Consider the following 72,089-nt stretch of genomic DNA (forward strand, 5'->3'; position numbering starts at 1 on the left):
TTGATCCGGAATAAGATAATTGACGGTAAGTACTTTTTCTATGTGAAACTCACTTCCAGTAAACCAAGTCTTACTGGTTACACTGTAGTTCTAATACCCAGTGTAGTTTATTTTATTCTTAGTGTTTCTCAAGAGTTGAGAACAGCCCCAACATGTTGGCCAAACTAACCCACCAAAGTGCGCCCCAGGCTGGGAAGTTCACTTAATTAACAGTTTAGTGATTTAGTACTAGAATCAAGGTGGATTGGCATCAAACTAGCCAATTCAAGAACCCAGTCTCACTGGTTAAGTATTGGTAAAAGTTGAGCATATGCTTGAAAGACCAAAAAGTGCTAGTCCTCATTAATGTTAGGACTACTTTAATATCCGTGGTATTGTTGAAATAGTAACCAATATACCTAATGCTATGACTATGATCTAGCACTACCTTATTAGCCAAGCCTCAACCTGGTCAAAGAATATGCAAGTGGCAGTCCTGTCTTTTGGTTTCCATATTGCTGTTTTGGGCTTCAGTGCTGGATTTTAGTGTTGTTTGAAGCTATGTGATACTGAAAGCAACTGTTGTTATTTATTTATTTATTTTTTAACATGCCTATTAAATGATGGATCATTGGTTCACATACCTTGATATTTAATTTGTTTTGCAGTTCAAGATTTGTTTATTGAAGTCCAAGCATTTTGCATTGAGTTCTCAAGGATTAGGGAAGCAGCTGGGCTATTCAGGCTGCTTAAAACCTTAGAAAACAACAATAATGCCTCTCCATAGATTTTCAGTTTTGTAGCATACGTTTTTTGTAATGCCTTTTACCCGATTCTGGGGTGAAATACTGAAATATTTATGTTGTATTGGGATGATATTGCTACGGAGTATTTTTTTTTAGTATAAAATTTAGGTAGGAAACTAGAAGTTACATTTCATTGTCTTCCCTTTGAGCTCGACAAAGCATTTAGAAGGTTTTCAAGTGGGGTTGTGTCAATAATACAATAATAGTCCATGAGCACAATAGCGTTTTTTTAGTCTGACTATTTTGTTGTTGTTGTTATATTTAGTGCACATGCACAATTTTAAAATTTCTGTCACTTCTAGTCATTCTAGGAAATGTTCCCATATTATTATATTAAGCAGCCAACAATTTTTTTTTGGAGGGGTGCAAATTATATCATGGATTCATGGACTATGTTTCAAGGTTCATTATAAAATATTATTGATTATGATTTTCTTTTTTAATACTACTAACTCTACTACAATGCAGTATTTGTTATAACAACTTTCTCAACCTATTGAAGACAAGAGTTAGTACTGCCTTCACTGAGGCTCGAACCCACCACCTCCCATATAAAGGGAAGGGTTTGATACCACTGGACTACAAGGTCCTTGGCATTATTGATTATGATTGATTATTATAATACAATATATTTATTATAACAATGCTGTAGGTTCATTAAAATGATGTTAATTTGCCTACTATAATTTATACATAATAATAATAATAATAATAATAATATTATTATTATTATTATTATTATTATTTATTCTTTATATAAATAAATTAATGTTATAAAATATGTTATTAAAAATATTCGATTAATATCTTTTGAAAGATAAACATATTAATTCTTAGTTGTTTATTGATGGACTTGCAATATTGAGAAAATGAACAATTTGTATTGTGAAAATGAACATTTAGTATTTTCTTAATGAAACTATTCTAAGTTCATTTGTATTATATTGTAGTTGGAGTTAATTTTTCTTTTGGTCCTAGATGAGTAGATATATGCGTGTCATTCTACTTTTAGTCTTTTTTTTTTTTTTCCTAGAGTATCCTCGTTGGTCATAACATTATTGTGGCATGACCATTTTTGTCATCCTTCAATAATTATGTTTAAATGGCATCGAACATGAAACCATTTTGGTCTATTCAGCATATCATCTTCTAAGTTCTTCTTTATTCTAATGAGTTAATTCTTTTTTTTTTTTTTGGTCCCGGATTTATAGGTATCATTCCATTTTTAGTTATTCTTTCATAAAACACTCAAAATCCTTAGATTTATAGGTGCTCATTAGTTCCTCTATGTCTTTTTCAGCCTTTTGCAATAGCAAACTTCAATATTCACACTTAATCCAATAGTAATAGCCTGCAGTACTCCATGTGTGCCATAGTTGCACCTTTGCAGGACAGTACCGAGCCAACAACTCACCAGACCGCCGCCTATGCCTCAAGCTTTCGGTCAGCAACTCCGTCGATTGTCTTGAGTCATCACTCGTGAAATAGCAACCCCTCAGGTTCAAATGATCACATCCTTAATCCTAAATTTCTAATTCCATAAATCCCTAATATATATTGTATGAAATTTTCTTCTTCCATTTTTCAAAATTAATTTGTGACTCTATGCAATTCGAATTTCTCTTCTTCATTTGTGTTTTGGTATTTGAATTCTTGGTTATAAATTAATTCTTGAAGCATTTTTTCCACTCCGTGCAACATTATTTTTCACTTCTAGCCTTATATTTCAAAGTTCTTCAACTCCAAAAGTATTTCTCCCACTCCCAAGTACATAATGTAAGTTTTTGTATTTTATATGTCCAAATACATAATTAATTTTCTTCATATTTATGAACTAATTTAGCTATTATTTATTGAATATCATCTCTTAGTTTTGGTACTTCATCTTCAACCGAATTAGGGGATAATTTTTTATGTAAATATGGTGATCTATTACCCATGAATAACTATCCGATACTCCTCTCCAATCGCCAAAATTTTGAGAACGGTCAAGTTTTTGAATTAACCATCCCGTATTCCGTCCGGTCCTCCCTCCCCCCCGATCGCCAAAATTTTGAGAACGTGAAAATTCTCAATTTAACCATTTAATACTCCCCCCTTTGAACATTCGAGTTCTCAAATTAACTATCCGATACTCCTCTCCGATTGCAAAAATTTGGAGAACGTTTGAGGTCTCAAATTAACCCTCCAATATTCTTCCCATCAATTCCTTCCAATACTCCACTCCATTCGCCAAAATTTTGAGAACGTTTAAGTTCTCAAATTAGCCATCCAACACTTCTCTCTGATCACCAAAATTTTGAGAACGTTTAACTTCTCAAATTAATCATCTGATATTCCTCTCCAATCGACAGAATTTTGAGAACGTTTGAATTCTCAAATTAACCATCCGATACTCCTCTCTGATTGCAAGAATTTTGTTAAAGTTTGAGTTCTCAAATTAACCATCCGGTACTCCTCTCCGATCGCCAGAATTTTCAGAACGTTTCAGCTCTCAAATTAACTATCTGATACTCCTCTCCAGTAGCACTTGGCTTACTAGACTCTTTATGCCGACCAGACTCTTTTCCAATAACTCCTAGACTCTACACTAAACCCCTCACGGACCAGACTCCTCACCAATAACTCCTAGACTCTGCACTAGACCTCTCACTGACCAGACTTTTCACTAATGACTCTTTACCATAACGCATGTTCAAAAGATTGGATTTTAATGTGCCAGTGTGTTTTTGTGTTACATGTGTAGATGCATGACAGAGTATGACCTTGCATTCGACCATTGTTCTCCATTTCCGTCGACCATCTCCTCATTGTTCATTCACTTCACTTCACTTCACTGCACGTCATTATCAAGCACTTTCTACTATGATTATGACCATCTCAAGACCAAGTTGGCAACTAGCTATCAGTGGCAATGGCCTTTTATCAGGGGCCATGAGGCCACCTACCTTGGGCTGAGTGGCCGGTTACCGGGGGCCGTGCGACCAACAATCTTTACCTTCTTGATGTTTGACTGTGCAATTTCGAATGTGTTCACTATATTTAAAGGGTAGGTGAGATAACCTTTTAAATTGAACTAATGGTTTTATTACGATACTAAAATAGTCAATCGTACATAGTAACTAACTATATGGGTTTATTCTCCTTGCTATTGACAGAACTTCTTATACCACCTTGAGTTTCAGATGTGCTCATTTGGTTTTCCTTCCATGGGTTTGGATTTTCAGAATTCGTATTCTGATTTGTCGACATGCCTGTAGGTATCAAGATTTGGCCATATGGTGATCGCATTTGGTGACCCCCACTACTTTTAGTGTCCGGAATTTTAGGTAGAGATGTTCGAGTGACACTATTGATGAGTAAAATGGTGATAGTAAAAAGAGGGTGAAATGTCGTTTCGCTGAGGATTGAGACTATGGCACGTACTTGTATGATATGTAAAATTCTAGGCACTAAAGTATTGGAATTCGCTAGAATCAAAGCAACTAGATTAAGGAATGGAAATAAAAGATACAAATAAAATAAGGGATAAACTATATGATAAAAGAATGGGTCCAGATTAGGGGTATTGCAATTTTGATGCACAAACAATCTCAGAATTAGGGGAAAACAATTAACCAAGGGATTAATTGCAATGCACAAAAGAATTCAAGTTCAAGCTACTTTCGCAATCAATAAACAAGAATTAGAGTAGGATTGCCCCACTTTCGTGATGCATCAATCCTAACCCTTGAAACACACAAGCATTATAAGCCCCCAAATTATCCCTATTCTCATAGTAGGAAAATTGGGTTTGATATTGGTTAGGCTTGAGTCTTTCATCCAACTTTCGTTGCGATAAAAACCTCTCCAAAGAAAATCAATAAAAGCTGCACAACAATAACCAACAAGATGAATTCATAACCTAATTCAAACATAAACCCTAGGAGAACAATTCATCACCTTTATACAATAATCACAAACCTAGCATCAAGAATAGCAATAGAACCCTAATCCAAACCCAAAAGCTAACTACTCACGCATTATAAAAGTAAACAAAGCAAAGCAATAATAAATCATCATATATAAATATTGCAAGAAATCTGAAAAGAAAGTAAATAAAGGGAAGAAGATAACTTTACTAATAATGAAGAACAAATCCAACTCAGCCCCAACATGTTGGCCAAGTCCTTACTCGTTACACTGTAGTTTTAATACACCAACCATCTTTACCTTCTTGCCGTTTGACTGTGCAATTTCGAATGTATTCACTTTATTTAAAGGGTAGGTGAGATAACCTTTTAAATTGAACTAATGGTTTTATTACGATACTAAAATAGTCAATCGTACATAGTAGCTAACTATATGGGTTTATTCTCCTTGCTATTGACAGAATTTCTTGTGCCACCTTGAGTTTCAGATGTTCTCATTTGGTTTTCCTTCCATGGGTTTGGATTTGTAGAATTCGTATTCTAATTTTTCGATAGGCCTGTAGGTATCAAGATTTGGCCATATGGTGATTGCATTTGGTGACCCCCACTCTTTCTAGTGTCAGGAATTTTAGGTAGAGATGTCCGAGTGACACTATCGCTCCAAAGTCCTTTAGGCCAGGTCATCCGAGGATTACATTGTGTGAGGAGTTTATCTTGATGACCACGAATTTCATGTCTGGTACCCGAACCCTGGGGTATTGTCCTACCTCAACAGGTAAGGTAATACATCCCTCAGCTTCTATACTATCCTCGGTGAATCCTGCGAGTGGGGTTCTAATCGGTTATAATTGTTCCTTGGCTAGTCCTAATTTGTTGTACGTCTCAAGGTACATGACATTTACGCTACTACTAGTGTCCACAAATACTCATCAGACAACGATCCTATTGATATACATTGCTATTAAAATGACATCCTAGTGTGGTACCGGGCCGCTGGGGAGGTCCTCGTCAGTAAAGGTGATTATTTCCCTCCGGCCCCCTTTTTGCGCGACTTTGTGCTATACTGCCCTTGCATATAACTGTCTAGCCCATCAGCATTTCCTTTCACGGGAGCTATCTCCTCATGCCAGGCTGCCATAAATTAAGTTGATCATAGGCTTGTGTTTCCAATTCTATTCTTCATGTTCCTCACAATCACCGTCTCACCAAGTGGGGCCTTTCGAATGGGGTTTTGTTCTTCAGTCGGTAGAGGTGGGATCCTTGGTTGGGTGCTAGTGTTGTTATTGCCATTGGTTGCTCGCCCCCTCTGGATGATGCCCTAAATTTCCTTTTGCAAAGTAGTACATTCTTTAGAGGCGTGACTTACACTTCTGCGGTAGCAACACTATTTTGGCCACCTGGTGGCTGGTTGGATACGTTGTGGCCGGTCACCTAACCATACGGGAGGTGGCAGCGGAAAGTCCGCTATTGCTGAGAGACGGGGTGGTCGTACCTCATGCACTGGTCGAAACCCAAGTACGGGGACCATTTCGTAATAGAGGTGGGGTCGGTCTTCTATTGGTACCTGGTCCGCTTTCCCTTTTGGACAGCTGATCCCCTAGACGCGTTCTTGTCTCCTCGCTAGATCGTTTTGATTCCCGCTTATTCTTCTGTCGTAAGGCTTCCTCTATTTTGGCATATTTGTTAGCCCGCTGAATGGCTTGGGCGTATGTCTCGGGGGTTTCCCTCTAGAGGCTAGTGAACAGGTGCCCTGATCTCAAAGCTTCTATGAACAATGTTAGGGTCGTCCAATAATCTACTGTCTACACCTCTTTCTGCCATCGTTTTAGGAATTCCTTCAACGTTTTTGACTCCCCTTGGTGTACGAAAGCTAAGGCCATAAAGTTCTTCTTAGCCTTCATGCTTCTCTTGAAGTGTGTTAGGAACTACTTAGCCAAGATCTCAAAGTGGCTGATAGATCGAGGTGGCAAGGACAAGAACCATTGCTGCGCTACCCCCCAAGTGTTGGAAAGAAAGTGCAACAATACATAGGGTGTTCAACTCCTATCACCATCATCTTGGCTTGGAAACCGACCAAGTGATCACTTGGGTAATCGGTTGCATCATACGTAGACATGGTCAAGCACTTAAAGCCCCTCGGTGCGCGGTACTGTTAGATTTCCTCGGAGAATAGGGACCGAGCAGTTGGCAAGGCCTTTCCACCCTCAATCTTTCGTTGAATGTCATTTACTTCTTTAGCTAGCTCAACAACCTTTCGGTCTTGGTTTTCTCGACTGGGTTTGGGGGTCTCACCCCTACTTTAAACTATTCACTCCGGAAAATCATTCTTACTATAATCTTCTTTTGCCTGCGGTTCTCGTGTTCAGATGCTAGTTGCCCGAGTGTCTTCCTCTTATCGCTGTTCATGTCTGTTGGGTTGTCTTGCCCTAACCGCTTGGTGACCGGTGGTTGGCTTCGGGGTCCTAAGCGGCCATTGATCGAAACTATAGGGTGTTGCCTCCTGGGTGGACTAGATCCCCGTGTTTTCTCGCGGGTGGTCCTGTCTGGAGGGATTCAGTGGGGACTCACCTCTTGGTATGTTGTTAGGCTGCAAGGCCTCGGGGAGGCCCAACATGATAGGACGGGTTCCCACCAGTCGGGTCCGAAGGACGTTAGCAACTGGCCATATGGTTGAATGGGCTTCTTCTTCTTCCCAGGGATTTTCTAGATCATCTTCTCAAGGGGGTACCCACCGACTAGTCAGTGCGCGAGAGGCTAGCTAATAGAGGGTTTCCTACCGATCCTAGAGCAACTGATCAATTTTGGTTTGTCGTCGAGTGGTCACATGTTGAGATGCCAGATATTCAGGTTGTGGAAATTGGACATAAACTTTTCTTTGTGATCCACGTAGACGATGCCAATGTTAGTTTTATGACTTTTGGCCAGTCACCAACTAACCAACACAACCATTAAAATAATGAGTATATGAGAATATAGAAAATATGAAGAGAATAGGAGTGTTGTATTGCTAAATATTACTTGTCCCTTCCCTATGTATAGTGGGTATATTTATACATATTATGGGCTAGGAGCCCTACACGGAATAAAAATCCTAGTCTGCCGCATATTGGGAGTCAAAATTATATTAAAAGTGATGGGCCCAATATGAGATAGGCCCAATCCTTAATACATTAGGAATAATAAGCCTAATACTATCGAAACTCCTTCACTACCTCGTACTAGCCTCTCTCTTGGGCTTCTTTGATCTAGTTATTTTCTTAGGTAGGTTCATTTACTCGGCCTTGTACACTATCCATTAGTACGCATTATGGATAATATGGTTGTGCATTCTGTGGTGATAGTTGTGCAACTCAGTGGTGTAAGTTGTGCAATCTATTGTTGTGGATTGTACAACCCATGTGTTTGGTTTGTGCAACGTATCAATGGATTTAATAGTATGATTTTATTTGTTCTCCGTCTAGCTAGTGGCAAGATCACATGACATATCAATGGGTTTAATAGACCTGTGGGTCCAACGTGACTACTCAATGGGTCTGTTGAACTTGGTAGGAGCTTTTGCTCGCCTATGTAGGTTGTGCAACTCGTTATGGTGTGTTCCAATATTTTGGATTGTGCAACTTGTGGTGTGGATTGTGCAATGTATTTTGATTTTATTTATTCCTTGTCCCGCTAGTTGAAGGATCACGAGACATATTAACAGGTTCAATAGATAGTTGGTTGTGCAACGAGTCTATTGAACCCGCTAGGGAACATGTGCTCATCTGTGTTGGTTGTGCAACCCATTGTCATGTGTTTAGCAACTATTGTTTTCGGTTGTGCAACGTATTTTGATTTTATTTTTTCCTCGTCCTGCAAGTTGAAGGATCACGACACACACACACACACACACATATATATATAGTTAATTTCATTTTTGGTCCTAGATTTATAGGTGACAACCCACTTTAGTCCTTTTTTTATTAGAACATCCTTATTTGATCCTAGTATTATTGTGGCATGACCACTTTTAGTCATCCATCAACAAAATCGTTGAAATATCGTTAAATACAAAGACATTTTAATCTTTTTAATACAAAGTATGTTGAATCGCTATATTTTTTATGTTTATTTTTTGAAAACATCAATAATTGAAGACCGAAATGTTCTTGTACTTAATGATATTTAAATTATTTTGTTGATAAATGACCAAAAATGGTCATGCCACAATAATATTAGGAGAGTTTATTACCGAAATGGTCCCTCGACTATTCTGAAATTACCAATTTGGTCCTTGACAATTTTTTGTGCCCAATTAAGTCCCTCGACTTTGAAATTTTTTTTAACCAATTTGGTCATCCGTTTATTTTGCCGTTAAATTGGGACCAAATTGGTAATTTTGCTATAGTCAAGAGAACAAATTGGTAATTAATTTGTCACTGAAATGGTCCATTGACTAGAGCAAAATTACCAATTTGGTTCCTTGACTATAGCAAAATTACCAATTTAGTCCCGATTTTAACAGATGTTTAATGGCAAAATAAACGGAGGACCAAGTTGGTTAAAAAAAATTTCAAAGTCGAGGGACTTAATTGTGCACGAAAAATTGTCAAGGACCAAATTGGTAATTTCACAATAGTTGAGGGACCATTTTCGGTAATAAACTCATATTAGTACTAAAAGTGGACTACCACCTATAAATTTAGGACCAAAAATGAAATTAACTCTCTCTCTCTCTCTTTCTCTCTCTATATATATATACTAGTTTTTCTTATGCGCGATGTGCAAAAAATAGGTGCCCAATATTAGTATTTTATATTAAAATTTTAAATTTATTTAAATTTTAATATAGTAAATAATAATAATATAATAATAATAATAATGTAAAATATTTTTATAAATTAGATATTTATATTTTAAAAAATAACTAACATATAGCTCTAATATTTAATGTGTATATTTTATTGTTATTATTGAATAAGATAAGAAAATATATGGTGGATGCATGTGCATAGTAACAATAGTGGAAAAGATAACGGAAGTTATAACGGTAGGGGTATATTTGTCCAAAATATTATGTAGTACAACTTTATAGCATAATGTACAAAAAAACTTAACGGAAAAAATAAACATAAATGAGGGGTATAACCTTCATTCACATTTATTATGTTTTTAGATTTTATATATATATATATATATATATATATTATATGGTTTGGTTCCGATTAAAGCCACTGCTTGGGTGTGAACTTGTAAACTCCTGTGCACCGTTGAGATTTGATATTAAACGGCCGAGATATGAGGGGTGGTGCAGTGGTGCATCCGGTGCAATAGTGCAGTGATGTGGTGCAGTGATATATATTTACCAGGTCAAAATCATTATAATCCACAAGATCAACAGTGTACAATGGTACACATGTTAACAAAGGTTCTCATTTGAACCTAATTACACACACACACACATAAATATATTTTGCGTTCAAATGAGGACACTTATTATAATTAAGACGTGATAACTAATCTGGACCATTTATTTCCCATGATCCAATGACTGTGTTTTATTTTTATTTTTTTTCTTTTCCTATTCTCTCTTTTATTTAGTAAGGGTATTTCTTACAATCTATATGGATTGTTAATTGTAAATATTATATTTTCGATAAGTTATGCATATTTTTAAGAACGAATTTAAGGTATCTTTGAATTCTTTTCTTATTTGTCTTGAATATGTATCGAGCTGTGCATCAATGTCAATCAAGATTGTTGGTTTTCGGGTTTTTAGGGTAACCACACAGTGGTCCAACATTACTGAAAAATAAATAATAAATGAATAGTGAAGAGGAAAAAATAAAGGAAACACAATATATTTAACGTGGAAACCAAATTGGTGAAAACCACGAGCCTTTTTGGGCAGTGCCAAGCCAAATTCCACTATATTTTGTATGTAGTTTGTATATGTATAATTTATGTATCTTCTCTAGAGAGATGTAGGTGTAGAGGGATGATTGATTGAACCCCCTTCTTGAATCTAAGTAAGGCCTTTTATATTAGAAGAAATATAAGGCATATGGTAAGTAGATTGTTTTATGGTAATTGAGCTTTTATGGTGAAGTGGAATATTCTATGGAATGTGGAGGGATTTAAGGAATATAAATATATTTAGGCAGTGAGAGGTAATATAATGAGAGAAATAATATTTAGGAAAGTAATTGGTAGGGATTGACTTGCCAAATCTCGTAATTGCCACTTTAATTAATTCTTTTGCCGCCAATAGTTTACTAGTCGTCAGATGACTGGCTGCCAAAGATGACTGCCTAGTGAATATGACTGCCTACCCGAGGATGACTAGCTGGCGAATATGACTGCCTGCCTTAGGATGACTAGCTGGCGAATATGACTGCCTGCCCTAGGATGACTAGCTGGCGAATATGACTCCCTGCCCAAGGATGTCAAATATGACTGCCTGTCTGAGGAGCTGACTGGGTGCCTGTGCCGGTTGTGCCACGTCATCGGTCCTTTTGAGCCTTCTCAAAAGTCGTCTTTGGTCTCTTCTATGGACTCGGGTCCACCTTGCTAAGTGGGCTTGATAAATGATATCTATCAAAGATCATTCCACCACGTACTTACCAATGCAAGAAAGGAATTGCTTCTCCTAGATTTTAATTAAACACATTTAGAAAAATGAAATGAATCAAAATTCTAAACCCATCCCATACGTGTTATCTTGCGGTAGATGAGATGAATTTTTCTTGAATCTTTCCTTCCCGGTACATATACGACTCTGGGATTCATATTCCGCGATCGAGCTGAGTGCGTTGTCGTGTACACAAGAAACCATAATACTATGCTGATTGTCGTCTTTGCTTCTCGGAGCCATTATTTCTCGTTTCGTTTCTCATCATGATCTCTATGCTGTTGTTCTCTTCTTGCTGTTTTGCCTCCACTTTTATCATTACCAACAATTGCCCGTTTACGATTTGGCGGGGGCGGGGCTATGTGTATATCTTTGTTGAGTTGTGTGCACTTGTCTAGTTGTCGTGTGGTTTTGAGTGTCAGGTGTGTGCACTGACTTGGTGGTATGTGTGCACTTGTCTGGTTATCGTTTGGTCTTGAGTGCTAGGTGTATGCACTGATTTGGTGGTGTGTGTGCACTCGTTTGGTTGTAGGGTGGTCTTAAGTGCTATGTGTACGTGTGCATTGATTTGGGGGTGTGTGCACTCGTCTGGCTGCCGTGTGGTCTTGAGTGCCACGTGTGTGCACTGATTTGGTAGTGTGTGAGCACTCGTCTAGTTGTAGTGTAGTCTTGAGTGCCAGGTGTATGCACTGATTTTGTGGTATGTGTGCACTCGTTTGGTTGCCATGTGGTCTTGAGTGCCCGTGCACATGGAGAACAATGTGCATTAGTCCGGTAGAGCATAAAAGGTCACACACCATATTATCATCAAAGAATACCAAAATGCACACGATATTGCATAAAAGTGCACAAACTGAACTACGTACTGTTAACGCGATGACATACGAAACAAATTAAAGTCAACTGTTAAAATAAGTACGGATGAAAATGCTCTAAAAATAAATAAATAATACAAGCATAATAAATGAAATATTTTACATGAAGAATCATATTCTACCATAAATACATTTCTAAAATCAAGTATAACATCCTAATCAAATTCAACCCCTAATTAAATCTTATGTATATTCTCGATTATGCCCTTATTAATTATGATCTCATTAATCCAACCATATATTTTCGAATCAATCACATCCACTCAAATCTTTGCATCCAATGGATAGGATTTGTCCGAAATATCCTCATTTTATGTGTCCTCATTTTATCTAACACCACTCAATGTTAGAAAATGGACCAGAATGAAAATAAACAAAAACACTAAAAAATACACCAAACACCCAAAATAATACACCATAACTCCCCTGCCCCTAATGGTGCATTTCCTAACACTGTGTGGTGTATATTTGTATACTTAGTGGTGTATTTTTTGGTGATGCGTACCTAACAGTGCATATTTGTGTGGTGCATTTTCTAACATTGAGTGGTGTATATCTATATACAGAATGGTGCGACCGCACTAACCGCACGTTAAGGCGCGGTCACACCTGATTATGACTATATATATATATATATATATATAAAGGTGCATTCAGGTGCGAACCACTCGTTTAGGAAAGAAATGAGAACGCATGTCATCCGTTTACGTATCTAGAACGTGTGTGTCCAAAATGTGGCAAATTTTTTTATGGAGGACTAAAATTGTCCAAGCCCCTATAAGTCTAGGACCAAAAAATGAATTAACTCTTAAAAAAATGTGACAATTTTGTAAATAATTGAACATCGAAGTGCAAATAAAATGTATTACAAGTGCAAGTAGCAATTTCATATAGTGAACCTAAGTGCAAGTAATTGTATTACAAGACCAAGTAAAATTTATTATAGGTGCAAGTACACTGAGCATCAATACTAAGTGCACCTAATGTTATAACTAGTTGCACCTAACGTTATAATTAGGTGCACCTAGGTGCACGAATGTCAAGAAGGTAAATTACTTTCACTTGTAAGTGATTTTACTTGCACTTTTACTTGCAAATGTGCACCAGCTACTTGCACTTTTACTTGTAAATGTGCACCAACTACTTGCACTTATAACACAATGGTTTACACCAAAGTTTGAGTTATTTACGAAAATGACACCGCGTCGATATTTTAAAATTACATCTGATTCGTTGATATGGACACGTGAACGACTGCGAGGCGTTCTCATTTCTTTCCTAGGCGAGAGTTTGCACCTGAGCGCTCCCTATATATATATATATATATATATATATATATATATGAAATTCTACTTATCCTAATATTCTATGTAATCTGATAGGATTTCTGCTTTACCTATACTAAATTTATCAGTTGTGAATCTTGATTATTATTTTTCTCAGATCATGCATCAGAAGTATAGAATCAAGTGCGGATAGTAAACGCAGAAACTAAGAGAAACACACAATATTGTTAACCCAGTTTGATACCTCAGTATCTACGTCTAGGGGACGGCCACAGTTCGTCCAACCCACTACAACTCAACAACCAACGTATAGAAGGTCTGAGAAAATGTTCTCACCCATGTGATCCCTCACAAGGTATCTACCCGACTGATGCAGTCCGTCTTGATAACTCATCCTTTACTGATCCTCACACTACAAAAAAAGGCGAAAATAGCGACGGACTTATTCCGTTGCTACATTAGCGACTGAATAACGACAATTTAGTGACAGATTTTAATTTTTTTTTATTAAATGGACATTTAGCGACGAAAAATTTCCGTTGCTAAATATGTAGCTACTTTAAGCATTAAATTTTGGTGCAAAAAATAGCGATGAATTTGCGACATATTAGTGATGGATTTTTCGTGGGTTGATTCCATAATTCTAAGCGGGATTTTTTTACAATTTAACGACGGATTTCAAAATTCGTCGCTATATAGTGATGGATTTTCGAATCCGTAGCTAAATATACTAAGCGAGATTTTGTTTTTTTTTTTTTACAAGTTAGCGACGGATTTTCAAATCCGTAGCTAAATATACTAAGCGGGATTTTGTTTTTTACAAGTTAGCGATGAATTTTTTTATTTTTATTTAGTTTCAGTTCCATGGCCTCTACGTCTACAGTTTAAGCATCAAATGCTTTTGCCTTCTCAAGATCTTCAACTTTCAAAACTCCAGATCTTTAATTGCTTGAGAAGATGATGATGGTCAGAGTTGAACACTTTAGAGGTATGAGAAGATTGTTACTTTCTTTCAATCGATAGTATGTCATCTATATCTTCTTGAACCATCTCCCACCTTTATATAGAACTCTGACTTTGATAACATGGTAATCCCTCAAATTTGAATCTTCATTCCTTAATTACCATGATACCCTTTGAGGTGTCTAATTGATCAGGACTTTATTGTAATATCACCTCTTTACCGGTAATCGCTCTGTTTAGCTCAACAAGAAAAGGTCGGTGAAGCTTCAACGGATATAACTCGGAAGCTTTGATGAAGAGTCTGCTTGATCAGATCTTCACTTTTAACACTAACAGACTCTAAACATAACCCTATCTAATTTCCCATAATAGATAAGTCAATTACATCAGTTGGGGTTAAGACTTAAAAACCTAACAAACTCCTCCTTTGGTGTTTATTTGGCAAGACAACTCAATAAAGACGAAAATACATCAGAGTTTAAAACCGCAAAGAGTAGCATAACATAAGCAAATTAAAGAAAGTCCTTCCAAGGAGCAATTGTTTTAACAAACTATTACAGACCCACAAAATAGACCATTTAACTAGAGCACACATATTGTGCTAGGTCTATAATCTAGAACTGAGAACTAAAAACACAAATAACAACTTAAAAAACTTCCTTCCAGCTCCCTAATACTCCACTCCCCCTGAGTCCTTTGTACTCCCTCTAGATTGCTGAATAATAGCCAAAGTATCTTCTTAAGCCGCAAGAGTCATTCCTCCACTCTTAGCCGGGCTCTCAAACTCGCTTTCTGTCAAACTCAGTCACAGTAAGACTATCGCAAGCTCTGTCCTGGCAATTTCCAACTGTCTTAGAAATTTCCAACTGTCCTTTGGCCAACCGATTGATGGTCTCCAACTCTGCAATCCTCACCTTCAAGACCTTTGATTGCCTTAGATCGCGAACATAGGGGGTGAGCAATGATTCATCTTGATCAGTCATAGGAATTTTTTCAATTTTTGTCACTGGTTTAACATCCTTTACATGTTTTCCGCCCAGTAGCCTTTCATCAACTTTATACATCAACAATGATCGAACAATCTCATTTCCTTCAGGCTTCAATCCCTGTGCAGTAAGAATTTCATAGATCATATTTGGAAAAGACAATTTTGCCTTTTGTTCTTTGGGATTGACAAAGGATATGGCATGCTCAAATATATTGTGGTCTAGATTAAACTTCTTCTTAGTTCTAATCATGTATAGAAATCCAGCCAACTCCTTTGAAATTGTATAGTGGTGAGCAGATGGAAGCCAGTTGTAGGTTGATATCCTATGCAAGATCACAAATTTTGAAGATAAGTTAGCACTGTAGAGAACATCAGATTCAAAAGATGACCATTGTGTTGTAACTCCCCCAGTGAGTTTCTTTGCTACCAGATCCCAATAAGTGATTTTGTCATCTTCAGAACAGTCTCGACCATAATAGCTGTTTATCACTTTAGGACTGAAGTTGTACCATTTTCCTCTAATAAAGATCTTGTGAAACTTTTTGGAATGGATATCCTTGATAGTTTCAGTGATGTTGCAGTAGAATTCATTGACCAACGGTTTAGAATATAGACCAACATCTTCGACAGTTGTCATTAGACCCACTTCTTGTAGTAGAGGGACAATATCACACACAGAGTTTAACTGATTAATGTCTAACTCCTTCTGGTTTAGGAACTAAGTCCCAGACTTGGTTCCTATCAAACTGACTCAGTTCTTCCTGCATTGCCTTGATCCAGAAATCATCTTGAAGAGCCTCTTTTACATTTTTAGGCTCTATCTTTGAAGTGTTGCAAGAGAAACTTGCAAGTTCAATCAGGTTATTTCTGACTTTGCAAGTTCAATAAGAAGATGATTTTTCTTTATTCTGGTTGGAATATCTCTTCCATTCTTGTCAGGGATGGATTGAGATTCTTATTCCTCTTCAATACTGATTTCTGGTAGTTCATCCTCTGGCTTAGGTTCCTGTTCAGTGCCCTCTGCGGTATCCGTTGACTTTGGTAGTATGTCTGACTTAGAGGTAGGAATAACTTTTGAAGTAGTTTGACTATTTGACTCTTCAGGTTCATCATCAATTATGACATGTATTGTTTCCATAATCACCTGAGATTTCCTATTATACACTTTAAAAGCCCGATTATTTGGCGAGTGTCCTAAGAGCACTCCCTAGTCGCTTTTAGACTCAAATTTTCCCCATTCTTCTAGGTCAGCAAGAATAAAGCACTTAGTACCAAACACATGAAAATATTTAAGGTTAGGCTTCTTACCCTTCCATAGCTCGTATGGTGTTTTGCTTGTGCCAGGTCTTAGGTAGATTAGGTTTACTGTGTGACATGCAGTATGAACTGCTTCAGCCCAAAATCGTTGTGGTAAGCGACTGGCATTTAGCATGACACGGGCCATTTCTTGAAGGGTCATGTTCTTTCTTTCAACTATCTCATTCTGTTGGGCAGTGCGTGGAACAGAAAATCCATGAGCAATCCCATTTGCTGAACAAAAATATGAATAAAGAGAGTTTTCGAATTCTCTCTCATGATCACTCCTCAGTCGTATAATTTTGACAATAGGTTCATCTTTTTCTTTTTTTTTTTTTGTAACCGAAGGCATAGACTTTTAAATGCATCAAAGGCCTCTGACTTTTCCCTTAAGAAAGCAACCAAGAAAAATAATGAGTAATCATCAACGCATACACATATATACTTTTTACCTCCTATGCTTTCCGTCTGGGTTGGCCCCATTAAGTCTATGCGCACCAACTCCAGACAACGCTCAGTGAGTATAACTTTGACAGCCTTATGAGATGCCCTGGTCTGTTTGGCCATAGCACATGCTCCACAAACTCTATCATGATCAACCTTCATCTTGGGTATTCCTCAAACTGCTTCAAGCTTGATAAGTCTATCCATGTCTCGATAATTCATATGCCCTAGTCGTTTGTGCCACAACTTTGATTCTTCTGACTTAGTCTTGTTACATGTAAAATCAGTTGATAAAATATAGCAATTATCAAAAGATCGTGTACCTTCTTCCATCACAGTGTGGTTCGACTTTTCAAGTAGTTGGCATTGATCTTTATTGAAGCACATGTTCCAGTTTTGGTCACATAGTTGGCTGATACTTATAAGATTTGCTTTGAGACCTTGAACTAACAAGACATCATCCAGATGAGGTAGACTAGGCACATTCAGTGTACCTATTCCATTGATTTTTCCTTTATGTCCATCTCCAAATCTGCCTGATCCACTGTGAGAGATAACATTGCTTAGATAACTAACATTTCCTGTCATATGTCTGGAACAACTACTGTCAAAGTACCATCAAGACTTAGTTAAGGCAACTGACAAGACAATTGTGGGATAACATATCATGTTAGTCTTTCTAACCCATATCTGTCTATTGCAGAGAGTTATGTTCTTTATACGATACTTTTCATCTCTTTGATCCCTGTAGAAGATGTAGCATTCTGGTCGTGTATGTCTTCTAATGTGGCAGTAATGACAAATTGGATTATATTTCTTCAATCTGACATATCTTCCCTTGTATTTTGAGTACAAGGATTGCGTTAGTGGAGCTTCTGTCAGAGTTGAGGTTGAGTCAGAAGTTGATCCCTTAACAGACACTGTATATTTCTTTGTAGGTAAAGTTCTTTCGAACCCTAATCAAGTCCTGTTGTTGGATGCCTTTATGCCAGAATCTAGTATCTTATTAGAGTTTTTGTATTAGTTATCATTTTAATGTTGCGCTTTAATTCCTCCATTTCCTTCATTAGCTTACCTTCTCAAACCTTGAACTGATTTACCAAGTTATCTTTCATAAGAATGTCAACACTCAGCTGTTTAACTTTACTTTCAGATTGCTTCAGATCCTCATTTAGTTTCCTGTTAGTCTTGACAAGATGTTCTCAGCTAGACACAAGTTTGGCGTATTCCAATTCCAACTTACAGTGCCTTTCCTCAAAGTCATCTGAAAACATAATCTTCTTCATCTGAGTCAGTTAAATCATTAGCTGACGCAAGAAATGCCACAAAGTTACCAGTACTTTCATCAGTCAGCTGGTCTGCTTCTCCTTCATCTTCATCACTCAAGGTAGTGGCTGACATAAATTTCTTTCTTTTCAGATAGATAGGACATTCAACTTGAATGTGTCCATACCCTTCACATTCTCTACACTGAATCCAGAATTGATCTATTAAAACATTTAGATGAGGTTTATGGAGAGTTCTTATGTTGTCTAGACCTAGAGGATTGTCCAGTTTTTGAACCAGTGAAGTTAGGAGCATTTTTCTGATTCATCTGATTTCGTTGTCTATACTGATTTCTTCCTGTCTGATCCTGATTTCTTTGATTGAATCCCTTGAGTATCTTTTTGAAATTTATCGTTAGAAGGACCAAAGATTCATCATCAAGATCGTCATTATCAGAATCGTTTTCATGATCAGCAGAGAATGCGACTAATTTACCCTTTTCGATAGAACTAGGGTTTTCATCAACGAGGACTTGAAGCTCATAAGTGTTTAGGCTACCCATCAGTTCACCAACCGGTTTCTTTTCCCATCATTGATTCTTCTGAATTGCTGTCAGCTTCATTCGAAATCGCTTAGGGAGAGATTGTAGGATCTTCTTTACCACTCGTGACTTAGAGAATGGTTTACCCAAGATTGAGGCTCGGTTCATTAGATCTTGCACCCTATACTACTGTGGAAATCAATGATTGTCTCTTCCTTATTCATTCTTAATGCTTCAAACTCACTTAACACCATCTGAAGTTTCGACTGTTTAACATCATTTGTTCTTTCAAATCTAGTTTCTAGGATTTTCCCGCTTTCTTGGCTTCTCGCACACCAGTGACAAGAGGGAAGACGGATTCGTGAAGCGAACCAATGATGGAGTTTAGTACCTTATTGTTGTAGTCTGACCTATTAATTTCTTCGTCGGTCTAGTCTATCTCTAGTTTGATGGCTGTTGTACCGTTATCGTTGTTGACCTTTGGAGGTTCCCAACCTGTGATCACCATTTGCCATACCCTTGTACCTTGAGCTTATAGATAAATTTTCATTTTGGCTTTCTAGAATGCATAATTCGTGCCATCCAACTCAGGAGGTTTCATATTACTATCCATTTGTTAGTCAGAGAACTAAGAAAGCAGACTACACATACCTATACTATAATATCGCGATAATTAGACAAAAATATCAAGAAATCTTGCGAAATAGTAAATTCCTAAATGATCAAATCAATATATAGACTTAAAAGCTCTGGTACCAATTGAATTTCGCTTATCCTAATATTCTATGTAATATGATAGATTTGCTTTATCTATACTAAATTTATCAGTTATGAATCTTGATTATTATTTTACTCAGATCATGCAATGTATAGAAGGTATCAAGTTCGGTACCTCAGTATTTACGTCTGGGGAACGGTCACAGTAAACACAGAAACTAAGACAGAAGGTATTGTTAACCTAGTTTGATACCTCAGTATCTACGTCTAGGGGACGGTTACAGTTCGTCCAATCCACTATACTCAACAGCTAACGTACAGAAGGTAAGAGAAAACGTTCTCACCCATGTGATCCCTCACAAGGTATCTACCCGACTGACCTAGGCTTACAATGGATTGCCAAGACCGGAGATCTACGCTTCAGAAATCCAACCAAGTCCCCTTGTTGGAGAGCTACTCTGATGCAGTCCGTCTTGATGACTCACCCTTCACTGATCCTCAGTTGCATGGCCTCTATGTCAGCAATTTAAGCATCAAACGCTTTTGCCTTCTCAAGATATTCAATTTCCGAAACTCCAGATCTTTAATTGCTTGAGAAGACGATGATGGTCAGAGTCGAACACTTTAGAGCTATGAGAATATGGTTACTTTCTTTCAATCGATAATATGTCATCTATATCTCTTGCACCATCTCCCACCTTTATATAGAACTCTGACTTTGATAACAATATGGTAATCCCTCATATTTGAATCTTCCTTCCTTAATTTCCATGATACCCTTTGAGGTGTCTAATTGACGAGGACTTTCTTGTAATATCACCTCTTTGCCGATAACCGCTCTGGTTAGCTCAGCAAGAATAGGTCGGCGAAGCTTCAACGGATATAACTCAGACTCTCTGATGTAGAGTCTACTGGATCACTATTAACACTAATAGACACATAACCTTATCTAATTTGCCATAATAAATCAGTCAATTACATCAGGTTGGAGTTAAGACTTAAGAACCTAACAATATATATATATATATATATATATATATATATATATATATATATATATATGTTAGCAGTAGCAGAAACAACGAATCTAGTGTAAGATTGATATTATGAGTGACTCATAATTGAATGAAATTCGAGAAGCTAAGGTAGAAACGTGGCAAACCACGAGGCGAAATAAGCAGATTTAGTGTACATCTGCTAGCCAGGTGTAAGGCTGCGGGTTTGCCACACCGTACCATATATCTTGCACCACCCTGCACACAATCAATATTTAAATTACCGAAAACCTTTATATAGTTTTGATACTCTCAGTTCAAAAACAAGAAATCCCAATTATTATATCATTCATCTCCTCCTCACACTATTTTGCCTTTCGTTAATTCCAAATGGCATCTGCGAATTTCATTTAATTATTAGTTCATCTATCCAAACGTTCCATTTGGATGGGTTGCATGGAGGGTCGCTTAATTTTGCTAACAGTCACCACCACGTATACGATTTTATTTCAATTAAAAAATTAAAAGTCACATGAAGACAGCAGCAGAGGGACAATTACCGGTTTTTACTATACAATTATAATTTTTATGAAACCCATAAAGAAAAGGTTAAGTAGGAATACGTGTGAGTCTATCAACAAACCACGCCAACCGTTACAGCTCAAACTGTTTACTCATAATTAGGCCAACCCAAAAAAAAAATCTAATATACCTACCCACATTTTGATTAGTCCACATGAGATACATTGATGGAATTGAACATCCTTACATATTGGGCACCATATAAATTTAAGAGTCACACGTACAATTGTGTGACCGTGTCATGAATCAAATTTATGATAATTGTTTGTTATTTAGGATAGAAATTATAATATTTATTACAAAAATTTAATATTAATTTGAAAAGGATAAATGGTTACTTATAATAGATATTGTAATATTTATATGTGAAATTGTAATACTATTTAGAATAAAATAATTGTTAATAATGATAACTATTACGGAGTATAATATTTATAATATAATTGAAATTGTGATATTTACAAAGTGTAATTATAATATAAATATTATAATACTTATACTTGAAATGTTACTCATAAAAGAAATTGTAATAATACTCGTTCAATTTGAATTAAAAATAAATCGTTACTCATGATAAATATTGTAATACGAAATTGTGATACTATTTACTATAAAAATTAATGGTTACTAATGATAACTTCTTGTTTTTTTTTTTTTTGTTTATTATTATTATTTAAATTGTCGTATTTATGCACCCAGTTATCTACCATCTGACACGTGTCATGGCAACAGACAAATTTTTGCCTAAATTAATGGAGGATTTATTTTCAATTCCCAAGTAGTTTTGCCAATAATTGGGTACAGTTGGGATATATATAAACGAGGTTTGATGCGACAGGGAGCTTAAAGAAAGAAGCTAAGCAGGCGATCGAGGGCAGAAGGTAACCATGAAGATGTTGGCAAACCTCTCGTTGAGGCTATCGAGCTCCTCTTCCTTGGTGCTTCCATTTCCAATCCAAACCTTATTCAATCAGCACCTCACTTCAAACCTTAAAACCTTATTATTATCATCATCTTCTCCTAATGATTGCGTGATCACCGTGTCCTTTCTAGCTCATGCACTCGATGCTTTAGTGGCCACCCAAAAGCTCGCCCACCAATCTCTGCCCACATCCTCCACCTTTGCCCAGCCGTCGGATCGCGAAGCCATCGAACGGTATCTGGAGGAGAACAGCATTGATCTGTTGGATGCCTGCAATGAGTTGGGGGACAAGCTGGACAACGTTTGCGAGTACGTGAAATCTTTGAGGTTGGCTCTTCACTGCCTCGAAGCTCCTACTTCAATCGCGGTTGCGCGTGCCAACAAACTGTTACTGGGAAGAGAAAGCGGCTGCAAAATGACAAACTCTACAATTTCCTCGCTTATTCCAAGTTTCAAGAGAATTGTTCAACATCAGCGTATGAACTCGAGAGCAACGAAAAACAAATACGTCGTAAGATCCGAGTTAGAGGAGATTTTGGATGGATCGTCATTGGTTACTTCAACAATATTTGAAATTCTCGACAGTGCACTGTCATTCAAGTTAAAACATCGGAATGGGCATAACACGACAGTACAGATCAGTCGAGCGGCAACCCCGTATTCCTCGTACCACTCGTGGCTGTCTTTGTTGCAAGAGTTAAGAAACAACCTCAAGAAAGAGACTAAGAAGAGTTTGCAGGTCCGGGAGCTACAAAACACAGTGTGGTTAGCTCAGGAATTACGCCAAGAATTGATGAGATCTCAAGACTGTAGTAAGCTTAGGGTGAGAGTAGAAGAATTGAAGAGGAGTTGCGATGAATTGGAAAATGGGCTTAAACCCTTACAGGGAAAAGTAAAGGAGGTGTATAGATATTTGATTTGTGTTAGAATGGCGTTGCTGGAAAAGCTCTCTTCCATGGCCTAATTATTGCCAAAAGGTTGAATTTCCAATCCTAAGAGTCCCACACCCCGACCCTACCATGAACAAAGAGCCCCTCACTTTGAGAACTTACTTCTACACTGTCACGGATAAGACTAGCTCTATTCTGCGTCATTGTTCTTAAATTTTTACCCTTGACCAATTGAGCTCTTCCATGGCCTAATTGATGCTATGGCTAGCTAGCTAACTGCAGTACATACGGTTCGTGTTGAGCAGATTAGGGAACCATATTTTAATTTGTACATATGTAGCTTTGTGAAAAAACTGACCACAATTATATTACCATTCTATATGAATTCGATCATTATTTGAGCAAATTAATTAAAGACCACATATGTATCCATCTATGACTATTACTATTCTATATATCTTGGTTGATTAATAAGAGGTAAGATATATTTCAAAATTAATTTGTGTTCTGCCAAAGGAGAATCTTGCCTGGCGGGGCCATAAATAAAATTAGAAGAATAGGGGCATTCCCCACCACCTATATATATATATTAATGGTTATATCAACATGCAGTATGTGAAGCAGGATTCTGTTGCTTGGTGGCAGTCAGGCTCACCAATTACTATGCAATCCGGATCTTTTAAGAGGTGTATGGCTTAAGAATCATAATTGGAATCAAATGCATAGCGATTGTAATAAATTTTAGTAAATGTAGACACTTTGTTTAAAAGTAAAAAAAGAATTAGAATCAAATTTATGGAATAATTAGGATCGGGTACGGAGCATGGACGGAGCATTTTTGCTCCGGGGAGGGCACGTGGACCCGGGGTCAGTCGCGTGGCGACTAGGGGTGAAAATAGACTAGGCTGAGCCGAGCTTTAGAAATTTGGGCCTGGGCCTGCTATAAAAATCTAGAGCCTGAGCCTAGGCCTAGACCTGCATGTAGACTTTTTTTAAGGCTCAAGCCTGAGCCTACAGTTGGCTTGGCCTGGCCTGAAACTTTTTTAAAAGCCTATTTAACATATAAGCTTTTAAAAAGGCTTCAAAATAGATGATAAATAGGCTTTGAACCTATTTAAGGTCTCCATTTTTAAGTCCTTTAAAGTATACCTGTAAAAATATTACAAAAAATACCTAAGTTCAATTGTATTATTATTTGTTATCCTATATAATATCATAAATAATAAACAATCAACTCACATAATTAAGTTGCAATATTTCATTAATTATTATGACAGTAAGAACAATTAATAAAAAAATTAAACAATACGAATACATACAGCAGGATTAGTAGCAATGTTTATAGTTGAATCATAATATAGAATGAGATTTTGGAGGTGAAGGGTTAGAGTTTGGTAATTATATATACTTGCGATTGTATTGTAAATATAAAAATATATATTAGGTATAAAATAGAATATATATATATATATATATATATATATACACAAACACGCGCGCCTGCACTCACACACAAATATATATTGATGCTATGGCTAGCTAGCTAACTGCAGTACATACGGTTCCTGTTGAGCAGATTAGGGAACCGTATTTTAATTTGTACATATGTTGCTTTGTGAAAAAACTGACCACAATTATATTGCCATTCTATATGAATTCGATCATTTGAGCAAATTAATTAAAGACCACATTACTATCCATCTATGAATATTACCATTCTATATGAATTCGATCATTTCAAAATTAATTTGTGTTCTGCCAAAGGAGAATCTTGCCATTTCAAAATTAATTTGTGTTCTGCCAAAGGAGAATCTTGCCTGGCGAAAATTAATTTGTGTTCTGCCAAAGGAGAATCTTGCCTGGCGGGGCCATAAATAAAATTAGAAGAATAGGGGCATTCCCCACCACCTATATATATATTAATGGTTATATCAACATGCAGTATGTGAAGCAGGATTCTGTTGCTTGGTGGCAGTCAGGCTCACCAATTACTATGCAATCCGGATCTTTTAAGACGTGTATGGCTTAAGAATGATAATTGGAATCAAATACATAGCGATTGTAATAAATTTTAGTAAATGTAGACACTTTGTATAAAAGTAAAAAAGAATTAGAATCAAATAAACTGAAGAAATCAGATCAGACATTTTGCAAATTTCAAATAAAGTGGAGGAGAGTTGTGGAGGACCAACCCCCTATCATGGTGTGGATAGACGAGGCGATGCATGACTGGTTTGTGCTTGGCCAGGGCTCAGTAGCCACGGACAAGGTTGCCAACCCCTGCAGGCCATAATAGTGGGCGACGCGAGTGGATGTGTGGCGAGTCTTCCTCCGTGCACGGTGCACGTGTGATGAAGGAACGCGATCTATTCATTCAACCTAGATCTCGAGTTCTCAGATGTGGTAGCAGAATGTTCTAGTCTCTTATTTGTCAAATGTGTTGATTTGAAAATATTAATGTTTATTAAATAGAAAATACAATTCATAAAAAATAATAATAAGTTATATAAATAATATTATATAAAATTTATATTACATTAAAGGAATATTCTTTATTTCCAATAATTATTTCCCTTGAATTACCCAACCTCATAAGAAATTAACCTTCCACATATATATGTAGATAATAACATTAACCTCATAAGAAATATGCTAAGAGAAAAAAAAAAGATTTTTTTATTGCTTCCAAATTTATATTCTAATGTTTAACTCCAAATATTGTATTAAAATATTTATATTTATTATTTTTAAGAATTGACCTAGCTACCACTTGTGATTAGTAATTTGTTTACTTGGATGAATTAGCTATGTAATTTGACAAATTAGGTATTTGATTTGTTAGGTATATTATATAATATGAATTATTTAGTTTGATGATTTAGATTGAATTTGATGATGAGTAGGTATAAAATTTGATGAGTTAGGTATACTTTGATTATATAGGTATTTTAATTTGATTACGAATTAGGTAATTTGATTTCAATGCAAATAACCTAATGTCGTTTATAAATACATCCATCATTGCGTATCCATATCTTCATATATAGTACTTAGAGTACCATTTTATGAATTGATAGATATGGATCGGCGTTGGATGTATGAAAACCGCACTACATTCAAATATGTGCAAGGGGTTGGGTTCAAGAGTTTATACAATATGCTGAAGAAAATAGGAGTAAAAAGGCGAAAGATTATATTGTGTGTCCTTGTTGCAATTGTAAGAATTTGAGAAGATAGGGGTCCCGGTTGGAACTCCTCAAAGTGTCTACACCCCTTATGATCCACCGCTTTGTGATCTACCGCCTACTCGTAGCAGTTGTCATTCAGTTGACACATATCCAATTACAACAATTAAGGTAATATCAAAAGTTATTTCATATATCAAAATATCATTTCTTGTTAGATTAAGATTAACACACGTTTTTTTAATAATAGAGTCCTAAAAGGTGTTCACTAGCAGTATGTCCCGATGTTGGTGTCACACCAACTGTTGTTGCAAAGGGTATGGTTCACCCAAGTACAGACGGGGTTATAGTGCATAATAAACCATTGTTCCTTAATTGTGTTAAAGTTTGGGTCGATGAAGTGGTTGATGGGGTAGAACAATTTAATCTCCCCATGCCAACTCTGGAGTATGCCACTATAGCACATATCGTTGGTAATTTTGTACAATGGCCTGTGCATTTAGTCTTTTTGGATGAGGTATACATTCTTATATTTAGTTATTAAGTTAGTTTTCATCGTTTATATTTAAAATGGTAGTAAAATTACACTTTTATATTTGTAGAATTTACCAACAGAGATAATAAGAAAACAAAAGATCAAAGTGGTGATTTATCTGCTACTGGTACACGACCTCCTATTGTGAATGATGATGCCTTACAGTAGTTGGGGGACAATTGCAAGTATTTAGTAAGTTTGTTGACAGGTATTCCACTTGACAAATGTCTTTGCTTCTGTTTAACCGGTCTCGATCCCGACCGTACTGCCAAATGGTGACAGATGATTTGACGGTCAATCCTCGGCATGTCTTCGGGCCCCCAAGAAAATATATCCGCATATTCTAGGAGAACGACCAAGATAGCCTACCTAAGGTCCTGACTCAACGTTGTGCCGATCTTTACCGTCTGGTCAGGCCGGGAATTAGATAAAGCAATTTCCTCGACTTCTTCGGACGGCTCGGCTGCTCACCCCGGTCGTCATCTCTTCTCTTGGTGATGGTGTTTACCTTGGACGTGCTAGCGTCCTGCTTTTGAACTGCCCGGACATAAAAGCGCCTGGCCGACTAGGGATCGCCTCTCACCACACCTACGCCTCCCGGGTCTGAAACTTTATGCAGAGGTGCGGCATGGAAATGATGACCCCTAACTGCGAGATTCCCGGTCTTCCCAATATCACGTTGTGAACACAGGCGAGGTCAACTACAACGAATTCCATCATTACTCTGAGTGACTTGGGGGCAGCCCTGACCTCTATCGGCAGGCGGACAACTCCCTCCGAGTGTACCATGGCCCCGTGAAACCAGATAATGGGGTTCTGACCGGGGCCAACTTAGATCGGTCCAGCTGAAGTTTCTTAAAGACCTCCAGATACATGACATTTACTATGCTTGACCCGGTGTCCACCATTACCCTTTGGACATCAGCGCCGTTGATGTCTATGGTCACGACCAAGGCCTCGGTTGCACAATCTGCACTAGTCGGTAGATCCTGGTCTGTGAAAGTAATCGGCTCCAACTTCGGCCTTTTCTCGGGGTTGGCCTCTTCAACAAGGCTGACGTGCAAATCCCGGGCCCAATTACGACGCCCCTCAACACTATCACCGCCCTCCGGTCCTCCGAAAATAACATGAATGACCTACTTCGACCCGGACGGCGGAGGCTCTCGATCTTGCTCGGGGTCTTTCTCCTTTTTATCTTTGTCTGACTTCTTGAAGAACTTTTTCCATCCCCGACGACCTTTCTTCTTCTTCTCGATGAACTGAGCCAACTCGCCGGTCTGTAACAAATCATTGATCAGGCCCTTCAAAACATGGCATTCCTCAGTGTCGTGTCCCCGGTTGCGGTGGTACGCGCAATACATGTCCTTGTTAGGTCCGTCTTCCGATGGCGCGAGCAACTGTATCATATGACAAGCCTGGGCATATTGCAATACCTTCGCCACTAGTTTGCTCAAAGGGGTGCAGACCGGGTTTCCGTCTCGGTCTTTCTGGCTTGGGTCATTCGGGCGTCTCTGATCTTTCCTCAGTCCCCCCGTCTCCATCAACCTTTTAGCCGAGTTTGCCTCCGTAGCGGTGGCGTGGTCAGCTACTCTGCGCACGTCGTCTTCATAACAGAGCGGTGGTCGGTGGATCAAGTCCTAGTATAGGTTTCCAGCCCGCAAGGAGGATAACAGTAGATTCGTCGCTGTCCCATCATCAATTGGCTTGATTTCGGTCATCGCGATTTTCCATCGCTTGATAAAGACGGGGAGCGGCTCACCCTCCAACTGTTTGGCATTCTCGAGGTGGGAGAAATGTTTCTTTACCATTTTGGATATTGCGAAACGCTGAACGAATCTCCGGGCTAGTTCTCGAAAATTGGAAATGGATTCCGATTCCAAGGTTCTAAACCATTCGGTCGCCCTACCAGTCACTGTGGAGTAGAAAGCCCGACACATGACGGCCTCCGAGACTCCCATCATAAGCATGTTGCCGTAATACAAGTTAACATGCTGTTCAGGATCTGATGGCCCACTGTAATCCTTATCACCCGGTACTCGTAGGTCGATGGGGTAGGGCTGGCTCATGATCTCCTGAGTGAAAGGCGTTCTTAGCAGATTGCTGGCTCTGTCGGATGATCTGTTGTCGCCCTGTTCCGGCTTCCACCTGTTAAATTCCGCCTGCACTTGATCGAGTATTCCTCGAGAGAGACCGGACTATCGGGCGTTGCTTCGGTGCTTGTGATGCCGGGAGTTAGAGGAGTTAGCCTTGCTAGAGTCTCCGTCACTAGGCACTAGCAGATCCAGCGACATGCGTCCCCCTTCTACCGCTCCCGACCTTCGCCGAACTAGAGGATTTATCCGATCAAAAGCGCTCGCCCTCGGCTGTTCTTCGCGGTCAGCAAGGCGCGGTGCTCCCGTACCGCTTAACCGGGAGAGTGCCGGGCGTCACGCGGGGATCGATTTGTGCAATCGGAAGGACATTGAACGTCTCCCGGACTGAGCTCTTCGTAGCCCGGGTGTAGCGGTCGTAGCGGCCTCAATCGTAGTAGTCTTGGGTTGAGGAACCTAGGGTTGAATGGGCGGTATTGGTTGGAACAGGAATGGTTGAGCGAATGGTTGCGCGTAAAAACGAGGGGAATTAGGCCACCATTGCATGTTCGGGTCAACCGAGTACGCTGGGTATTGATAGGGGCCTGGCTCTACAGGGATAGGGAAAGCTTGCGGTTGCCGGATAACGTTGACTAGGTCGGGTGGCGGCACCCCAACCATGTTGTTCGGCTCTTCTCGAGAGCTCAGTCGTGACCGAAGGTCGGAGGGTGCTTCCTGCTCCTGGTTGGCAGCGACGAAGTAATCCATATAAGGATACATGGTAGGAGACCGAAGTGCGACAGTAAAGGTCGGCTTTACTAGTCGGTCCCCACGGACGACACCAAAATGATAGACTAATATACCGGAATACGTAATATACCGAAACACGGGTAGAAATACTCTTTATTAATATTAAAACGGGTACAATACAGAATACCCTAGGAGAATCTGGTCTACGTGACAGTGGGTCAGAGGTTCCCGGTCTCTTTGACTATTGTATAGTAGAAACAGCCAAAAGTCCTTCCGCTAGCATTAAATGCGCTTTTTATCGGGAACCTTGGGGACAGGTTCATGGCCGGCGGCATGCGCTACGCGTGTCAAGCATGCACCGGTCCTAAATACGACCTTACGGGTGAAGGCCAGATGGAAGCCCCCGAACGGGTCAAGACTTTATAGTGAGTATCCCCCAGCAGAGATCGGGACACCCGATTACCAAAGTCAACCACGGTCTCGAGGGGTTTAGCGCTCGGACTCAAGTAGGTCGGGTGACATACCTGACCGACCTGCCTAGACCGGGCAGGTGGTCAGGGGTAACACATAACAATAGACCGGTAGGTCTAAATAGACCGGTATTTATACTTAGACCGGTAATGTCATACCGGGCTACGTAGATCGAGAATTTATCCCTATCAGCAATGAATGGTTAAATGGCAATGTATTAGTGTGACTGTAATGACTGCAGAATGTAAAGGTTAATTCAATGAATGGTTAAATGGCAATGGTTAATTCACTAGTAGAATGTAAAAGTTAAATGGAAAACTATAAGTTATCAACTGCAAAATTTACTAGCACAATGTCAATTATCATCCATACATCAAAAAGGGCAATTGTTTGGATACAATGCTAAGTTTACATTCACAAGCAGTAGTTCATTCTAAGTTAACATTCACAATTCTAAATTGTCATCCATACATCAAAAACCATCACTCCTTCACAAAAAAGTGGTCATTTAAATCTAGTCTATATCAATTGGACAATCTGCACTGGTTTTTGAAAGTTTGGTCTTATGCATCATAGTTGACCTTGTGTTGTACTTCCTTGCTTTGGTCCGTCCCAATAATTTCTTCCCCTTAGATTTGGTTGGAGGTGCACACTTGTTTGGATTTGACTTTAGTAGAGAATGAACTACTTTTTTTTTTTTGCTAACATGGCTTGACATTTTTCTTCTTTTCCGAGCTATCCCATGTGAAGTCATCCATTCCCTGTTGTTGAATGCTATCAACTGCTATGCCATCAAGTCCTGCATAGAAATCAATCCTTATACACATCAATCCTTTATGAATACAAAAACCACAAGATCAACTATACATAAGAAATGAATCAATCATCTATTAATACCTTGGATGAAAGTGACATCATCAATTGTATGCTCTATATTGTCTCCAACAGTAATCAAAGTACAACTATAAAAAAAAATCAATATAATCAGATGTTAGCGTTTAAATCAATCCTCATCACCAAGTCTAGTATTTTAAGTTTCAACCTCGAATTCGCCATTCAAATGGCAGTTGGGAGCCATCACCAACAACTTGCAATTCTATAGAAATTGATCCTAATTCACCAATTGGGATTTCTTTAGCTTCTGCAGGAACTTCAAGTTGTGGTTCTTCTCTTGGCACTTCAGGTTGTGGATTTTCTCTTGGCACTTCAGCTTGTGCCTCTTTTCTTGGCACTTTAGCTCTCTTATATTATACAGGCAAATAAAGATTATACAGACACATTGCATACATAATAAAGACTAAGCAAACTGGTTAGTGACAAAAATTACCCGAGGGCACCTTCTTGAGTTATGGCCTTTCTATTTGCATATTGAACAATGAAAGCTGACATGCTTTATAGACATATGAATTCCATCCTTTGTCAGTTCACCTGTAGATTTTTTCCTCAACTTTCTAGGTCTTCTAACCTTTGCACTGAAGATAGGCGGTAATGGAGGCTCTCTTGATGTTTCTGGCCACTCATGAGGCCCTGCCATTAGGTGGTCGGATAACACCAGAGTATGCCTTTAAATAAGTGTCAACTGTATAGCATTGATCTACAAAGTCATATAGTGGAACCTTTCCATATTTAAGCCATAGAGCACATATAACATGCCTGCATGGTATACCATTCAGATCCCACTTCCTACATGAGCATGTCTATGCAGATAGATTAACTTGGTGTTGGTCATAAGCCCTCTTGACTTCAAATAACACTGCAGTACTCTGGTATCCCTAATACCCTCCAGCTTGTTTCTCAAAAACCTCAACTTTCTTAGCAATATTAGGACATAATTTTCTTGTCCATTTAATTGTTTGATGTCTATTAGCAAATAACCTCATCATAATATGTTTCCTCACAATCTCGAGGCAATGTATAAGTGGATTGAAACATTCACATAAGTTATTAACAAGGACATCACACTTAAACATCGGTAGAGAAATGAGACCTAGACCACTCAGAAGGATGCTTGTCTCCCAACCATTCAAAAGCCTGAACATCTAATGCTTTTAACTCCCTAATGACTTGTGAAAATGTTGTTACAGTTGTGGCCCTAGCAGCTTTCCATAATGCATCTTTAACTACCATTCCTCCAAACCCAGCTACCTTCATGTTAGCATGAAAATGCTTAACACAAAACCTATGAGAAACCATTGGTAACACTTGTTCAAAAGTTGGAATAAGCCCCTTTTGCTTATCAGACATGAATGTATAATTTTGTTGAGACACATAATATATTTTAAGGTCCCTACTCAAAAGCTCTAAAAACCAACACCAAGACTCTTTATTCTCACCTTCAACTATTGGATATGCAATTGGAAATATACATTCATTACCATCTAGACCAATGGCAGTAAGCATCATTCCACCAGCTTTGTCTTTAATACGGCAACCATAAATTCCATTGAGTGGCCTACAGTGCTTGAACCCCTCTCTACAAGCTTCCCAACATATATACATTTTAAGGAATCTCCTTTTACCTCCTTCATATTGAAGATAAGATAACTTCACCATACAAGTGCTCTTTGGATTAGTTTTTTGCATTTCTAAACAGTAACTCCAAATTTTATTGAAATTGTCTTCAATTTCACCCTTAATTTCAGCCTTAGCAATTTTCAAAGCCTTGTATGCTTGCCTCATTGAATGGTGATCTTTAGTGCAGACTGTCTCTCTAAATTCATTTATCTTTCAAGTACTATTTCCAGCAATATGTTTTTTCCACCTATTTGCAACTAATCTTGAAGTTATCAACTTGTTATCATTCACCCATGGACAATTTTCATGAACACCATTCAAGGCAATCACCTTCCAATTGCCTTCATCAGAATCTTTCCTACATGTTGCCTGCCACCTACACCCATCTTGGGAACATGTAGCTACACACCTAATCTTGTCATTTTTCTTAAATTTTAGTTCTTTACCAAAATAGACAGCATATGTGCGAACATCATATGATCTTTTGCCAGCTATGGTCGCAGTGTAGGATTTACTCCGTGCCCACCCTTAGATAGTGACTGTGGGTGATGGGTGTCGAAACCAACAAATAATAAATACTTACTCTTATGAACTGTAATAGCGATGAGTAAGGTCGTATCCACAGAGATTGGTTAGACTTATTTTTAGCAATAGATTTAATAAATAATGAAATGAGGATCGAAACTTAAATAGCAATAATAAAATGAAAAATGGAAAATAATTTCAAATAGCAAATAATTATCAAGAAAATGTCAATGGAAAATGGTATCCAACCCAAGGAATAATATCAATTTAATTCTAACAAGATAGATATTGATATGCAAGCCAAACTAACTTTACTCTTTACTAGATTGGTTATGGTTATTAACAAGCTCTAACAATCTGTCTTTCCTTACTTCGTCGGTAATCAAAACAAGCTCTTTGATTACTTCCCTAGCTAATAAACAACCCTAAACAAGCTCTTAGGATTTAATTTACTAACAGCATTAATCGAATTAGAAAGAATACCAATCATAGCCAACAAACTCATAAGCTCGGTTCATTTAAGCTAGACTATATATCTTCATAACACAAACTGAAAATCAGTTATAATCAAATTGTGCTATTTGCTACCAACATCAGAACACTTAAACAATTACGGATTCAAGGTTCTAACTAGCAATTTAATAACTTGATAATTGAACAATGGGTCCTTTTGCAACAATTAACAAGCAATAATTCATATATATGAATATAACAGAAGATATATATATAGATAATAAAGCGCAAAGAATAATTTAGGCTAAATAAAGCTTACTGGTCTTGTAGAATCAAACTTCCATAATCCTCGAATTGGAACAATAAGAACTCAGCAGGACATCGCAGAGATGCTTACAATATAAATGAAATTCTTTCTGTACAAACTTGACGATTTTACTACTGAACTCCTTGCCTCTTTATACTAATTTAGGTTTAGATTCAACCGTTCATTCGAAGGAGTGACTTGCGGTCGAAATCTACCCGAAAATGCTTGCCGCACGCAGTTCGTATCTGTCGCACGTCCATACGCAGCATCGCAACAGAAGTCCACGTCTTTGTAAAGTAGCAATTCACGGAATTCGTTCGTTGAAGAAATCTTGCAGTCGCCGTCTACGCACAATGCTCCAAATTAAAATGGCTATTTAATGTTAAATGGAATTGGACTTCTGAAATTATAAAACAATTAAAATGAAAAGTAGTACGTGTCAGCCCAATTTAACAACTAAGCTTAATTATTCAATATTTATATAAAATATAAATTAAAGTTTAAGATAAATATAATATTAAATAAATAAAACTAAAATTTTAATCTAAATTAAATATAAAAATAGTGTTTATCAGTGGGTTTCCCTCATCACCAAAGAAAAATTGGCACTGAACTGTGTTTTGTGAGAAAAGCTAATCAATTTTCATATTTATCCTTCAATTACTATTAATTTTAATAGATATCTGAGGTGAGAGACTAAAATAGTCTCAAACGAACAGTTCATGGACTAAATGAGGTCCGGGATAAAATTAAAGGATTAATTTATCATCATAGCACAATTGAAGGGGTAAAATAACCATTTTTTCTTAAAAGTACTATTAAACATAAAAATCAAATTTAAAAAATTAAAAATAATAAAGAAAATAAGGAAAAAAAAAAGTTATTTTTGACCAATGAATAATAAATAGAACAAAAAGAGTACATGATTAGAATTATATTAACATGTAAAATTTTAATTTTGAAAATTATAAAAATACATACCTAACCAAATACATGAGAAAATCTACTATATTAGTCGGTATTATATTATATATTTTAACTATCTTTTTCATTTTTTTATTTGTTTTTTTCTAAATTCATGATAAAATAATTATTTAGGTGGGCAAAACACTAGTTTAGTACTTTAGTTAAAAGATACACTAAACGGGAGGGCACAGGTACTGTAAAACTCAACCAATTTTGTTTCTCTTCGAGTACAGAACCGACGGAGCGCGGCTCCGGATTCCGGCCTCCTCTCGTTAAACCTCTCCTCTCACACTAAACCGCTTTCTCTCTCACCTCTCCGCCCGACCATCAATTCCAGGTATAAAATCCTCGCTTTCTCTCTATGTTTTCCCTTGTCTATGTGTAAATTGTTTCTTGAAATCGACCATTTTGCGTTCCTATTCTTCTTGCACTTTTGCTGTAATTAATGGTGTATTTCTATAGTTAATGACATTCGATAGTCATATGCTACTTTCACACTGCTGTTGTTAGAAGAAGTATAGCCTAATTCAGGGCAACCCCAACCAAGTTGTTGAGGTTGTTGCCTTGGTAACCAAGTTCTCTATGCTACTGCTTGAAGTTGAAGGAGCTTTTAATTTTTTTTTTTCCTTTATTTTGTGCAGTGCTATCTCTTTCTGGATTATTATTTCGAGGGTGTTTTGTAAATAGCTGTTAGCTTTGGTCGGGTTAGTGGGTTTGACTAGTTGAAACCATTAGCTGATTGTAGAAAAATATTTGGTAAATTAGTTGTTAGCTAATAGCTGATTACATGCAAATTGACTTTATCAAAAAGTTGAACGGAAAAGTTGTTTTGAGAAGCTTTTTGAATTTTAGCATTTTGGAATATAAGCTGTTACAAAAAAACTAATTATTAAACACTTATATTGACTGTTTAACCAAGTCAAACAACTAATAGTGGTCAAATAAACCAAAATTAGCTTATAAGCTAATTATGTTACCAAACAAGGCCTTCGTGTTATTGTTAGAAGGTACTTGGTTTTGTATCCTGAAGTTGTCTGCTTACGTTATAAAACTTGTGAGGCTAATCGCTAGCTAGTGAGGTGTAGAGTGCTTTGTGATTCTGTCCCACACAATTAGTACAAAATGCTTCTGATATTTTTTTTAAATGGTGATATTTACTCCTGGATTGTATGTACTTTCAATTTGTTTTCATCAAATACTCCTAATGGAGGTTTAGCTAAGTTTTGACGAAATCAATTACTGATTGTAACCTTGATCAAGTGGTTCCTGAAATGTTTATGCTTGGATCCTGTGGAATTCTGAAGGATTATTTTATGATTCTATTGATAATATATATTGATATTACATTCGGTTTTCTGAAGTCAACTTGCTATATTTTTCTGCTAGGCATGGATGATGTTGACATAGAATTGGACGAAATGGAATTAGTTGCAGCAGCTGCTGGTTACTACTACTACAATTGTATAAGTAAACAGCCTTCTCGGGGCGTGCAATCTAAAGGGTCTGGGTTTATGTCTGAATTACTCAATGGCCCTGAGGATGTATGTCGAGATATGCTTAGAATGGATAAGCATGTCTTTCAGAAGCTATGTGATGTTCTTCGACAACGTGGCTTGCTGCGTGATACATCTGGTGTTAGTATAGAGGAACAGTTGGCAATTTTCTTGAGTATTGTTGGGCATAGTGAACGAAATAGAGTAATTCAAGAGCGTTTCCAGCATTCAGGTGAAACAATAAGCAGGCATTTCAATAACGTACTAAAGGCAATTAAGTCATTGGCACGGGAGTTCCTTCAGCCTCCACCACTCACTACTCCTCCTGAGATCCTGAAAAGCAACAGACTCTACCCATATTTCAAGGTAAATTGATCAGACTTGCCTTCTTTTTTCTTTTGCCAGCTACCTGTTTTCTCTTCCATTTTCTATGGATATAAATCAAATTTTGAGCTAAATAGATTCTTTCTTCAGGATTGCATTGGTGTAATAGATGGTTTGCATATTCCTGCTCATGTACCAGCCAAGGACCAAGCCCGTTTTCGTAACAAAAAAGGTTACTTATCACAAAATGTGTTGGCTGCTTGCACATTTGACCTCCAATTCATATTTGTCTATCCTGGTTGGGAAGGCTCAGCTGTGGATTCACGCGTATTAAGAGCAGTTCTTGATGATCCAGACCAGAACTTTCCTCCAATTCCTGAAGGTGATTTTCATTTAAATGGCCTCATGTATTCCCTTATTTTCTGTTTGCATATTATTTTTTCTTGTTTGTTCCTAGAAATGTTTGTCCATTATGTACTTAAAAATGTATTTATCATGTAGGAAAATATTATCTTGTTGATATGGGTTATTTCAATTCTGAGGGCTTCGTTGCACCATTTGAAGGAGCTCGGTATCGCCTCCAAGAATATAGGGGTGCTAATCAATTACCAAGAAATGCAAAAGAATTATTTAATAACCGTCATGCATCATTAGGAAATGCCATTCAAAAGTCATTTCATGTGTTGAAAACAAGATTCCCCATCCTCACAATTGCTACTCAATATGCTTTTCAGACACAAAGGGATATTGTCATAGCAGCATGTGTGATTCACAATTTCATTCGCCGTGAGGAAAGAAACGATTGGTTGTTTAATGGTGTTGAAGGAAAAATTGTCGAAGAATTGCCCGATGAAGATGACCAACTTGATCCCTTATTATCTCTGCCCAATCAAGAACCGATGGGATACGACTCCCGTGACATAATTGCTGCTGAGATGTGGAATGACTTCATCAATGTCTGGGATCAGTGGTGATATTTTGGTTGACATTGAAGGCAAATGTTCGACTGAGAAATCATTCTCTTGCAAGGTATTGTTCGGAAGATTCAAGTGAGGTTCTTTTCACTTGATTTCCATAAGTCCGAGTATGATATCTACGGCAATGCAATGCCAGGATTCTAACATTATTGCAAGTTACCAGGTCAGTGCCTTTACAGTAGTTTTATTAAAACTACCAAATAGAGGTTGTTGGCAACATTCCTGGGTATTCTTCTGTTATGAACTTATATTAACAATCACTGCTATATTGCAGTAGGCAGGTACCATGGCTATATCTGTAGTTGATAAGTAAATTATGTAGTTGAACATGGTGAAATCCGTCTGTTGAGTTTCATACAGTTGCATGTATTTGGAGAGTTACGTGTCCCAATTTCTTTTCCCCTTCTATACCTTTTACTATGATTTATTTGTTAGAAACAATATTTGGGGGCTTCCCAACTTATACCTTGAAACAGAAAACTATAGCAAATAATTTTCCAGTGCTTTAGATTTCTAATTTTGTACTTCCTAATGTTTGTCTGCTAACTATGGGTGCTAATTAGGTGTCAATGTAGGCCATGCTTATTGACCATGGTCCACAACTGTGTGGACCAGACCATGTCTATCCATAGGGTATATTATTTTCTATGCATAGGGTATATTACTTTTAATGTATAGAGTACATTAATATTCATTATTTGAATGTGTACAAAATAGTATGAAAATATTTTAAAAGTTTATTATCTATATGCATAAGGTTCACTATTCGGATGCATAGTATTCATTATTTGAACATGTACAAACTGATTGAGAGTTGATTACATAGGCATATATGTTCTAAGCTCATTTTTGTTATGCATGAGGTTTATTATTTGTCGAGCATTATGGACTATACTACCCCTTTTACTTAGAATTTGATACTCAGTAAATTTAACTATTTGCATCAATAAGGTTCACTATTTGAGTTTTCAAAAAAAGGTTCACTATTTGTAATGCATAAAGTTTACTATTTGTTTTATTATATTTTGATGCATGGTCCATAGAAAAATTTGCCCAATGTAGGTTTATGGGCTGACTTGTGGGTCAGATTTGTTTGTCCTTAACAGGTTGTTATGGCATGGACTCGGGTCCACCTTGCAAGGTGAACTCGGGTCCATTTTTACAATTTTAGAACTCTATGTTAACAATTTTAGAATTTTATATTTACAATTACAAAATTTTGTATTCAACAGTATAACACAATTTTGAATCAATATAGCAAAATTGTGAATATTGAGTAATGTGATTTTGTATATTGAGATTTAAAATTGTGAATATAGTATTTTAAAATTGTGAACATAGAGTTTTAAAATTGTGAACATGGACTCGGGTCCACCTTGTAAGGTGGACTCGGGTCCATAGCATAATTTGCCGTCCCTAACTCGCCAACAAATTTTATTGTGGATCGTAATTTACATAGTTGTGTGAATCATGCATCAAAATACATTACACAAATAATGAACCTTATGTATACAAATTAGTAGTAAATACGCACCATGTTCTATTGTATAATGCCCAATAAACAACAAAAAGTTAGTGATGAAAACTTTTAGTAGTTTTTGCAACTACATGAATTATGTTGATGGATTTTAATAATCCGGGTAGTCCGAATTATAAAACCCGATTAAATAATGGGGGTATGACAAACTAATGGACCATAAGTATACCGCGGGGTAAAATGTATATTGAATTACGTAATGCTATAACAGAGGTAAACAATGTAATGACAAGACAAATGTGATGAAAGTAAGTGAAGACGTCCTAACAAGACAACCAGCGAGCTTTTATATCAGCCCAAGGCGTAACTGATCTGGAGAACGCAGGGAAACACGCCTAATGTCCGGGTCGTAACCGTCGCCACGAGACTCGGTCCACGCGCAGAGCAAAAACCCCCACCACTAGGCCGAGGGCTAACCTCGGCCCAGTGGCGGGTTCGGCCGAGGCCGAGCGCTGCGGCCTCGGTCGAGCCCGGACGCTCAGCCGGGCTGAGCGTGCCGTGGGCCACGCTCGGCCTCAGCCGAGCCCAGACGCTTAGCCGGGCTGAGCGTCGCGGTCCCAGCCGCGATCCACGCTCAGCCACGCCCGAGCGTGCCTAGCTCGTGGCCGAGGGCTGACCTCGGCCACGTGGCTGCCCCCGAGTCGCTCGTTCCGATCCCCTTTTGCCTCGTTCGTGTTCCGCACCCGGTCCTAATTATTCCATCATCAGTCCCCTACTCTCTGAGTTGCGAGACTTCGGCAACGAAAGAGAGTAAACACGAACTATTTATAAGCTTTCGCATCAGGTTGGGTCAGAGTCCGCCCCAACTGGAGTCCTTACTGTACTGGAGTGTTATTCGCGAGTGAAATTCTATCTCCACAATTGTTCTTATCTGTCTAGGAGTTCAATTTCCTTCAAAACTCTTATACCTCCCAGGCTATAAATACTCCCACACCATCCCAACACTTTTCACCATCTCATCATCTTTTTTACCCCAAATTTAAATATTGAATTTCCCCCTTCTTTCCCCCTATATAAACCCCTCTTACCCCCTTCATTTTTTTTCTCCCCACACCACAACATTACTTCTTCCCCCCTCTCTCTACATTCCATCCCGCCAAAACACCACCGAACCACCGCCCAAGCCGCCGTCGGATTGCCACCGAACCACCGCCGGCCGTCGTCGAACCGCCGCCGCTGCCGAGCCACCGCCGAGCGCCGCCGCAGCTGAGTGCCGAGCGCCGAAGCCGAGCGTCTGCAGCCGAGGCCGAGCGTCCCTAGCCCGTGTCACCCGCTCGAGTGCGTCCACCCTTCGCGTCTCCCTTAGAGTTGGTTAGTAGTCCTTCCCCCTCTCTTCACGTTCCAAGCTTGATTCCCTTCTAGCGTCTAAGTTTCGTTTAGCTTGCATGCACTCTTCTTCGTACGACCCGTACGAGAGTTTGCTAGATTCCATAGACCGCTCCGAACTCCTCTCCTCGAGCGAGGAAGCTCTCACTTACGAAAATTTCCCCCACCCCTTCGACGAGTTCAACGAGCCTTCCGTGAACCTCATGGACGTCGCTCCTCGTTACGTTATAGAGCCGGCGCCGTTGCTCGAACCTTTTGACGACTCTCTTCACACGCTGCTTGACCCCCGCGTCCCTGGCGGCACCTTGGCCCAAGCCATGGATGACTACGATATCACCCTTGCGCGGTCTCTTGTCAACACCAGGTAGAGCTTGTCATTCCCGTCCCCTCGTCACTTCGGGGTGCATCTCACCTCGCTCCAAATGGGGCTCGCCTTCTCGCTACATCCCTTCATCATCGAGTTCCTTAACCACCATCGCATAGCTTTGGAGCTGTTAGTGCCCAACTCCCATAGGATCCTGTCAGCCTTCCTAGTTAGATGTCATCAGACGTCCGTCCCCCCTTCCCTCAGCCTGTTTCAGCAATTGTTTCAAGTAGGTGGTAGCTCGGGCGGGGTCAAGGGTAAAGGCTATGCGGCAGTCTCGGCCCGCTCCAAGCTTAGATTTTTCCAGGACATCAAGGGGTTTAACAAGTACTGGAAACCCAAATTTGTTTTCATATCAACCGGTCCCAGTCTCCCCTTCGAGGTCCCCTAGGGGGGGAGGTACATCTCTAAAGCCAAGGTCGACAACATACCTCACCTCCCCACCTATCTGAGTGCTTTCTTTGACGGTCAACGAGGGGTTTGCACGGAGCCTCTGGTCACTCCTGAGGCCCTGCGCAGTATAGGCTGCGTGCGTGGTCCGCCGCTCCCGAGCCTCTGGTCAGCCTCTCGTCCCCTGGTTGTTAGTGTTGTCCTCCGGGGAGTCCGGAGGTTCCGAGGGCGACATAGTTGAGGACGAGGAGTCATCGTCCGGTGCGTCCGACCCCGACTACCGTGGTTCGTTCCTTTCTCATAATTTTATTTTCTTGTTTCGCTTGGTACATAAGGCTTGCTTACCCTTGCGTGTTTCAGTGATGGACGAAGCCGAAGACACCCGCGCGCTCCTCAGGGCCTATAGGAGCCAAAACAGCAAAAGGCCTCGTCGTGGGGAACCCAGCTGGTCACGCGCGCCACGTCCTTCGCCCCGGGCTTCCCCTCCGGAACAGGTGCCGGTTCCACGAAGCCGTCACAGCTCGGTGTCCACTACGGCGGATATCCCAGCGCCTGGCTTTGCTGCCCCGGCGGGCTCCACCTTTGCTATGCCCGCCGCTCCTCGAGGTTGGCCCGTTTCCGTCCCTTCTTCAGTCTCCTTACTCCAGGGGGACGTGCTAGCTGAGGATGTGATGCGGAGTCTTGTCTCGGCCCGCGATGAGGAGTTGTGTTGGGGCCGCCCGGACTACCGCTCGTTCATAGAGGTATGACCCTATTCTTGTGAATTTCCACGATCCTTTCCCTTCCCTATTGGGCCCTATTTTTATCTTATTTTCTTGTGTTTCTGCTTACAGACCGCGGTTCGCTACTGAGCCATGGGAAGGGCTCTGGAAGCTGAGACCAAGGCGCGCCTGGAGTTAGAGGCCCAGATAGAGCCGTCAAAACGGGCCGGCGGGGCGGGGCCCGCCAAAGCCCACCTAAAAGCGGGCCTAACAATTGCCCCCCCGCCCCACCCCTCTTAAGCCCGCGGGCCCCCGCGAGGGTCCGCCAAATCCCCACACCCTTTTTTTTTGTAAAAAAAAAAAAAATAATATTATGCTAACCAATAAGTAATAACTATATTGATTGTTATTTGTTAATTTAATTTTTATCCTCTTTACACTTATTTGTCACTTAACTAATAAAGATATATAAAGTAATAAATCTACAAAAAGTTCCAATAGTTCATACAATCATAGTATAATACAGTTAATACTACATAAGTTCAATTGTTCAATAGTTCATAAAACATTAAAACATTAAAATATTAAACCAAAGTACCAAACATTCAAAGTTCAAACATAAGTCCATAAGTGATAAGTCCATTACATTCCAACATTTGCATCTTATGCTTCTTCATTTCCATCATTGTCATCATACTCATCAATAAGATTGACAATATTTGAATCTTCACAAGACAAATTTGATGTTGAACTTGAAATTTCTTCAGTATCTACAAAAAAAATGAACACAAAATATAGTTAACAATTAAATTACAATAGACTAAAATAACTAACTAAAATATATTCCAATATTTCATTATTTTGTAAACAAACTTAATAACTTACCCATAGCATAACCATGCAACCAATTTCTAGTGCAAATAAGAGCTTGCACTTTTTCAGGCAAAGTACAACTCCGATACTTGGTGAGCACACGAGCACCAATAGAGAATGCCGACTCCGATGCAATAGTGGTAATTGGGATAGCCAAAACATCTCGTGCCATCAATGCAAGTGCAGGATATCTATGCATACGTTCTTTCCAATAATCCAAGATATTCAAATCTTCATAATATGCATATTCAAGTTTTGGTTCCTCCAAATAAATATCCAATTCAGACTTTCCAATAGTCTTAACACTTTGGCTATCATACTTTTTAATTGCCTACATTAATTAGAAAGTCAAATTTAAAACATTAAACATGCTATCATAATAACAAATCCACATATAGAAAATATATATAAATTAAAGTGTTAGAATTTATAATACTTACTTCAAATGCTCTTTTTCCTTTACTTTTACCTACACCTTCCCTTTGCATACTTGAAGATGAGACTTGAGAAAATCGTGGTTGAGAAGGACAGTGGAGTAACAACATCCGCATAAGCACTAAAAAGCTTGTTCAACTTTGTCTTCACCCTTGAAATCATGTCTTGAACTTTAATTGTATCATTCTCAAGCTCCTCATATAAATGCTCCAATGTTACAAGCTTTATCCTTGGTCAAAAATAGCTCCAAATGCAAGGACTATGCTATATTCGCTCCAATATTTATCAAACTTCTCAAACATATCAACACATCTTCATTATGCAAATTGTCTTTCAACATACTTTCAATCTTCCACACTTGCATAAAATATAGATTTGAGGTAGGATATGAAGAACCGGAAATCAAAATTGTCACCTCATAAAATGGCTCAAGAAACTCACATATTTTCTCACCTCTTTTCCATTCTTCATTTGAAGGGCAAAATTTATAATGTCTATCATTCAATTGGAGAGAAGCAAATGCCCTTTTGTACTTAATAGCACTATCCAACATTAAATATATGGAGTTCCACCTAGTAACCACATCTAATCTCAAACCTATACTAGTATCAATGTTACCAACTGCACCTATACATTCTTCAAACTTCTTCATCCTACCCTCAGAACCTTTCACATATTTGACGGACTCTCTAATTTTATGCAAAGCTGAAGTAACAACTTTCAACCCTTCTTGAACAATAAGATTTAATATATGGGCTGAACAACGAATGTGGAAAAATTCTCCATCACACAACAAACTCTCATTCAAAGTCAATTGCTCCTTTACAATTTCTTGCATAGTATCATTACAAGATGCATTATCTAATGTCAAAGAGAACACCTTTCTTTCAATTCCCCATTCTTTTAAAAATTGATATATTTTTGCAGCTAATTCAACTCCTGTGTGTGGTGGGGGCATCTTAGCAAAGCAAAGTATCTTACTATTCAATTTCCAATTCTCATCAACAAAGTGCCCAGTCCATACATCAGAAGTTAAACAAATTCTATTTTTGATATTTGCTAACACTTGTTTAAGCTTCTCTTTTTCTTGAAAGTAGATTTTGGTAATGTCAGACACAAGTGTGTTTCTAGAGATAGAAGGCACATCGGGATTCAAATACTTTTGCCACTTTCTAATGCCATCATATTCAACAAATGAAAATGGTAAATCATGTTTGATTACTGTAGAAGCTAACAACTCTCTTGCAATATTAGGATCTACTTTCCTAGATGCAAGTTTGCCTTCATTGGTAACAAACATTTGCCTAAGGTCATGAGACTTTAACATTCTACATATTTCTCTATGTCTCCTCAATGAAGAAGTTCCATTTTGTTTCCCCCCCGATCTAAATTCTTTCAAACAACCATTACATTTAGCTTTGTGAGTACCGTCAGCATCAACTCCAATCTTTGTAAAAAAATTCCACACATCAGAGGTAAGTTCTTTAGACTTACATTTCTTTGAAGTACTTTCCAATCCTGGCATTCCATCAACGGCATCATCAACAATAGTATCAGTAGTTTGCTTCCCAGTAGTTTGATTCAAAGATATAGAATCCATCACAAACAGTTTGAGTGTCTGACAGTAAAAAATACACAAATTGTCAAACATATATAAAAGATATTTACATATTAATATATTATATACTGTAATATACTAATATATAATTAATAACAATAATATATAATTACTAATTTACTAACTATAAACTATTAACTACTACATACTGACATACTGTAAAGTGTAAACTAACTTTAAACTATATACTAACTTACTAAGTACTAACTTTACAGTTTACGAATTGGAATAGAAAAACAAAAAAAAAAACTAGCTTTTTAAAAAAAAATCAATTACCTGTGAGTCCAGATGCCGTCTGTGGTGTGCTGGTGTTAGAGACTCGGAGTGATTGTGTGCGTCGCCGGTCGCTACAAGGGCCTGAGTCGGAGCAGTTGGCGGGCAAGATGCGAAGAGCAGGGTGGGAGACAGCCGACAGGGAGGCCGAGATTTTTAGGGTTGGAGTTGTAGAGTTGCGGCTGAGTGGTTGACTACTTGACTCTTTAGTCTTTAATATTTATTCTTTTATTAAACTCAAACTTTTTTTTTTTTAAAAAGTAAAGTAGGCGGGCTGGCGGCCGGCCCGCCTCGCCAAGCCCACGGGTTTAGGCGGGGCGGGCTTTTAGCCCGCCATAAAACTGGCTTTGAAAATCAGGGACCGTCCCGCCCTTTTGGCGGGGCGGGACAGGCTAGCCCGGCGGGCTAAGCCCATTTTGACGGCTCTAGGCCTAGATGGGGGCGCTGAATCTGCAATGTGAGCAACTGAGTTTTCAACGCGAGCAAATGGCTTTGCGCGAGAGGAGGGCCCTCGAGGAAAAGAGAGCCCTTGAGGAGGCGTCGGCCACGGCTGTGGCACGCTACCGCGGGTCCGAGGCTTTCCCTGTAGATGTGCGGGCTTACATCGCGGAGCATGTAGAGGAGAGCTATGGGGTGCTGAAGGCCACTAGGGCGGGGAAGTGGTGCGTGACCAGGGAATGCGCGCACATGGCCGAAATCGGTGAGTACGACATGCAGCAGGCGATCTACACTGGCCTACGGCGCAGGGACGCGACTTTCGACCCCGAGGCGTGGGGGCTCCCTTTGGAGCTCATGGATCCGGAGCCCCGAGCCGAGCCCGCTGCCTCCCATGGTGCATCTGGGACCGGAGCTGCTGTCGATGATGATCCGTTCCCTGGACTCGCGCTCGGCCTAGGCGGTGCGGCCGACACCCCTCTGGACCAGATTCATCTTTCTCCGGGTATGGCCAACTTCGACCAGGCAGGGACCTCCGGGGCGCGCGACCCTTTGTGCTTTCCGGCATCTTCACATTGTTATTTTCTCTAGCTCGTTATTGTTGGATGTTTCTGTTATTGATGTAGCGTGGACTACCCGTTCTTTGCTTTGACATTGTGGCTGGAACTTGGTTGTTTTCAACCCCAGCTTTGCATGCTTGTTCTACTTTGCTCGTTTTGCTTCGCTTCCAATAAACAGCTTTCAATAAATTGCGTCTCTTTGCTTTCTATTGCGTGTTCTGTTGGTGCGGCGTCAGCCAGTCTATGCTCGGCTGAGGCCTCTACCGAGCACGAGCCCGGGCGTGGACGCTCGACCTTGGTTAACTGGCGCTCGGTTTTGGTTGGGCCTGAGCCCTGTCCCCGAGCGACTGCGCATTGTGCGATAGTTGTATTTACATGTTTTTTTTTTTTTTTTTTTTTTTTTTTGGCGTCAGTGGTGACTATTCGACATGGCTTCATGTTTGTTGATTGTTTTTCTTTGTGATTCATTGGAGTATACTTTTGATTAGGTTTGTTGATAAATATGTGAGTTTAAGAGGGGTGTATTGTAGGTCGTTGAACTGTGCATTGGGGCGCTATGTGTGGTGCATCGTGGGACACCTTTGTGCACTCCCAGAGTAAAAGTTGTACGTGCATGCATTACTAATAGTAAATGTGTGCATTCTATTGGACAGCGTGGTGCATTGTGTGTTAGTATGACTGTGGTCAATTTTGTGGGGTTTAGGGGTAAGCGTTTAGAGGCTGTGAAGTGTGAACAGACGAAATAGATAATATGCATAAAATTAAATTACATATATGTATACACACAAAGAATCATGCATATTGATTTTTTAAAACATTGTCATTCACGAATTGTAGTGGTAATGTGCTGATAACATGTTGTGATCTCCTTTGACCTTTTAGAGTTTTCCCTGTGCAACGGATTGAATAGCAATAATATAAAGATAAAGAAAGAGAATTAAGAATAGTATATGTAATTATAATTTCATTAAGCCAGATTCCAATACAATACATGTCCTTATATACAATTCTAATGTAACAGATACAATAATGGTAGGCATACTTAACGGACCGTTATATCTGTTACAATATCAATTATAATGTCNTTTTTCTTTTTTTTTTTTTTTTTTTTTTTTTGTCTTGGCGTCGGATCGCGAGACTCAGTCCCCCGACCCTTAGCGCACCCGTCCGATGGTACGCGAGGCTTGTGCCTTGTACCCTCCCTATGGTGCAAGCCGGCCTAGGCTGGAGCCTTTCGGTCCTATGCCTAGCGATTCTTCCGTTCGGTGACAGGCGAGGTCGGGCCTCGTGTCACCCCTAGGGTTGTTAGTCGTCCTAGGTCGAGGCCACCCGGCCTTGCGTCTAGGGACTTTTCCATTCGGCAATAAGCAAGGTCGGACCTTGTATTGCCCCTAGGGTGTTCTGGTTGTGTTGAGTTGGAGCTTCCTGGCTCGCTGGACTCAAAAGACTTGGTTGATCGGAAAAGCGTGTGATGAAAATACGCCGGTTTATTACGACACAAAAAATGGATTGAAAGGGGGGCGGACCGCCTTACATTTCTTAGCATTACTGGAAATACTTTACTAAATGCTCTGAACTCCAGACCCTCTCTACCTCTTTACCCTTCGGCATCTTCAACTTGTAACTGCCGGGACGGACCACGGTTGAAATTATGTATGGTCCCTCCCAGAGCTTGGCTAATTTGCCACCGTCCAGAGGCTTGCTGGCCTCGCGGCGTCTCAGCACGTAGTCGCCGACCTGGAAGTACCGGGGTCGTGCTCTTTTGTCATGGTATGCTTTGGCCTGTCTTTGGTAGTTCTCTGCGCGTACCATGGCTGCTTCTCGTTTTTCGTCTATCAAATGGAGGTCAACCCGGTGGTGCTTCTCGTTGCGTTCGGGATCGTATTCCTCACTTCGTCGCGTGGGAATAATAGCCTCTGCGGAGTTCTGGCTTCGAATCCGTAGCACAGCGCGAACGGGATCTCGCCCTTTGCTTTTCGTGGCGTGGTGCGATATGCCCAGAGGACCGCCTCTAAGTTCTCGACCCACACTCCTCCTGCCGCCTCAAGGGTTTTTTTCAACGCGTCCACTATTGTGCGGTTGGCATTCTCTACCTGGTCGTTCGCCTGGGGGTAGGCCATGAAGACTTGGGTGTGGGTGATGCGCCACTCATGGCAGAACAACTTGAACTCCTTTCCCTCGAATTGGCGACCGTTATCTGAGATGATTTGCATTGGCACCCTGAAACGGCATAGTATGTTGGAGTATATGAACTGTTTGCACCGGACGCTTGTGATGCTTGCTAGGGGTTCGGCCTCCACCCACTTCGTGAAATAATCCACCGCGACGATGACATACTTTCGCTTGCCTGAGCCCATGGGCAGGGCTCCTACGATATCAATGCCCCACGTTGAGAATGGTATGACGGAACTAATCGGAGTGTAGTTGGTGGCGGGTCGGCCCGGGCCGACCTGATATTGCTGGCAAGTTGGGCAGCTTCGTGCGTAATCCGCACATTCCTTCGCCATCCTCGGCTAGAAGTAGCCTTGAAGTATGACTCTCCGGGCCATGGTATATGCTCCCTGATGGGCTGCGCAAGTTCTTTCGTGAATCTCCTCGATAAGAGCCCGGGCTTCATCTGGATATAAACACCTTAGTAGCGCCCCGTTATAGGACCTCTTATATAGGATGTCCCTGATAAGCTCGTATGTCGGGGTGCGTCTCTTGGCCGCCTTAGCGTCGGCCTCATCCGGGTGTAGGGTGCCCGTCCTTTTGTACTGCACGAGATGGTCCAACCAACAGGGCGGGCGGCTTTGCACAGGCATGACCGGATATGCCTCCAAGCTGGACTTATGGAGGTCCTCTATTCTTGCAATCTTCGAGATGTATTCTGGGGTTCCCTGGCTGAGCTTGGAGAGCGTATCAGCTTCTGCGTTTTGTTCTCTCGGTACTTGCAAAATTTCGTGTTGGGCGATCTGCCCCAAGACCCGGAGCACCACGTTGCGGTACTGGATCATCCTCTCCTCGTTCGCTTCGAAATCACCGGACACTTGGCCAACCACGAGCCTGGAATCACACCGAATTTTCAACTTTTCGACCTTCATGCTCACCGCGAGTTGGAGTCTGCACAGCAGTGCCTCGTACTCAGCTTCGTTGTTTGATAATTTGAAATGGAAACGGAGAGCGTAATACGCCCGAAAGCCTTCCGGGGTTACCAGGACGACCCCTCCTCCGCACGCCTTGCTACTCGAGGACCCGTCAGTTGATAGAGTCCACCACTCTTCCTCCTCGTTCCTTGCCTGCTCTGTGGCGTCGCGGGCGGTGCACTCGACTATGAAGTCTGCGAGGTGCCTGCCCTTCGATGGTTGGTCTGGGCTTGAAATGGATGTCAGATTGGCTGACCCTCATGGACCGCTTCACGAGTCGGCTTGCCGACCTCGCGCCACTTAGCACCGCTTCCAGCGGTAGGTTCGTGAGCACGTGCACTGGGTGAGCCTGAAAATAATGGTTTAACTTTTTTGCTGTGGCGTCAATAGCGAATATGGACTTCTCTGTTGGTGAGTATCGGAGCTCTGCCCCCCGGAGGGCCCTGCTCACATAATACACTGGTCTTTGTACTCCCGTGTCATCCCGGACCAGCACGGAGCTGATCGCAGCTTGAGAGATACCCAAGTACAAATACAAGACTTCCCCCTTCTCCGGCTTGGCTAGGGGAGGTAAGGACATTAAATAGGTTTTGAGGTCCTCGAAGGCCTTCTGACACTCGGCCGACCACTCAAAACCGCTGCTCTTCTTGAGAACCCCGAAGAAAGGTAAGGATTTCTCGGCCGACCTCGAAATGAAACGTCCGAGGGCGACCAGGCGACCATTGAGGCGCTGGACCTCGCGGAGGGACCTCGGGGGCTCCATCTCCAGTATGGCTTTGACCTTGTCGAGGTTGGGCTCTATGCCCCTTTTGGAGACCATGTACCCCAAGAACTTCCCCCCGTGTACCCCGAAAGTGCACTTTTTGGGGTTCAAGTGTAAATCAAACTGGTGCATAATTGAAAATACCTCTGTTAAGTCATCTGTGTGGACCGAGCACCTTTTTAAAGACTTTGGCGACCATTCTCGTGTATGTGGCCCCGGAGTTCTTGAGCCCGAAGGCCATCACTCAATAGCAAAAAACACCCTCTGGCATGGTGAAAGCCGTTTTCTCCTCGTCTTCCTCGTGCATAAATATTTGGTGGTAGCCGCGAAATGCGTCGAGGAAGCTCATGAGCGCACAGCCCGCTGTTTCGTCCACCAACTGGTCGATGTTTGGGAGCGGGAACGGATCCATTGGGCACGCTTTGTTGAGGTCCGTGTAGTCCACGCACATCCTCCACGTGGGCGGTTTGGGTGCGAGGACCACGTTTGCGAGCCACTCAGGGTATAGGACTTCCCTGACGTGCCCGATCTCCAAGAGGGTGTTAACCTCCTTTTTCACGAATTCCTGCCTCTCCGCCGAGAGGTACCTTTTCTTCTGCTGCACTGGCTTGATCGTCGGGTTGACCGCCAGCTTATGCGTGATCACCTCCCTATTGAGTCCCGGCATGTCCTCCGGGCCCCACGCGAACACGTCCTTGAAACGCCGGATGACCTCAACGATCCGTCCCCGTAGCTCAGTTGGCAGTCCCGTTCCAACCTTTACTACCCTCTCAGGCCATCCGAGGTCTAACACCACATCCTCTGTCTCAACTATGGGTTCAGCCCGGGGCCAACTTTCCTCGCCTTGTAATGCCTTCTCGGCGATGGTGTGGACCTGGAGGTCCCTATTGCCGATCTGGCGACACGCTTTTAAGTAGCAGCTCCGGCTAACTTTCTGATCTCCTCTCGCTGTCTCGACCCCGGTGGGGGTGGGGAACTTCAAGCACAGGTGCTCCATGGATATGACACACCGGATGTCCTCCAAGGCCAGGCGGCCAAGGATGATGTTCTGCACGCCCTCGAGCCTCACCACCACGAACTCAACCTCCCACATTTTGACGTGTGGTAAGTCGCCTATTTCCACCTCCGGGTTAATGGAGCCCTCTGCCTCGATGGAATCCCCCGTGAATCCAGCCAACAGGGTCCGTACTGGCATCAGCTGCTTCCTCGACAGGCCAAGCTTAGCGAATGTATCATGGTATATGACATTCACCGAGCTTCCTGTGTCCACCAGCACTCGGTGCACGATGATGTTGTTGATGTCAAGCCTGATCACCACCGCGTCGCGGTGCGGTAGGGGGCCATCTGGGAGGTCCACGAGTGTGACCGGCGTGGAAGCTCTCCTACGGATTTAAACCCCCCTTCGGCCATTCCACGCCACTTTGCTCCAAAAACCCTATTTTCTTTTCTCTTCTCCACGCAAGGTGAATCCTATACTCAAGGTTTGAAAATCTATTCTATTTTTACTTCAAAGAAGATCAAAAACATCTCCATCAAGGTAATTTCTCATCTTTTAACTATTTATCCTTGAATATTCATGAGTATGGAAGAGCTTGAATGTGAAAATTTGTTCTACATTCCCTTGCATGATTTTGAATGTTTTGAATGTTTAAATTGGTTTATAATGCTTCATAGAACTATCCTTTGATGTTTTCTTTCATTATTGATGATTACATTGATGGATTGTTATGTATTTTTGAGCTTTAAGTGTGAACACCATTGATGAACAAATGGGTTTGTTAGATTTCTTGTTTAAATTATGAAATTGATGCTTGAATTGATATGTAAACTTGTTGTAGAACTATTATATGCCATCAATTTGACTTTTCACATGCTACATTGCCCAAATTAAATTTTCAATTTCAAACCCTAATTTTTGAATTTGGGGAAGAAGATGAAGTTGACTTTTTGAAATTCTTGACTTTTATAGTTGAATTCTTATTTGATTATCAAATTGAACTATCCTATGATGAAATAATGCATGTGTGAGATAATGGAATGATATTGTTGATATTCTTATGCTAGAATTGTCCAAAATATAGGGGAAACTATGGCAAAATTTTCAAAAATTCTTAGCCCTATATGTTTGAAATCCATTATCTTGACAAGGAATTTTATACAAATGCAATGGTGTCTTATTTGAGAAATATTTATTCAAAACCAATTACCATGAATGTTAATTTCTTAAATTTGTAGGATGGGACGCGCAAAGGAAATCGCAAAGAAAACAATGTACGATCATGGTGAATCAAGCAGGTCGCGAACACGGCAGCAAGCTACAGTTCAACAAGCTCTCCAGGAGCGTGGGTCGAGGTCATTAAGACACTTGACACCCATCCAACTTACATCAGTGGATAGATATAAAGGGAAGCAGCTTTCCGTCGGCCGTCACTTCGACGACAATGTTTTGAGAGAATTCGGTTGTTTGGATGAAGTAAATGGACTTCTAAGGCACCCACAGCTCTGCTCTCTATTAGAGTGGAGAAGACCTACCTATGCTCCTGTTACTTATGAATTTTTGGCGACCTTAGAAATTCGCAAGGAAGTCAACAATGCAAGAGAGTCCATTTCGTTCACACTATTCGGCAACCACTATAGCATGTCGGTCAACACTTTGGGTGTTACGCTTGGATTCCATGATGCCGTGAGCGTGTCTATGCCATATTTCAGACAATTTAAAGAGGACTTTGATTCAGAGGCAGTAGCTATTTAGTATTGGAGGAGCATCACCAACAATGCCCCGTATAATTCATCAAACCTCAAGGGAAACCTCATCACCCGCAATGCTTTAAAGGCTATCAGATTAGCCTTTGCTGTGAATCTCTCCGGCAGAACCACCAATCGCAACAAGGTCTACAAACATGATTTGTTTTACATGTGGTGCATGGAAAATGAGGTTGACATCAACATGGGCGTTCAAGCTAGAAAGTGGCTCCAAACCCAACAAAAGCCTAAGGTTCAAACAGTGTTCATTGGACCTTTTGTTACGAGATTGTGTTACAGGTTGGGCCTTATGGACCGGTTGATGGGAGAGAAAGATGAAGGTTTCACAATTGCTTTAACTATCGGTGAGTTCTTTGCCATGCATATGAGGTTAGGAGGTGATGATGCACCTGATCTAGAGGCTTCTGATGATGATGAGGACGATGATAACGAGGAGGATGATGCTGCGCAGGAGCAAGGCCCTATTCCCATGGATTGGGATACGACGCAGACCTTTCATAGGCAGCTCCACGATGAACAGATGAACTATTGGCGTGAGCAGCGAACGTGACAGGAAGGCCACTTTACATCCATCTCTGCAAGACACGATGTCCACACCGAAGACCTTAACCACATGAGAAGGGCGGTGGAGGAGAATGATAGGAGAATTGCTGCGCTCGAAGCTAGATTCAATAGGCAATTCCAACCCTTCGGTGATAACTGATGCCTTCCCTCAACTATCCTCGATCTTGACACTTGACATTTGATACTGAGTCCAACTAGACATTGGTTACTTTGGTTGATGGTCCCATTTGAACATTAGGATCCCTATGCGCGGGGTTCTGACTTTTATTTCTTTACTTCTTTACTTTGCTTTATTCTTATCTTTATTGCTTTATGTTATTTACTTTACAACTGCTTTACTTATTCGCATTTCTATTCGAATAATTTTGCTTATTTACGTGCTTTATTATCTATGTTTCTGTTTTTATTGCTTTTATATTTCTATCAGCTTATAATAATTGAATAGTACTCCGAAAATCCTTTTGTATGTTATGTCTCCATTTCTTATAGAGCATCTATAACGGGAGCAGGCCTATGCTGGAAGCTAAAGTGTGGAAAGAGGGATGCATACTTGGTTTATCCTCTTATCCCTTTTCTAATTTTAAGCCCCGTTTTGATCTTTAAAGTGTGGAAATATTTCTTTATAGCTTTGTGTATGCATATATTAGAGTTTACCATGTTTATTAGGATCGTTTGATGCATACCCTATATCCCAGAGTAATTTCCAAAGTGTGGAAAGGGATCTTTATTTGTCTATCCTTAGAATCCCTGTTCGTTCTTTTTACCCTATATCGTATGGAAACATCGAGGACGATGTTTGTTTTAAAGTGTGGAAAGGACGCACTTTGTGCTTTACATGCTTACATGCTTAGTATTAGAAGTTGAAGCTCTTGGGAATGATAAGCGGGTGCATTTGCAGTTTTGAAAAGAGAGTTATTATTTGTGTTATCTAGAGAGAATTTTGACTGGATGCCCAAAAATTTTTACTCTCGAAATATCTTTGAGGAAGTTACTTTTCGCACCCATGAGAGTGTTTAGAGCCAAATAAGTTTATATTATTGCCTGCTTGCATGATGTTCACCTCTTATTTACGTAGGACCTTAGTCAAGGATCTCTCGAAGTGGGAGTGTGCACTTTTTAATTTGAGAAAGATAAAACTAGCGAGGCCCGGAATTGAACTAACCTTGGTAGGGCATGGGGCAAAAGGTGAGCCTGATGGTAAGCTTAATGAGAAAACAAAACCCTTGAACACAAATAGAAAAAGGCATGAGGGGTTGACATGAGGATAAGTCGAAAAGGCAAAAGGCCAATCACCAAGAGTTTAAAAATTGAGGGAAGCTAATTCGTTGGGTTGTGTTCAAACCATAGTCTTCGGTAAGCAAAAAACTTTATCTGGAGTCGGTTGTTCACATAAAAAGATCCCAAGAATTGAGAAAAAAAGAGATGAGGTGAGCCACTTCGCTAGGATTCGGGTACCCATTGCACTGACCTTGGAAAAAGCATGGAGCTCCATGTGAAGTCGGGTGGCTCGATGACGTTATCCTAGGAAGTGAGAAGAAAGAGGGACCGCGCTAAGCCAAAAGCGGTGAGTGGTCCATGCCCCTACCCTCATTTACATTTACGTTGGGCTTTGGCGTATAAGGATTGAAAGTTGATTAGCTAGTGCACATCGTTCCCACTAGTGGGATCGGCTAGAGGCCCTATTTAAATAGAAGGTGAACCAAAACCTTGGAAATGCATGCTTGCGTATGGTGCGAGGAGTGTGATCCCTTGTTTTACTTGTTTATCTACGAAAGGTTTTTATTTCCCGAAAATATTTCTTGAGTTGATGACATCTGACCAAAATCCTTTGTAGATAACACAAATGATTTCTCCCGTTTCAACAGTCTTAGACACCCATTATTTTGACTTGCCAAAAGCTTTGTTTTACATGAGAAAAGTATCTCGGAGACTTATGTGCTTAGATAGAAAAATGTCTTGCTTGAGGGCAAGCAAGAAACAAAGTGTGGAAAATTTGATAAGCCTCTTAGATACCCTTAAATCAAGCACATATTAGGGTGTTTTATCACGTTTATAGCATCCTTACATGGTGAATTATGCTCATAAATGCTTGAAAATCACTAACCGACACACAGAAGCTACTTTTAGCCTAAAGGAGGTAAAACGGGAGCCCCGGGAGCAAATAGGAGCAAAAGTTGAGCTCAAAGAACGAACCAGGCAAGATCGGAGCCCTGGAACACCAAACTGGATGGCCACACGCGTGTGAGCGTGCGTGGAAATAATCCAGTAGCCTCCCACGCACACTCACACGCGTGTAGATGGCGTGGAGACGGTACTGGGCGAATTTTTACTAGGGTTGCTATTTCGGAGACTATTTAAACGCGAATTTTTACTAGGGTTGCTATTTCGGAGACTATTTAAACCCCTTTTTTTACTAGGGTTGCTATTTCGGAGACTATTTAAACCCCTTTGATGAATTTTCAGAAGAGGATCCCAGAAATTTAGTTTTCCCTTTCTTAGTTTTTCTTTTGGAGAACTTTCTCCATTTTTCTTAGTTTTTTAGATTGGATCAATCTCCATTGTAGCAAGACAACAAGCTTGGATTGAAGATCTTCTTCTCTCTAGGTGATTTCTATTTCATTTCTATAATTTTAGGTATCTTGTTCTTGGATTAAATTAGCTTTTGCTTGAATTTCATATCATGAGTAGCTAGTTTAATCTAGGGATTTGGATTGTGTGATTGAATGTTGTTAGTGTGATGATCTTATTTCTATATCTTGGATCTATGTGTTTGTGTTGATGGATTATCTATTCTTGTCTATTGATTGTTGTTTTGATGAGATCTTGTTTGGATCTGGCCAATCTAGATGAGAGATTGAGCTCTTGACTCTTTCATGTCTTTGATTAGAGTTAGGATTTGAAGCTTTACACAATCATAGTTCCTATGGACTTCTTAAAAGAACAATAGGATAGTGTGTAGCTTATGTGTTTGATAAAATTCCTCTTAGAGCTTTGGATGCTTGTAGGCACTCCTTAGTCAAGAAACCTTAGTACACAAGGGTGGAAAAGGACTAAGATAACACAATACAATGCAACATACATGAGCACTATCCAATCCCTACCCCTTTTACATATTTACAAAACTTTTTACTTCACTACTTTCTTGCACTCAAACCAAATCAAATGAACTCCTTCTACTCACAATCCACTCAACTCCACACTCGAATCCAATGCATGACCCAATCAAGTAAACTCCCGAACACTTGACACACCTCCACGTCCTTCCTTCGAGACCGACACTCGGGGAGTCACTGACTTTCCGTTTTAACATACAAATATCTTTTGACATTTCATGTAACCCCTCGCCTATTCCGATAAGTCTAGGGTTCGAAAAATATTTCTCTAGGCTATGACATTCACGAGATGATCTCTCGTTACTTCAAAAGGATTTTTTTTTTTTGGGTAAGAATAGTTATTAATAAGCTGCGATCTACGTACCGGTCACGAACTGTAAAATTTTTAAGGATGTATATACAGTTCGAATTTCCCTAGGAAATGGATTATTAAGCATGATACGATTAAGCATGAACTTCCCATTTAGTTCAAGTGAGAATTAAACGGACTGTAAGAGTGAATTTGTTACGAACCTTCGTCCATCGGCGTCCAGTACACGAGACCGAGGCCGAACGACTGGACGAGGACACGTCCGTCAGCGTCCATAATACGAGATCACGGCCAAGCGGCCGGACGTGCGTCCGGCGGTGCGGACATCCGCGCGTCTGCGCGGCGCGGAGCTGTTTACGACTGAACTTTCTTCCGAGATTTTTGCTCCTGAATATTATGATGTTTGGAAGGCCTACGGGCAACCGAGTTCAATTTTTTAAACAAATGTTATTTTGGGAATTATGTACACTAATTTGGAAGAAAAATCGTATTTTTATGAAACAAGTGTAACCCTTGTCACTTGGGAAATTTATGTTGAAAAGTGATTGACCAAAAATGAATATTTTGGAAACATATTTGGATAAGAATAATCGTTTTGAGACGTTAGTGAAAATACTAATTAAATCCACGAAAGAAAGAATGTTTTGAAAACCTTAGTTTCTGGATCAGTTGTGAAGGACTTGATTAATCCACGGGAGGGCTTAATTGCCATAGCCTAGCGGTTGTTTGCATGTTTAACCTGCGGGAGGCTTGTGTGCCGTGGCCCGAGGTTGTTGAGATGTTTAACCTGCGGGAGGCTTGTGTGCCGTGGCCCGAGGTTGTTGAGATGTTTAACTTGCGGGAGGCTTGTGTGCCGTGGCCCGAGCTTGTTGAGATGTTTAACCTGCGGGAGGCTTGGGTGACGTGGCCCGAGGTTGTTGAGATATTTGACCTGCGGGAGGCGTGAATGCCGTGGCCCGAGGTTGTTGAGATATTTGACCTGCGGGAGGCGTGAATGCCATGGCCCGAGGTTGTTGAGATGTTTGACCTGCGGGAGGCGTGAATGTCGTGGCCCGAGGTTGTTGAGATGTTTGAACTGCGGGAGGTGTGAATGCCGTGGCCCGAGGTTGTTGAGATGATTGACCTGCGGGAGGCTTGATTGCCGTGGCCCGAGGTTGTTGAGAGCACTCCAAAAAGGCCTCACACTTATCCAGGGGGAAACTAAGTGAACTCTAACTATGAAAACTCAGTTACTCCGTAACTATGTTGAAGAACAAAATGTGACGTATTTTAAGCACTGTAACGTGCTGCTAATCTCTCTCTTTTGAGATAAGAGTGACGAAAATTCCTATAAAGGAAAAGTTGTGCAAGTTGATTCATGTCGTACACTCTAATATACTTTCTTTTGTTGATAATCTGGTTGTAGGTAGATTTTCAACTTATGGGTAAAGCTTACAGCTTTCAAATTATTAATACATTTTCGAAACCTTTGTTTACTTTTGAGTGACAATGGATTTCCTTACTTAGCCGTCGTGTTAACTACACTTCATTGTGTCCTTTATCAGATGCAGTCTAGCGTGGGCTCGTGCAGCCCCGGGAACTCTGATGACTTATCAGAGTTCATGTTTCCTATCTTAGACTATGATGATTATGTACAGTACTTATCGGGTGACGACCTGTTTGCTCCCGGCTACGCTCCAGACCCTCCAGCTCCGGCTTATGCTCCTGACCCCGTTCCTACTCCTGTTCACCCAGTTGTACTTGTTTGTTCTCCTGCTCCCAGTAATCCGTTGTGTTTCATGGATGCTATTCAGGAGAGTTATGGGTTCTACCCCATTGAGTTTTTAGAGGAGAGAATAGCCCAACCTTTGTTCTAATGGGACGTAAGAAAACTCTTGTACATATTCGTAGCTAGTTTAGCTACTCTTTTGCTGCTTATATATATATATATCTATGAAGTTATGATGGGTTATGACGATATGAAACACTTTCCTTGTCTTCAGCCTATGCATCTAGAGTGAACTCTATCTGGATTTTATTGGGTTCAGTCTAGGTGTGGCGGTAACTACTCCGGATGTACGGTATAGCCGAGATGGGGTGTTACAAGTTGGTATCAGAGCCCTGTTTCGAGTCAGAATCCTAAGTTAAACTTCTTTTCGAGTCAGCTCTAGTTTCGAGTTAACCAAGTTTCGAAGTCAGCTTAGGTTCGTTAAGACCAACCTAAGTCATTGTTACAGCTTGATGAGTATAAGCTTCGGAGCAGAGCTGGAACGGAAGCCAGGTAGCGTAAGAAGGGAGTATTTCACTTCTACTCTACAGAATCTCACGATTCTGGTTGTTGAACAATATGATCAATACTTGTGATTGCCTGCATGTGATTGCTTAAGGTTATTGTGAGTGAGCTTGATAGCGTAATGCTTTAATTATCGTTATGCTATGTTTGAAACCCTTGCTTATAGGGTATGATAAAGTGAATGATAAGAAGTGTCGTATAGGACTTGAGTAGGTGCTATACTGACTGCCTAACTAGCTGATTCCGTAAGAACTTTTATACCTCGAGTATTAATATGGAACTATCGTCTAGTGAAAATGCCGCCGAGACGAAATGTGTCTGCGGGTAACGACAATGACATCTCTACAATAGATCGTATAGCCCAAGCGCCTTCTCGGGAGTAGTAGTAGCCTGTAGAGATAGATATGACAACGTTGCTATAGAAATAGCGGGATTTAACTGTCCCGGAAACCTCGTTCGTTTTGAACTTGAGGGCATCGATGTAGTACTCGGGATGGATTGGTTGGATAAGTATAAAGCTCGGATCGTGTGTAATGAGCGAAAGGTTGTCCTACGGGGACCAAAGGGAAGGAGAATATCCTACCGAGGAATTGGCAAGCAACCCGAGTCAAGGTTGTTGACGATGCAGAAATTAAAGAAGTACGCTCGCCAGGGATGCGAAGTGTATCTCTGTTTGGTGCAAGATGCCGAAGAAGAAGAACTTGAGATAGATCGAATCCCTATTGTACGCGAATTTCCTGACGTATTCCCCGACGATCTCACGGAAATGCCTCCGAAACGGGAAGTGGAATTTGCCATCGACCTCGTACCAAGAACCTCACCTATCTCGAAAGCGCATTATCGAATGGCACCTAAAGAGATGGGGGAGCTGAAGACACAATTGGCGGAATTATTGGAGAAGGGATTTATTAGGCCAAGTGTATCGCCTTGGGGCGCACCGGTACTGTTCGTTAAGAAAGAAGGATGGGAGCCTTAGACTGTGTATCGATTATAGGGAACTCAATCGAGTCACAGTAAAGAACAAGTACCCGTTGCCTAGGATCGATGATCTATTTGATCAGTTGAAAGGAGCGGGCGTATTCTCGAAAATTGACTTACGGTCAGAGTATCACCAAGTGCGAGTCGCGAAGGAGGATGTGCCTAAAACGGCATTTAGAACGAGATACGGGCACTATGAATTCACGGTCATGCCATTCGGAGTGACTAACGCCCCAGGAACCTTTATGGACTTGATGAACTAAATTTTTCGTCCGTATCTGGATAAATTCGTCGTCGCCTTCATAGATGACATCTTGGTCTACTCTAAGACACCGGAGGAACACGAGGAACATCTCAGGACAGTGTTACAAACACTAAGGGAAAAGAAACTTTTCGCAAAGCTTTCGAAATGCGAATTTTGGAAGAGAGAAGTCGCATTTCTTGGACACGTAATCACCAAGGAAGGAATAGCGGCAGATCCAGCTAAGATACGAGCTGTAATTGAATGGGAAGTGCCCAAATCAGTTACGGAAGTCCGCAGTTTCTTAGGATTGGCGGGTTATTACCGAAGATTTGTTCAGGACTTCTCGAAGATAGCAAGACCGCTGAGAAACCTGCTCAAAAAGACGACCAAGTATAATTGGAGCGAAGAATGCGAGCAGGCATTCCAGGAACTTAAGAAGAGGTTGACAACTGCTCCAGTGTTAACTCTACCTGTTGGAACGGAAGGTTATGAGTTGTAGACTGATGCGTCTCACAAAGGACTAGGATGCGTCCTGATGCAAGATGGAAGGGTAATAGCGTATGCTTCTCGACAGTTAAAACCTCATGAAGCTAACTACCCGACGCATGACTTAGAACTAGCAGCTGTGGTATTCGCTCTCAAAATTTGGCGACATTACCTCTATGGAGTCTCATGCAAAATTTATACGGACCACAAGAGTTTAAAGTATATCTTTACTCAGAGGGATCTCAATTTAAGACAAAGGAGATGGTTGGAGTTGATTAAAGATTATGACTTGGAAATTCAATACCACGTGGGTAAAGCAAACAAGGTAGTTGATGCCTTGAGTCGGAAAACAAACCATGCTCTTTGGATATTACCCGAGCAGTTATGCAAGGATTTTCAAGGACTCAATCTGGAAATAAAGATGTGTGGTCAGGTGGAACAAGAAATGAAATAATATTACATGTCGGTCACTCCAACCCTGTTTGAGGAAATCAAACGAGCACAAGAAGAGGATAATTGGGTAGGGAGCATCAAGGAGAAGATGCTTGATGGAAAACATGGTCCATTTGAATTACACCCAGATGGGAGTGTAAGATTCCAAGGTAGGTGGATAATACCCAAAGGGTGTAAGAAGATAATGGAGCAATTAATGAAAGAAGGTCATTACACACCCTATTCAGTTCATCCTGGTGGGGATAAATTGTATAAGGATTTGAAACAAAACTTCTAGTGGTCGGGCATGAAGAAGGATGTAGTTGAATTTGTGGCTAGATGTTTGAACTGCCAAAAGGTCAAGGCGGAAAGAAGTAAACCAAAGGGATTACTGCAGCCATTAGAGATTCCACAGTGGAAATGGGACTCAATCTCTATGGATTTTGTGGGAGGATTGCCTAGAACCAAGTCTGGAAACGATCAAGTGTGGGTCATTGTCGATCGACTGACCAAAACAGCGAGGTTCATTCCAATGAACAAAACATGGTCGATGGAAAAGTTGGCGAGAGCCTATGTTAAACACGTGGTTAAATATCACGGAGTAGCGCTAGATATCGTTTCGGACAGAGACTCACGATTTTTGTCACGTTTTTGGAAAGCGCTATGATACGACGTTATCCGGAGTTGTTTAACTCAGGTACGTAGAATCGATCTACTTGTTATGTGCCTAAACAAATTGTGTGCTGAGATTAGGCATACTAAGAATTCGTTATGTGTACACAAAGGTGAGTAGTAATCTACTTTGAATCCATGAATAACAAGAAGGAAGTTTCGGGGACGAAACTATTTTAAGGGGGGAAGACTGTAACCCCTCGCCTATTCCGATAAGTCTAGGGTTCGAAAAATATTTCTCTAGGATATGACATTCACGAGATGATCTCTCGTTGCTTCAAAAGGATTTTTTTTTTTGGGTAAGAATAGTTATTAATAAGCTGCGATCTACGTACCGGTCACGAACCGTAAAATTTTTAAGGATGTATATACAGTTCGAATTTCCCTAGGAAATGGATTATTAAGCATGATACGATTAAGCATAAACTTCCCATTTAGTTCAAGTGAGAATTAAACAGACTGTAAGAGTGAATTTGTTACGAACCTTCATACCACTGTATTTCGCGAGATACCGGAAAATTGTCCGATTTTGGTGGTTAATGACGGGATTATTTTAGCATAATTTTGGTATTAAGATTTTCCCGAATTAAGTTATTTTCCACCGAAACTTTATCTGTTTGGACCACAACTGATAAGTTGGAAGATTTTTTATTTTGGAACCTATGAGATTGTGACACTTGGCAAAATCCTACACCATGTGTTTATATTAAAATAATGTTGGGATGATCCAAATTGAGACTTGATCTCCAAGCATCCTCTTCCTTATCTTACAAGATATAACATATAAACTTACTCTCCAAGCTTCTTCTTCCTTATCTTATAAGATAAAATATATAAGCTTGATTTCCCATTTCTTTCCCACTTTGGCCGAAAATATTGGAGAGTAAAAGAAGAAAAAAATTCCATCTTCATCTTGTGATTCAAGAACTCCATAGCCATTTTTCTACACAAGTGCTTCCATAATAGGTAAAACTTTGATTTTATTCGGTTAAAATGGCTAGAATCCTTTCCTAGAACTTAATTTTAAGCTAAGGATTCATGAAAATATTGTTATTATGGTGATCATTATTTAGGATCTTCGGTGAAAGTTTGGAGGAGAAGATCACAACTTTGTCTACGGTATTAAAAACTACTTGAGAGGTAAGGAATTCCTTAAGTCGGTTTAGTCACTTGAAAATGGACAAATGCTAGTGAAATGTGAGACTAGGAATTTTATGAGAAAATTGTGTTAAACTTGAGGATCTCTTAGTTGACTCAAGAAACTACACTTTGGATTTTTGGTAATTTTTGTATACATGTTCGTAGCTAATTTATGCATGTATATGTTGTATTTACGTCAATATAGGCTTATACTTGTGAAAATAGTGGAAAATCGAGGTGTTACAACGCGGTTTTTGCTGCCTGAAGTTGGTAGATTCGGACGGACGCGACCATGGACGCGCGTCCACCGCGCGTCCATCGGCGTCCAGTACACGAGACCGAGGCCGAACGACTGGACGAGGACACGTCCGTCAGCGTCCATAATACGAGATCACGGCCAAGCGGCCGGACGTGCGTCCGGCGGTGCGGACATCCGCGCGTCTGCGCGGCGCGGAGCTGTTTACGACTGAACTTTCTTCCGAGATTTTTGCTCCTGAATATTATGATGTTTGGAAGGCCTACGGGCAACCGAGTTCAATTTTTTAAACAAATGTTATTTTGGGAATTATGTACACTAATTTGGAAGAAAAATCGTATTTTTATGAAACAAGTGTAACCCTTGTCACTTGGGAAATTTATGTTGAAAAGTGATTGACCAAAAATGAATATTTTGGAAACATATTTGGATAAGAATAATCGTTTTGAGACGTTAGTGAAAATACTAATTAAATCCACGAAAGAAAGAATGTTTTGAAAACCTTAGTTTCTGGATCAGTTGTGAAGGACTTGATTAATCCACGGGAGGGCTTAATTGCCATAGCCCAGCGGTTGTTTGCATGTTTAACCTGCGGGAGGCTTGTGTGCCGTGGCCCGAGGTTGTTGAGATGTTTAACCTGCGGGAGGCTTGTGTGCCGTGGCCCGAGGTTGTTGAGATGTTTAACTTGCGGGAGGCTTGTGTGCCGTGGCCCGAGCTTGTTGAGATGTTTAACCTGCGGGAGGCTTGGGTGACGTGGCCCGAGGTTGTTGAGATATTTGACCTGCGGGAGGCGTGAATGCCGTGGCCCGAGGTTGTTGAGATATTTGACCTGCGGGAGGCGTGAATGCCATGGCCCGAGGTTGTTGAGATGTTTGACCTGCGGGAGGCGTGAATGTCGTGGCCCGAGGTTGTTGAGATGTTTGAACTGCGGGAGGTGTGAATGCCGTGGCCCGAGGTTGTTGAGATGATTGACCTGCGGGAGGCTTGATTGCCGTGGCCCGAGGTTGTTGAGAGCACTCCAAAAAGGCCTCACACTTATCCAGGGGGAAACTAAGTGAACTCTAACTATGAAAACTCAGTTACTCCGTAACTATGTTGAAGAACAAAATGTGACGTATTTTAAGCACTGTAACGTGCTGCTAATCTCTCTCTTTTGAGATAAGAGTGACGAAAATTCCTATAAAGGAAAAGTTGTGCAAGTTGATTCATGTCGTACACTCTAATATACTTTCTTTTGTTGATAATCTGGTTGTAGGTAGATTTTCAACTTATGGGTAAAGCTTACAGCTTTCAAATTATTAATACATTTTCGAAACCTTTGTTTACTTTTGAGTGACAATGGATTTCCTTACTTAGCCGTCGTGTTAACTACACTTCATTGTGTCCTTTATCAGATGCAGTCTAGCGTGGGCTCGTGCAGCCCCGGGAACTCTGATGACTTATCAGAGTTCATGTTTCCTATCTTAGACTATGATGATTATGTACAGTACTTATCGGGTGACGACCTGTTTGCTCCCGGCTACGCTCCAGACCCTCCAGCTCCGGCTTATGCTCCTGACCCCGTTCCTACTCCTGTTCACCCAGTTGTACTTGTCTGTTCTCCTGCTCCCAGTAATCCGTTGTGTTTCATGGATGCTATTCAGGAGAGTTATGGGTTCTACCCCATTGAGTTTTTAGAGGAGAGAATAGCCCAACCTTTGTTCTAATGGGACGTAAAAAAACTCTTGTACATATTCGTAGCTAGTTTAGCTACTCTTTTGCTGCTTATATATATATATATGAAGTTATGATGGGTTATGACGATATGAAACACTTTGCTTGTCTTCAGCCTGTGCATCTAGAGTGAACTCTATCTGGATTTGATTCGGTTCAGTCTAGGTGTGGCGGTAACTACTCCGGATGTACGGTATAGCCGAGCCGGGGTGTTACATTTCACCCTATGCACGCAAGTCTTGTCAGGGTGGCAAAGTAGCTTTGGTGCCTATTCCATTAGGAACCGCAGATTTCTTGGTACATCACATCCATGCATTTACGATTCATGTGACGGTATTGATACTCTTGAAAGGTGTTCTATTTTCTCGTAGTTCCCGTTTGATACTGGATAAAGCAAATCTTGGTTTTCGTTTTCCTTGTGATGGACCTAGAAGAGGGGGTACATGTCAAGTATCAGCCTGGGATCATGTCTTTTTAGGCCTATTCTGGATGTACAATTCCATTTCGGTAGTAATATGTCCGCAAAGCTGTTTTGCATGGAAAGGGGAGAAGATTTGGAATGAAACCCTAAAAGGATAAGAAAATCCGAAGTGATCTTCTGACAATGCCGATAGGAACTGTTGTCCCGACCCCCCCCCCGTTGTGATTCAATGAGAATGGATAAGAAGCTCGTGGGATTGACGTGAGGGCTCCCATTGAGATAAACTTCGAGCTGAGTCATGTGACTGACCTGACATTTTATTGAGATAAACTTCGAGCTGCTGAACCGACAACGATATATTGTTTTTCTGCTTGTTTTGAAAGCCCTCACGCTGGCAAGGAAAGATATCCTTATTAATATTAATAAAGAGTAGCCCGCCCTCCTATGAGGAAAAAAAGGAAGAAATATAAATTTGGTTTTAAGATTTAAGAAACATAAATATCTGCTTTCTGCAATGAGGAAAGACTTGTAGGTGCGTGCTTCAACATCTCAGTTTGAACCTCTTGCTCTTAAGGATAAAACTACGATCTTCGCTGGACTGGCAGTTTAGCCACGTAATTTATCCCTCAAGCTTTTCTGAACGAACTTGACCCGCTCCTTGAGTTTAGGGCTATAGAGTTAACTTGCTTCTCACTAACGACAGAATCATAAGCTTCATCACTCGACTCTAAACCAAAATAGAATATATATATATATATAGGATATAAATCCTTCACTCCGCAAAGGTAGGTTCCATACCGACAAGACCTCCTACCCTAGAATCAGCTCATTTCACATCAACTAAAGTTGAACTTAATCACCAAGGTAGAGTTGGGTAGAGCCCTAATGTAACTGAACGAAGTGGAAAACCTGCAATACGAGAGCCCGAGACATAAACAACGACAAGGATAATCAGAGGGGTGACGGAATAAGGCGGCCAGAAGCGACGAGCAGTCACGGTCGAAGCTTGGCTCTAGGCGGTAGGCTAGCAGTAAGCTTGACTACAGCGAAGCGCTTACCAAGCGCGAAGGAAAGGGCCTCGGATATTTGGAGCTCGCACGTGCGGTTCTTAGGGGGGAAAGCTAGTAAGAGCCATCCCATCCCAATAGCGTATATTTGGAGCTCAATATGAAATCCTATTTTCTTGCAAGACCCGTTCGAATAAGGGAAAACTCCAGAGATTGCTTCGAAGTAAGATCCTTGCGTTGACCCTTTCCTGAACCAGAACCGGGGGAGGATGAGAGGAAAAGGGGATCAAAATGTCCCATCAATAAAGTGAGGGCTTTCCATTCTTCATTCCCCCTTTTTTAATATTTTAAAGAAATAAGCCCCGCGGGCCCCTCTCTGATAAGGAAGGAAAGAAAGTAGAGGCTATGGAATTGGATCGAACGAGAAGCTATGCTCCCCTTGACTAAGCATGATTCCCCGGTACAACAAGAGTTTAAGTTAAGGCTATATGTTTAATACTTTCGATCGAATTAATAGAGTTGTATGAGACCAATAGAAGATTGAAAAAAGAGGATACTCAAATCAATCCCAATATTGTTTATTATAATTTTATATATTGATCTGATATCATGAATTATTGCTCTGATATCAAACAATGCACGCGCCACGCACGGATGACGCACGCACAAGTCAAACAGTTGAGTTTTAACTTTTTTTTTTTAAATTTGAACATTTTGAAGCACTAAGTTGTTATAAAAAGCTAATTAGTCAAATACTCATATTGATTATTCACTAGTACAGAAAACACTTTTAACGTCGGTTATTTAATTAACCGACGTCGTATGTTATTTTCATTTTTTATGTTTTCTTATTCGTGATTTGCAACGCCGGTTGATTATAAACAACCGACGTTATATAGTTTCAAAATTTTATTTTACTTTTAACGTCGATTTTTTAAAAACCGACATTATATGTTATTTCTGTAGTAGTGGTTTAACCAAGTCAAACAGCTAATAGTGGTCAAATAAGCTAAAATTGGCTGATATGCTAACTATTTTACTAAAGATGGCCTAAATAAATATTAATTTGTAACCAAAATTTCATTATGCTACTAAAAATCCTAATTTCTAATGTTATATTGAAAGATGTAATACTAATTACGAATAAAGTGTTTGTTACTAGGGAAAACGTAATATTTTTTAGGTAATAATTATGAATAAAGTGTTTGTTACTAGGAAAAGCGCAATAATTACGAATAAATTGTTTGTTATTTTTAAATTTAGAAGATATATTATTATACAACTATGTATTTTATGACTTTCGGTCTCTACTTACTACCATACTATTCAAACTTAGTATACTCAATTACCTTTAAAATGACCAAACACAAATGTCATACCTAATTACCTAGGTTTTGTGACTTTATCTTCTTCTACTTTCAATTTAGAGATTGCATACAATTATACTAATTTCAAAACAAAATTTTAAAAATAACAGTAAACAAGAAAAAAAAGATAAATAAAAGAAGTGATACTCAGCTTTAAGCTTCTACCTTTTTAATCTAATTTCAAATTTCATGGTATTAGAGAAAAAACTAAGATTACTCTTTAGGTGTATTTTCACTTCATGATGTTAGAACGCCTCTAGTATTCGCAGATACTAATACACTAATCGGGAAAGGTCTTTTTTCCATAAGAAAAAAGTAAATACATTAATAAAATGTTTACAAGGAAACTTTTTTATTTTTTCTTCTTGTATATTTCATTTACAATTGATAATTGCTATATTCAAATATCGCGATTGAAATTAATTGGTCTAATTTCATTTCAGGAGGATGAAACACCTCGAACAATAGTAGATCTTGAGGCACTAATTGATCAAGACCAGGTGAGTTCTACAATAAATTTAACAATTAATTGCATGCGTCTTTTATTAAATGAAATCAATCTTTAATACGTAGATAGTTATAGATACACTTAGTTATAAATATGCGTGGTAGAAGTTATAAAATTTTCAACTAATAAAAAGGGAGGTGAAATTATTCGATTGAAATAAAGTCAAATTGTATATATCTTATATCTTATAAAATAATTCCACTGGCTACTAGGGTGATGAGTCGTCGAACCCACCAAGGGGTTTGAGTAGGGATGAAATTAACAAGTTGAAGCAAGAATACTTTAAGAGTACTACTGATGGTGCACAAGACGGATCTTGTTGTTCGATTTGTTTGGAAGAGATTTTGGCAGGAGCAAATATTACGCATTGCCATGTTCTCACACCTTTCATCATATTTGTATTGCTACATGGCTTGAGAACCAGGAAACTTGGCCGCTCTGCCGATTCAACATCCATCTTTAAAAGTCTATGTGATAGTTGCTTGTAACATCCATAGGGCTCCCGTGATATTTGTCATCTCAAACACTTTGTGGTGTGCTGCGTCGTGCGTGCGCGCATTGTGTGATATTAGAGCAATAATTCATGATATCATAGTAATATATAAAATTAATAATATTAACTTTTCTTTTAATGACACCGTCACGAACAATATTGCGATTAATAATATACATATACATACATACATACATACATACTGATGGATATATTAGGAAGTGGAGCGGAGCGAACCGACCCGGAGGAGCGGAGCAAGGAGGACCCGAGCGAACCCAAACCCGAGGTCAAGCTCTGTGTAGGCCATGGCTCGAGTGCCGACCCCGGGTTGACACTCCATGACTTTGGTAGACTTGGGTCTGTTAGGAACATCATGTAATAGGTTTTGATGATACCAACTGTTAAGTAAGAATCCCCAAGTCTCGATACATAGGCAAAACGCTGTAAGTTCGACAAGTAAACCAAGAGCGAAAATACAACCGGGTAACTTTGAGCTCAACTCGGAAAATATTTAAGCTTGAGGGAAATTTGTTTGAACATCTTAGAAGTCTCGTGTGTTGTAATCATATAGACAGATCAGAAGAAAGCATGGGACAACTCTGGAGGAATAAGGGTCTGCGAGACATCAACTAAGTCTCGAGACATAAGCAGAGTTCGAGAGGTAGGACCTCTCGATACAGTTATCCAGTTCGAGACATAAACAGAGTTCGAGAGATAGACCTCTCGATATTTGAGTTCGAGACATCAAGCAATCAAGATATCAACCTTGGTCTCGATACACTAACAATTCTCCAACAAAGCTGAATGACGGTCATACTTAAAGTCTGGAGAAGAAGAATATCATGGAGATGGAATAATGAAGAGGTGCCGAACGTGAAGATTTCAAAATGGGCGGAAATGGATGACACGTCAGATTTCCACCACAAACGGTCAAAAGGTGCACCAATGCTGAAGTGGTCTGATTCCCTACAAACAAGGAATAATGGGAATATAAAAAGAGTAACTTTTACCAAAAGACGAAAGTGGAGCATGGACTCAAGAAAGTGAACTATGGAATATTCACTACAAGACAAAGAGGTTCAAGTTACAAGATCACCACTCCATGAAATATGCTGAAAATATGCAAGACCCATGATCAGCATGGGAGACAAATTTCAAACGGAATAATTTTCCCTCCAACGGAATTATTCCTCTACTCTCATATATAAGGACGTAAAGACACAGAAAAAAAAAAGGGAAAAGAGAGAAAAAGGAGTTAAAAAGAAAAGAGGTTCGAAATTCTTAAGAAGTGTCTGTCTAAAACGTTCAAGTGCAAGTGCTTAACTTGGAATATCATCCTGATATTCAAAACAGCGAGAAAACACATCTTAGTGTTTCAAGAGAGTTACAAAGCTTAAACTGTTATACATCCAGAAGGTGACCGAAGCTGCTCTACATCGAAGTTGATTCAACGATAGCTTGTGGTCAGATTGGAGTCTGTTACATTCAACTGTGACAACCAAAAACACCTTGCTTTGGATTAAGCAAGAGAGGTGGAGTAACCTGGCTGCTGTCCGAGCGAAAGAAACCTGAGGCTTGACGCGGGCTTGGTGATCAAAGGTCAAGTGCTCGAGAGGTGGAGTAACTGGAAGCGGGGAGAAAAACCTGAGGAGAGGCGGAGTAACCTGGCTGCTGTCCGAGCGAAAGAAACCTGAGGCTTGACGCGGGCTTGGTGATCAAAGGTCAAGTGCTCGAGAGGTGGAGTAACAAGAAGCGGGGCGAAAAACCTGAGGCTTGAGGCGGGCTTCGTGATCAAAGCTCAAGCGCTCGATATTGTACTAAAAAGGGAAGTTTTTAGTGCAATCCTTCCAGGGAGTTTCTGGAAGAAGAGTGGACGTAGGCGGGTTGGCCGAACCACTTAAAAATCTCTCTTGCATTTACTTACTGTTTTTATCTCTCGCTAACCTCTCGATTGCACTGCATATAAACACACCTCTCGAACTAACTCAAACTCGTGCTAACTAAAAGGGGATAACATTTCCGCTGCGCATAAAACTTTGTCTTCACCTCGTGAGGTATCGAACCTAAACATCCTAAGTTCAATACACACGAGAGGTCGAAAAGATTTGCAAAATCTTATACAAGTCTATTCCCCCCCCCCTCTAGACTTGTACCCCATCTCCTTGGGACCAACAATTGGTATCAGAGCAAGTTCTCTGATCGATATAAACCTTTGTTTATATTGCCTAGAAATCCTTCTTTGAAAAATCTTCCTAAATATTTTCAAAGCACGAGATAAGTTTTCAATATGGACAGCATGTTGTCGAGACATCTTCTCTTTGATCTTAGCAGGTTTGACGACTGGAAAACACGCATGCTTGCGTACTTATCAGCCCTCCATGATGAGATGGCCGAGGTTATAACTTCTGGACCAGTCAAGATCCTAATGGTTAATACTGCTGCAGTTCAAACCCAAGAAACACCAAAGTACATCCCAAAACCTAGGGAAGAATGGACCAGTGATGATAGGAAGAGAAACAACCTGGACAATATTGCCAAGGATATTCTCTTCAGAGCTATAGACGAAACCATCTTCCCAAAAGTGAGGAAGTGCAAAACGGCAAAAGAGGTATGGGATACTTTGATGTTAATTGGTGAAGGTGACGAACAGGAAAAGGAAAACAAGCTCACCGTGGCCATGAAGAAGTTCGAAGACTTCAAGATGAAGCCAGGAGAGAGCATCGACAGCATGGAGTCTCGGTTCATGAAGCTCACAACCGAGATCAGTGACCTTGAAAAGGAGATCCCACAAAAGGAGCTGAACCTGAAGGTCTTACGTGGCCTCACTAAGGAGTGGGAAGTAAAGGTGATCACGATGAGAGATCACCGAGATCTGAAGGAAACCACAACAGACAAACTCTTCCGGGATCTCAAAGCCTTCGAGTTCGAGATGTTCCCAAGAGATGAGGACATTGTGGATCGACGAAACGTAGCACTTGTTGCTGAGCAACCATCCACATCTTCAAGGTCAGACTCTAATCCTATGAATGTTATGTCTGACGAACAGTTTGCTCTCTTTGTGAGAAAGTTCAGGAAATACATGAAGATGAACCAGGAGAGCAACAAAAGTTCACCTTCCTCCTCAAGAAGGAAAAATGAGAGATATCCATCCAGAAGGACGGAGGAGGAAAATCAGGGTCTATGCTACAACTGTAGAAGACCGGGACATTTCAAGGCCGAATGCCCTTACCCACTAGTAAGCAAGCATCAGGGCCAAGAAGGCAAGGATTCCAAGAGAATAGAGGAATCCAGGGAGAAGCCAACACAAGGTGGC

At 40.2% G+C, this 72,089-nt stretch overlaps 5 protein-coding genes across 6 annotated transcripts in view; 3 read left to right on the forward strand and 2 right to left on the reverse strand.

Annotated features, from left to right (window-relative positions):
• Nucleotides 1-1,071, forward strand: part of LOC116014365 (CCR4-NOT transcription complex subunit 11-like) — a 5,809-nt gene extending 4,738 nt beyond the window's left edge. Inside the window, exons 11-12 of the mRNA XM_031254410.1 lie at nt 1-25; nt 648-1,071. The exon at nt 1-25 is cut by the window's left edge and continues 54 nt beyond it. Of these exons, the coding sequence (XP_031110270.1) occupies nt 1-25; nt 648-766 (144 nt within the window). The 3' untranslated portion in view covers nt 767-1,071. The remainder of the gene's footprint in view (nt 26-647) is intronic.
• A 21,072-nt stretch (nt 1,072-22,143) lies between these two features.
• On the forward strand, nt 22,144-23,142 carry LOC116013133. The gene has a single exon (XM_031252787.1). It carries the CDS (start codon nt 22,144-22,146, stop codon nt 23,140-23,142), a length of 999 nt encoding a protein of 332 aa, XP_031108647.1.
• A 4,398-nt stretch (nt 23,143-27,540) lies between these two features.
• On the reverse strand, nt 27,541-28,329 carry LOC116013134. Its single transcript, XM_031252788.1, has 2 exons — nt 27,929-28,329; nt 27,541-27,841 (listed from the first exon to the last, which is right to left on the reverse strand). Exons 1-2 carry the CDS (start codon nt 28,327-28,329, stop codon nt 27,541-27,543), a joined length of 702 nt encoding a protein of 233 aa, XP_031108648.1.
• Nucleotides 28,330-35,023: 6,694 nt separating this feature from the next.
• LOC116011916 lies at nt 35,024-38,138 on the forward strand. Of its 2 annotated transcripts, none has more exons than XM_031251349.1 (4): nt 35,024-35,180; nt 36,230-36,702; nt 36,811-37,042; nt 37,162-38,138. In XM_031251349.1, the coding sequence occupies exons 2-4, from the start codon at nt 36,232-36,234 to the stop codon at nt 37,632-37,634; spliced, it is 1,176 nt and encodes a 391-aa protein (XP_031107209.1). In that variant the 5' UTR covers nt 35,024-35,180; nt 36,230-36,231; the 3' UTR covers nt 37,635-38,138. The 2 variants fall into 2 exon arrangements, with proteins under 2 accessions (XP_031107209.1, XP_031107210.1); XM_031251350.1 differs by having other exon boundaries at nt 37,395-37,531.
• Nucleotides 38,139-48,662: 10,524 nt separating this feature from the next.
• LOC116013135 lies at nt 48,663-50,094 on the reverse strand. Its single transcript, XM_031252789.1, has 2 exons — nt 49,565-50,094; nt 48,663-49,479 (listed from the first exon to the last, which is right to left on the reverse strand). Exons 1-2 carry the CDS (start codon nt 50,092-50,094, stop codon nt 48,663-48,665), a joined length of 1,347 nt encoding a protein of 448 aa, XP_031108649.1.
• Nucleotides 50,095-72,089: the final 21,995 nt, after the last annotated feature.

The sequence above is a fragment of the Ipomoea triloba genome, chromosome 3, assembly GCF_003576645.1.
Source record: "Ipomoea triloba cultivar NCNSP0323 chromosome 3, ASM357664v1".
NCBI lineage: Eukaryota > Viridiplantae > Streptophyta > Magnoliopsida > Solanales > Convolvulaceae > Ipomoea > Ipomoea triloba.

Excerpts from the sequence above, each read along its gene's own strand:
- LOC116013135 (XM_031252789.1), bottom strand. The coding sequence starts at position 50,094 with ATGGTCTCCAAAAGGGGCATAGAGCCCAACCTCGACAAGGTCAAAGCC. Across the intron at positions 49,480-49,564 it reads GCGGTGCTAAGTGGCGCGAG|GCACCTCGCAGACTTCATAG; the intron begins GTCGGCAAGCCG and ends ATCGAAGGGCAG.
- LOC116013133 (XM_031252787.1), top strand. The coding sequence starts at position 22,144 with ATGAAGATGTTGGCAAACCTCTCGTTGAGGCTATCGAGCTCCTCTTCC.
- LOC116013134 (XM_031252788.1), bottom strand. The coding sequence starts at position 28,329 with ATGGAGACGGGGGGACTGAGGAAAGATCAGAGACGCCCGAATGACCCA. Across the intron at positions 27,842-27,928 it reads CCTCCGCCGTCCGGGTCGAA|CCTTGTTGAAGAGGCCAACC; the intron begins GTAGGTCATTCA and ends TTTGCACGTCAG.
- LOC116011916 (XM_031251349.1), top strand. The coding sequence starts at position 36,232 with ATGGATGATGTTGACATAGAATTGGACGAAATGGAATTAGTTGCAGCA. Across the intron at positions 36,703-36,810 it reads GACTCTACCCATATTTCAAG|GATTGCATTGGTGTAATAGA; the intron begins GTAAATTGATCA and ends TTCTTTCTTCAG. Across the intron at positions 37,043-37,161 it reads CTTTCCTCCAATTCCTGAAG|GAAAATATTATCTTGTTGAT; the intron begins GTGATTTTCATT and ends TTTATCATGTAG.